General features: G+C 40.3%; 4 protein-coding genes and 2 long non-coding RNA genes across 46 annotated transcripts; 4 read left to right on the top strand and 2 right to left on the bottom strand.

The window, feature by feature from the left end:
* Window positions 1–4475: 4475 nt before the first annotated feature.
* On the bottom strand, window positions 4476–53632 carry LOC122967054. Of its 2 annotated transcripts, none has more exons than XR_006398530.1 (3): window positions 53496–53632; window positions 52564–52718; window positions 4476–4884 (listed from the first exon to the last, which is right to left on the bottom strand). It is a non-coding gene; the product is annotated as an uncharacterized LOC122967054 (long non-coding RNA). The 2 variants fall into 2 exon arrangements; XR_006398529.1 differs by lacking the exon at window positions 4476–4884 and adding an exon at window positions 29347–30430 and having other exon boundaries at window positions 53496–53631.
* On the top strand, window positions 5297–7174 carry LOC122967056. Its single transcript, XR_006398532.1, has 2 exons — window positions 5297–6048; window positions 6589–7174. It is a non-coding gene; the product is annotated as an uncharacterized LOC122967056 (long non-coding RNA).
* Window positions 10120–31240, top strand: LOC122967037. 38 transcript variants are annotated; one of them, XM_044331438.1, is made up of 10 exons: window positions 10120–12520; window positions 12650–12714; window positions 12980–13030; window positions 23562–23768; window positions 24034–24084; window positions 27289–27495; window positions 27761–27811; window positions 30529–30658; window positions 30905–31071; window positions 31146–31240. In XM_044331438.1, exons 2-10 carry the CDS (start codon window positions 12678–12680, stop codon window positions 31238–31240), a joined length of 996 nt encoding a protein of 331 aa, XP_044187373.1. In that variant the 5' UTR covers window positions 10120–12520; window positions 12650–12677. The 38 variants fall into 38 exon arrangements, 16 of the variants coding, with proteins under 16 accessions (XP_044187373.1, XP_044187367.1, XP_044187372.1 ...); XM_044331432.1 differs by having other exon boundaries at window positions 12825–13030; XM_044331437.1 differs by having other exon boundaries at window positions 12650–12771; window positions 12927–13030.
* Window positions 14057–20617, bottom strand: LOC122967032. The gene is made up of 6 exons (XM_044331422.1): window positions 19982–20617; window positions 18271–18403; window positions 16828–17045; window positions 15640–16719; window positions 15368–15536; window positions 14057–14697 (listed from the first exon to the last, which is right to left on the bottom strand). Exons 3-6 carry the CDS (start codon window positions 17036–17038, stop codon window positions 14571–14573), a joined length of 1587 nt encoding a protein of 528 aa, XP_044187357.1. The 5' UTR covers window positions 17039–17045; window positions 18271–18403; window positions 19982–20617; the 3' UTR covers window positions 14057–14570.
* LOC122967041 lies at window positions 39976–43373 on the top strand. The gene is made up of 2 exons (XM_044331446.1): window positions 39976–42164; window positions 42483–43373. Exons 1-2 carry the CDS (start codon window positions 41267–41269, stop codon window positions 42653–42655), a joined length of 1071 nt encoding a protein of 356 aa, XP_044187381.1. The 5' UTR covers window positions 39976–41266; the 3' UTR covers window positions 42656–43373.
* LOC122967025 lies at window positions 43392–49629 on the top strand. 3 transcript variants are annotated; one of them, XR_006398504.1, is made up of 3 exons: window positions 43392–43475; window positions 44573–44630; window positions 47221–49629. XR_006398504.1 is itself a non-coding variant. In XM_044331392.1 (3 exons), the coding sequence occupies exon 3, from the start codon at window positions 45311–45313 to the stop codon at window positions 47399–47401; it is 2091 nt and encodes a 696-aa protein (XP_044187327.1). In that variant the 5' UTR covers window positions 43392–43475; window positions 44573–44630; window positions 45088–45310; the 3' UTR covers window positions 47402–49629. The 3 variants fall into 3 exon arrangements, 2 of the variants coding, with proteins under 2 accessions (XP_044187327.1, XP_044187326.1); XM_044331392.1 differs by having other exon boundaries at window positions 45088–49629; XM_044331391.1 differs by lacking the exon at window positions 43392–43475 and having other exon boundaries at window positions 43788–44630; window positions 45088–49629.
* Window positions 53633–53855: the final 223 nt, after the last annotated feature.

Genomic DNA, 53855 nt, shown 5'->3' with positions numbered 1-53855 from the left:
CAAGTTTTCATGTCTGTCTTAAAACAAGCCAGAGAATTAATAGGAGGAGAGGTAGCATTATCTTATCTATGGTGTGAAGAAATAAAGCAAAAACAAACAAAACCAAAACATAGATATAGTTGATACAATGTGGCTACAAGACTCATACAGTGCAGCCAAAATGGCAAATACAGTACATAAAGGAATAGGCTATACATGTTCCACCTCAGCTTTGAGCTATAGCAGTCCAGCCAACCTAAATGTAACAATGTGTAATGACAGTAATTCAGCTTCATTAAAAGGGACAGAAACAACCCTGAAATTACACACTAGTCGAGACTGACTAGCACACCATCTTTTTCTCATCAGCTCAATTAACTCTAGGACACATACTGTAAACTAAAAACCAAGCATCAGGATATGAAAGTAATCTCTATGAAAATTTGTTCATATGAATAATTTGTCCATATGAATGCACAGACATTTAAGACTAAGGTCTTCTCCTTGTGGACTTCTCAAAGACAATTCAGCACAGTACCAGACTCCAACCACAAGGTGACAGAACAGGCTTTCTGACAAACACAAGCACCTCTGTCAATACTGTACAAGACATTTACAAGTATGACAATTGTCCCCCGTGTGACACTTCTGAAATGACTTGGACTTTTTTTCACACGCCTGTTATTTTTGTGGTTGCTGTAGTAGTGTAGTAGTGATACTGTTGTATATCATCATGTAATCTGTTGGCTGAGCATCAATTGACTAAACAAAGAGATCCCCTTATACTTTTGTCTTTGTTTCGTGGTCATTTTACCACCTGTGTAGACTGTGATTACAATTTCTGTCCACAAGATGTCAGACTATGCTTCCAATCCATAGTGAACGCTCTCTGATATGACTGTTTATATTGCTTCATGGGAAAAAAAGAATTGGCTTGTTCACTTCAGCGTGCAGCAGTTCACCACTTTTGTATGGGTTGTTCATTTTACTTCCTCTTCTACTTGCATTTTACAATTTACCAAGTGAAACATATATTCCACTACACAACCTGTTGGCATAAGAAAGCATTCAGCCCTCATAAATTAAATATAAATATTAGTTTCAGTATGCATCCATGGTGGACAGTACCACTGTCTAATAAGTCAACCTTCATAAAGGGTTTATACGATGGAACTAATGGCTTTAAAAATGATTAATGAATCATTTTAGTTATAAACCTTTCATTAGAACCACTTTTGGGTTGCCAGGTTGTGGAAAAGTACTCCTCCTGCTTTGTCTTTTTAGCTATTGCCCTTTAATTCAAATTGAAATTCAGAACTGCAGACATGATGACTTATCAGAAATTGACCAAAGTGAGAATTCTTGGTCTGATGTAAGTTACCAAGAAAAAGTTATTTCGTCTTATTCTCTCTAATCAATCATGTGTATCATCATTTCATGACTCCTGCATAGAGTTTGGTGATAGACCTACTGTAGCTGAATGATCTGATCTGTGTAAGTCATTATAAAATAATCATAAGATTTTCATGTCTGGACTTATAAATGTGAGTCAGTGATAAATGGTCATGTATTAACAATCTTTAATAAAAAGGATAATGGCTTTACAACTTTATGATAAACCATCAGTTCTGCAGTCACAGATGTTTATAAAGCCATTTATAAAGGACCACAAGTCTCTGACTTTCAGTCAGTATTGTGCAGTTATAAATGTTAATAAATCATTAATAAAGGGTTCATTTTGGTAAATCAAGTTATTTATTAAATTTTCCAATAAATGAAAACTCAAAAATTCAACACAAGACAACAGTAAATCTATGGAGAACAGGAAACATCAAAAAAAAAATCTGGGCAAATAAAAGTTAAATAAAATACAGCAATAAACAGAATATATTTGGCATTGATATGTGATGACTTATTAATGTCAACAACCACACGAGGACACACACACACACACACACACACACACACACACACACACACACACACACACACAGAAACACTAACTATACATGAGTTATTAGCCTACATATTATCACTTTTGATAGCCTAACTCGGCAAATCACTTCAGGAGGAATCTTTCAGAGAAAGACTTTTTATAGGAATCTAAAAAGTATTAGACACGTGACTCTATCACAATCCCAAACACAATCCTCAATATGTGGGAAAGAAAACATGACTGTGTGAGATCTTCAAGTGTATTAGTCCAACTGAGTTTAGATGGGCCGGCACATGACCGACCTTCAATGTTGAAATGTGGTTGAAATAATGTCAGTTGTTGATTCGACGTTGAAATAACGTTGAAACACCGTTTAATGCTAAATGGTTGTAAAAAGATTAAAATCTTCATAAATCAAGGTTGGAATTTCAACAAGATCTGTAGCCTACGTTAAATCAACATAATGGATTCACTTGTGAATAAACCTTGAAATGCCGGCTGTGTCTCCACAAACATCCTCGGCCGACGAGTGACTCCCACAAACACAACAAAACACGAGAACAGTAGCGGACAACGTTGACGACGAGAGAAGACAAGCATCCGCGCAGGCGACGTGTTGAAGTGCGCAGGCTGTGTACTGTGTATAACACACCGCTGTGACTTTAGACTGAGATTCCAAACATAGACGGATACACCAATGAAAGCCTGCCAATGAATCGACGACCGCACACTTAGAATGGTAAATGCTGGTACTTCTGAAATGTGCCTGACAGTCTACGGTCGGGACACAGCCGGCTTGAGCCTGCAGCTGCACGACACTCATCCCACACCTCCTCAGGAGAATGGGCTGTAGTAGCCGCTCTCTCTGCTATGTTTCACCGTCACCAGATAGACTTTCATAGTTCATATAACAGCTTAAGTTCATATTTAATTGTTGTTTCGCGTCTCTAAAGATTCGTCACATTTATTGGCGAAAAAGATTTTCTGTGCGCCTTTTCCTTCATTTTGCGCGTTGTATGTCGTGGCACTGTAGGCCTACAGGTGACTGAGCAGCAGTACTACAGCACCACTGACGACGTGCATGAATAACACATATGATCTCTTTCCTCCTCCTCTCTTCTCTCACTCTGAATCCTACACTCCGGCCTGGTTCATGGGAAGCATGTTCGAGTCGAGGCTAAGCCTAGGATGAGCCAGGCATTGAGCGCGCATGTTCGAGATGAACGAGCACGGCCATGCCTTGGTACTTTCTTCCTTGTCTCGGTACTACAAAAAATGAACAGTCACCGCCCTCACCCCTCCTCCTCCTCCTCCTCCTCCTCCTCCTCTCTCTCTCTCTCTCTGAATCTACTCCGGCCTGGTTCATTGGAAGCATGTTCGAGTCGAGGCTAAGCTTTATTGGCAGAATGCCAGAATGTCAATGTCAGGTTTGTGTAACTCTACTATATAGTCACATTGACTGTATAGTACTAGTCCCTCTGTTCCGGGAGCATCGGGAGCATGGATGTATAATAAGAGCTGGATAGGACGCCGCTCATGGATGTATTATAGGAGTTCTTATTCTACATGGAGAACATGAAACAGAACAAACGGAAAAAAATAACTTTGGCAAATAAAAGTCTCAAAAATAAAACGAAATAAAATAAACTACAGCAGTAAACAGAATATAATTGTACACGTCTTCTACTTTCTGTCAGGGGAGCCAAGCAGACACACAGACACAGACACACACACACACACACACACACACACACACATACACACCAGCTGATGTTTTGTTACTTTGTATATATTTTACCAGAGATTGCTACTAAAGACCTGAGACCCAGAGCTGCCTCATGCTTCTTAACTGAAAACGCCAAGAACACAACGCAGAACATCATAGGCGTAACTCAGCCGGCTACACATGTCACTCTGGTGTCTCCCCTCCAGTATTTTGGCTGCAGTGGTCGAAGTCCGCACAGATCATAAGGTTGAAATGAAGTAAAGAAAAAAAAAAGCCTGAGCATGTCATGTTGTAAATAGACTAGCCTACTTGATGTATTCGTTCCTATTTGCCATTGTGCTGAACGTTGTCAGTGGAAAAAACACGAATGAGCAAACAGCAATATTTCTGAAAATGATTTCATGTTTTATTGACAGATTGAAAGCGTGACAGAAGAAAAAAAAATGGTCTCATCAAATCATTGTGTTACAGCCTCTCTAAACATACAGAGGCTCAGCTGGAGACCGAAACATATACAAGGACACCAAGATCTCTGAGTTACCATGAAAACAACAAGCTTCGTTTTAACAATAATAAACTGTACTCAAAGTGCAAAGAAAGCAAAGAAAAAGGGAGGAGATCCCGGCCAAAAGGAACAAAAGACGGGGAAGCTACTGAGCCAGCCACGCAATGGGCCGTCGCACCCAGCGCATCCCCCTAAACTATCAAAAGCAAAATATCATCTAAACTTAACTAAAACAAAAGCCGAGAACTGGACTACCGGTGATCTCCAACCCAAACTAAAAAAACAAACTCAAATAATAAAAGCCAAAAGTTGATGAGTTTCATCAAATCGATGGTTGTGTATTTGTCAGCTTCTCAGCATCATCAGCAGTGGTGTACATAAATACACCACCAGCGTTCGGTCTGTGCATGTTGTTGTTGTAGTTGAGGCTCCTGTAGTGGTTGAAGTGCAAATCACTCTGGTTTCTCTCGTCCAGTAGCCTACTGTAGGTGTGTCATCATTCGACAGATTCGCTCTCCGCAGAATTCCACTGTGAAAATGTTGGTTGAAGTCACAGCAAAGTTCCCACAGTTCCACGGATCAACCGAGCCGCACATGTCGCTGTGCTCACACTCTGCTACCCTGTGCGCCGGCTCTGTTGACCATCACATTCAGCAGTCCACTAATGGATATCACGGCAAGTCTGTCTCGGCCGCGGGAAATGATGACAACTAGTCCTTGAGGCTCCTCGTAGCGCATCTGTACATCAAACCGAGAGAAGAAGTTTGAGACAGACAGCAATATCTGCTGTAGTGCAGTGGTGATGCTTGCAGTGTTTCCAGCCATAGTTTGACGTCTGAGCAGTGACTTACTTTCGTAGAAAGTCCCAAAGGGTCAGCAGTTGTGACAATGATCAAAAGTCAGACGGCCGTAGGCTAATGAATCCCAAATCACATCAGTCCACCTGCTGCTGGTGTTTAGATGACTTCAGTCTCTTTCATAGGCTATTGCAGTAGGCGAGGCTTCACATGCCGAAGTGACACACAGATTCATAAATGTGTCTTGTGAGAGTGTCCTAGGAAGTCTACACTTCCTACTGAGAGCCATTTCCTGCTACAGACCATATACATACAAACCCCGTCTTGTATCAAGTGTGTAGGTGTCTATGACTGACACAGAGGTAACCACGAACAGACACAACCATGCCCGTCAGAGGGAAAGCCGCTTTCACCTCACAATTTATTTGTTCACAGTTGAATACAGGCGTCTTAAACCTTTTCTGTCTGAACTAAATATAAGTTAAGTTTATGTCGAAATGACATGAAACATTGTATTATTGATGGTCATTATCACAGTCAAACTGTATGTAGAAAGGTAGGGCTGGCAGTAGCAGCGCCGCAGCAACACTGTCTGTGTGGACACCGCAGTGTGAGAGCAGCAGTTCAGCGACACACACACGCTGTTCAGGTAGAGGTAGGCTGTGTGTCCCAGGGGCGATGATGCCTTTTCACTACAGTCATTTCTGGTTGGATCTTGGATCATAATGGCCTGGTAGAAACCCTCTGTCGGTCGTGCGTAAAATAGCCGCTGCCGATATGTTGACACGCATTTCCCCGTGTAGGAATCAACAGGAGATTGTAGCGGCCGGTTTTTAAGTACACTGTAAAAAAAATCGCTGTGAAATCCACGGTAATTTACTGTGTTTCTGCACAGTTAATTACTGTGAATATTTTTACAGTATAGTACTGTGTATTAGGCCTAAAAACACAGTAATCGTAATGATACTGTAGAAATCACAGTAGTGAACACACTACTGTAGAAAATCACAGAACTTCTTGCAGCGTGGGGAGGAGTAACGTTAACGTTAGCCGTCAGTCCGAAGCAGCAGCAGCAGGAGGAGGCACCGACATCAGCAAGTGATCAGTAAGTGTCTTCAACGTTAAAACACTCGGTCCTGACTAACACCAGACATTACACCAAGCTAGTTTTTGTAGTTAAATTATTCACATCGATTTCTGGCTTCTCAGAAGTGTGCTGTGCTCACATTATTATGTTAGCTAGTGGTCTGCTAGCTAACAGAAATCCATAGTCAACCTGACTGTATTGTGTTAAACTGAAACAGCTTCATGTTACAAATCTAACTCGTCAACACGCCTTAACGTTACAAATGTTAGCTTTATAAATTCTACCCTCATAGGACTCGTGAGAGCACTGTAACGTGTGTTTAGCCTGTGCCACCCCCTGGCTAACTCAGCACTGTTATACTAGTTCACTGTGAAAACATCACCCTATTTTTTTTGTTTGAGTGTGTTTGTGTAAATATATATACACCTAAAATCTTGTTAGGTGTAGCCTATTCTACAAAAGCTTTCTTTGAGAGTCTTAAAAACATGTGTTTTGATCCTAGCTTGGTTATTACACTGACAGTAACGGTAAAACATTTTTGTTTTTTGTCATCTACAGTAGCTGTCATCCAATTTGCTGAAGAACATGAAGCAGCAGTGGAGGATCAAAGTTGAAATCACCCGGCGGCTCCTGACCTGCATCCAAAGCCTTTTGGGCCAGTGGACTTGTGATGCAAAGTGGACTGAGGTGGGCTGTTGGACTCTTTGCAGACAAGTACGCATCCACAAACACCATTTTAAAGACTCAATGGACACCTGAGTACCTGGTGAAATCTCCCACAGTTGAAAGTACATGTTTAGATTACCTAAGAGTGTTTTGTTTCAAGGAAATAACAGTGTCTAGTGTCATTGTCTATATATCAAGTTCAGTGATTTGTTTTTGTTTTTTTAACTTGTAGTGGGCTTATTAAATGGCATCTGTATTATTTTTTCATGAGGGTTTGTTTAACTGTGGTTACAGATTTAAGCAAGCTTTTTACAAATTGCATTTTTAACGTTGTCATTGTAATATTTGCTAATGTTTGTAATATACACATTTGAAAACTTTGTTATAGAATGATATTTAGAGGACAGAAAGTTGCATATGGCCCCTGCTTCTTTTATGGCAAACACTGAAAAGTAAACATTTATTTACTTCATTCTTATTTTCTATATATTTATTTACTGTGTTAAGTTGATGCCCATGCAATCCAAATATTTCCTGCGTTTGCTACTTCACATTAAAAGCTTCTCACTGGTGTACCACTGTGTGGCTTTTATTATGAGGCATGTACAGGAAATGTAAAACAGACTGCAGTATTGGTCAGAAGACATTGGTCTATGCAAAATGTTTTGTGCTGTTTAGTCAGCAGATCAGTTTTATATATTGCAAAGGAGAATTGGTGAAAGAGGAAACAGCTGAAGTGAGGTGGTAGATGTAGAACTGCAGGCAACAAGCTCTTTTACTACGGTTTATGTCATTAAGGGTAAACAACTTCCTCTGTTCTGCTGTCCTGTCTGAGGGAAAACCATTTGCACTGTGCATCACAGATATTATTGCAGTGTGGGTATTTCTGCCATATGGAAGAAGGCCATTAGATTTCTGTAAACATGGTGCACAATCCCTGTGCACAGTGAAAATAAGTAAAATGCAGTAGTTGCTGTTCAACAGATAATAAATAATTGTCATTTAAAGAGTTGGTTCTGTACTCATTTATTGAAATTTAAATATTGTTTGAAAGTTTACAGCATTATATGAATAACTGTAATCTAATTTACTGCAAAATGTCTGGTGCTAATGTAATCCATTACACAGTAGCATAAAATTACTGTATTTTATTTTACAATTGCTACTGTAACTAAAAACACAGTACACTTACTGTAATTTATTTTACAGTAAGTTTACTGTGTTTATAAACTTACTATAAAATAAATTACAGTAAGTGTACTGTGTTTTTATTTACAGTAAATAACTGGCAGCAATTGACAAGTAACTTACTGTGAAATGATTTACAGTAAGTTACTTGTCAATTGCTGCCAGTTAATTACTGTAAAAATCACAGTAAGTTTTTTCTGGTTGGAGATTCGTCACATTTATTGGCGAAAAAGATTTTCTGTGCGCCTTTTCCTTTATTTTGCGCTTTGTATGTCGTAGCACTGTAGGCCTACAGATTGAGCAGCAGTACTACAGCACCACTGACGACGTGCATGAATAACACATATGATCTCTTTCCTCCTCCTCCTCCTCTCTCTCTCTCTCTCTCTCTCTCTCTCTCTCTCTGAATCCAACACTCCGGCCTGGTTCATTGGAAGCATGTTCGAGTCGAGGCTAAGCCTAGGATGAGCCAGGCATTGAACGAGCTTGTTCGAGATGAACGAGCACGGCCATGCCTCGGTACTTTCTCCCTTGTCTTGGTACTGCACATTTACCGCCCTCACCCCTGCTCCTCCTCCTCCCTCTCTCTATTTCTCTGCTCCACCTCTTTCTCCTCCTCCTCCCCTCTCTCTATTTCTCTCATTCCTCCTCCTCTTTCTCTTGCTCTTCCTTTCTCAATTTCATTTCAGTTCAGTTCAACAAGCTTTATTGGCATGAATGCCAGAATGTCAATGTCAGGTTTGTGTAACTCTACTATATAGTCACATTGACTGTATAGTACTAGTCCCTCTGTTCCGGGAGCATCGGGAGCATGGATGTATAATAAGAGCTGGATAGGACGCCGCTCATGGATGTATTATAGGAGTTCTTATTCTACATCCAAGGCGCCACTTGGAGAACATGAAACAGAACAAACGGAAAAAATAACTTTGGCAAATAAAAGTCTCAAAATAAAACGAAATAAAATAAAATACAGCAGTAAACAGAATATAATTGACGATAATATATGACGACTTACCGTCATACAATCTACAACACACACACACATTGTTTGTCTACACATTATTAATTTTTATGCAAATCACACATAGATGAATCCAAAAACTGTTAGATACGTGATTGTATCAGAATCCCAAACACAATCCCCAATATGTAAAAAAGAAAATATGACTTTGCGTGATCTTCAAGTTTATTAGTCCAATAAACTTTGGATGGGGTCTGTGTCTCTCCAAAAAGATTCCCGAGCGATAAGCTGGCTCCGACTCCCACAAACACTCCAAAACACGGGAACAGTCGCGGACTACGTTGACGAGGAGAGGTGATCTGGTGGTTTTGGTTCACAGTGTTCTGTAACACCTAGCAGAGAGGAGAAGCTGGAACAGATTATGTCCACTGTGTGAGGAGTGTGTGCATGTTGTTGTTGTAGTTGAGGCTCCTGTAGTGGTTGAAGTGCAGTTCACTCTGGTTCCTCCCCTCCAGTACTGTGGGTGTGTCGTCATCTTATGAAGCTGTTTGTTGAAGTCAGAGTGAAGCTCCCACAGTCCCACGGATCAACCGCGCCGCACATGTCGCTGTGCTCAAACTCTGCTACTCTTCACCACTCCTGTTGAGTATCACATTCAACAATCCACTGATGGATATCACAGCAAGTCTGACTCCTCTGCGGGAAATGATGACAACCAGCCAATGAGACTCGTCGTTATCCAGCTGTACATCAAGCTGAGACACCAAATCCCGGAGAAAGAAAAATATCTGCTGCAATGAACCAAATATCACTCCGCTGACTCGGTCCATGGTTTGCTGTGTTGAAATCGATTTTTGGACCCGGCGCAACAATGAAGAATCAGTCAATTTACCGATCCTTTTAAGCTAGAAAAACGGCGGAATTGACTTCGAGATGAACGTCGGCCTTAGTCTACCAATTCCGACTATTCTAACGATCGTCACATCTTACACGGAAACAACCGGATCCGGCAATCAGATGAAGGACTAACGATCAGTAAGTTTATGGGTGATTAAATGGCCAAAATCTCGGCTGTTAGAATTTTATACAAGAATGATTGAACATTTGTGAAGTTGAATTGTCATTTTTAAACATGTTTTCAAGATTAAAAGAAATGTTCCTTTCAGACAAACTGTGTGTGAGGTCATTGGTTTATTCTTATTTGATTGATTTATTTGTTTGCACGTTAAAAGTACAACTATTGTGAAAGATGTGATATGTTCACAAGGTTGAAGTGTAAAAGCAGCTCCAACAGTTCAGTCTTCCTCGGCAGATGACATCAGCTGCTAGCAGTGATTCAGACTGCTGCTGGCAACACATGATGAGACATGAGCAAGTATTTGGGAGGTGCACACAGTTCAGGGTCATGTGTCATAGAGAAGCTAGCCAATAAGATGTTAGTGGCTAGCGCGTCACTGTGCCATACAGTGTCCATGAACCTGACTGTTGGCCAGGAGGAAAATAAAAAGTTTGGATTGGTCAAGAGGCAACATGTCACTCACTCAATTGTTGATAGTCAGACTGTGTCTGTGTATGACAGTAACAAGTGAAGCCTCCACCTTTGTCACTGTTCTAACAGTAGTTGAAGTATGTGAGGACATTCATTCATCATTCTCACAGGTTATGATGTATCAGTCGGACATTATCTGGTCCTTTCTTCATGACTTTCTGCTATTTTGTCTCCGTAAAAACCTTCATGAAGTAATCATTCATAAGAATTTGAAATGATAAAGCTATAATCAGATACAATGAGAAATGTGTTTTTCATGCAGAAATGAGCTTATTTTGAAATCACTGTAAGCTTTAATTAAGACTAACATTTGATCAGAATTAGGTTTGGGAGGGGAGGAGGACAGATGAAGACTGCCAGATTGTTTCATGAACGTTAGATAAAGTGAGAGGCCACAGCACGCTTCAATATTCCACATGACCTGTCAGCAGGGTCGGTGAGTGAACTTTGATGTTTGAGGACACAACAGTGTATTACACTCTACTGAGCAACGGCTCGATCTTCCTGCAATATGTGCCTCTCACATTGTGTTATGTACTCACTGATGTATGTTGTGCTGGACTTTGAACTCTTAATCACCTACACAAACCTGCACATTGTCCGTGCGTAAAACCCGCGGGAACATCTTTACGCACAGGCTACTTGGTTTTTGTGGCGTGTGAAGTTTTCCTTGTTTGTTTTTCAGAATCACAGCAGTGTATCCAAGTTAGAATAACTTGATATTCTTCAGAAATGGAGATGCTTTTTTTTCCTAAATACTGACATATAAAATCCCAGATCTGTCTGTGTGTAATGTGTAAATAAAGTTGAAATGAGGTCAATAAAATAAACATGTCATGTTGTAAATAGACTACTTGATGTAACCTCTCCTATTTGCCATTGTGCTGAAGGTTGTCAGTGGAAAATAAAAGAGTGACAAAACAGCAATATTTCTGAAAATGATTCATAGTTTTATTGACAGATTGAAAGCGTGACAGAAGAAAAAAAATGGTCTCATCAAATCATTGTGTTACAGCCTCTCTAAACATACAGAGGCTCAGCTGGAGACCGAAACATATACAAGGACACCAAGATCTCTGAGTTACCATGAAAACAACAAGCTTCGTTTTAACAATAATAAACTGTACTCAAAGTGCAAAGAAAGCAAAGAAAAAGGGAGGAGATCCCGGCCAAAAGGAACAAAAGACGGGGAAGCTACTGAGCCAGCCACGCAATGGGCCGTCGCACCCAGCGCATCCCCCTAAACTATCAAAAGCAAAATATCATCTAAACTTAACTAAAACAAAAGCCGAGAACTGGACTACCGGTGATCTCCAACCCAAACTAAAAAAAACAAACTAAAATAATAAAAGCCAAAAGTTGATGAGACGTTGGTTGTGTATTTCTCTGCATCTCAGCACCATCAGCAGTACTGTGCTGTGGGAGCTGCCGCAGTGAACCAAAAATCACTCCGCTGACTCGGTCCATAGTTTGCTGCGTTGAAATCGAAAATGTTGCATCCAGACAATGAAGAGTCAGTCAAGTCCAATGACTTCCATCTCAGCACCATCAGCAGTGTTGTCCATAAGTACACCAGCAGCGCGCAGTCTGTGCATGTTGTTGTTGTAGTTGAGGCTCCTGTAGTGGTTGAAGTGCAGTTCACTCTGGTTCCTCCCCTCCAGTACTGTGGGTGTGTCGTCATCTGACAGGGTCGCTCTCTGCAGAGTTTCATTATGAAGCTGTTCGTTGAAGTCAGAGCGAAGCTCCCACAGTCCCACGGATCAACCGCGCCGCACATGTCGCTGTGCTCAAACTCTGCTACTCTGCGCGCCACCTCTCTTGAACATCACATTCAGCAGTCCACTGATGGATATCCGAACAAGTATGACTCCGCCGCGGGAAATGATGACACCGAATCCTTGAGGGTCGCCCTCGTCCAGCTGTACATCAAGCTGAGACACCAAATCCCGGAGAATGACAAATATCTGCCGCAGTGAACCTAAAAACACTCCGCTGACTCGGTCCATGGTTTGCTGCGTTGAAATGGGAAACGTTGGATTGTGACAATGAAGAGTCAGTCAAGTCACTGATTCTTATTGAGTTAAACGTCGGGGAAAAAACCCGACCGGAGTTTTATCCCGGACGTTTATCCCGAGATCTATACCGGGGTTTATGAACATAATTTTCGGAATACGTAAAGCAAGTAAAGGTTTCTACCGGGGTTTATGCCCGAAGTTTATCCCGGAGGTTTATCCCGGAGGTTTATCCCGAAGGTTTATCCCGAGATCTATACCGGGGTTTATGAACATAATTTTCGGAATACGTAAAGCAAGTAAAGGTTAAACGTCGGGGAAAAAACCCGGGCCGGAGTTTTATCCCGGACGTTTATCCCGAGATCTATACCGGGGTTTATGAACATAATTTTCGGAATACGTAAAGCAAGTAAAGGTTTCTACCGGGGTTTATGCCCGAAGTTTATCCCGAAGTTTTATCCCGGAGGTTTATCCCGAAGGTTTATCCCGGACGTTTATCCCGGACGTTTATCCCGAGATCTATACCGGGGTTTATGAACATAATTTTCGGAATACGTAAAGCAAGTAAAGGTTTCTACCGGGGTTTATGCCCGAAGTTTATCCCGGAGGTTTATCCCGGAGGTTTATCCCGGACGTTTATCCCGAGATCTATACCGGGGTTTATGAACATAATTTTCGGAATACGTAAAGCAAGTAAAGGTTTCTACCGGGGTTTATCCCGGAGGTTTATCCCGGAGGTTTATCCCGAGGTCTATACCGGAGTTTATGCCGGAATTTTATCCCGGAGATTTATCCCGAAGTTTTATCCCGGAGGTTTATCCCGAGGTCTATACCGGAGTTTAAACATCATTTTCGGAATACGTAAAGCCGAAGTTTATGCCGGATGTTTATCCGATAAACCTCACACACATAGTCACACATCATCCCGAAATTGATTCCCGAAAATGTGATAACATTGAACACTGCTCCTCAGAAACTGCAAAGTTTTCTGGGTTTATACTCTGACCAGTTGTTGGACTTCGTATTGGAAAAAAATATTTCAATCCCGCTGACAGACACAAGAACCGGATCCGGCATTCAGATGAAGGACTAACGATCAGTAAGTTTATGGATGATTAAATGGCCAAAATCTCGGCTGTTTACCTCCGAAAATGTGAAGCTACACTGTAAAAAAAAAACTGTTGTTTTTACAGGAAAACGCTGGCAGCTGTGGTTACCAGAGAATTCCTGTAAAAAATACAGCAGCACAGTAGACAACTTTACAGACGAAATATGTAAATTGATTTACAGTGAATGAAATCACGGCTGAATCACATTAAAAAACTGTTAAGTCTACAATTTTTTTTTTGTTAATTTCACATAACGGTGTTGTATATAAATAGACCATTTCCTGTATTTTTTACATGTAATAACTGCTAATTGTGCATCAATAAATGATAAAATTAACAGGGAAATATCAAACAAAAACTAATTTAAACCGGTAGAACAACAGTAAAACTCTGCATTTTAAATGGAATGGTTCTGTATATTATATATAAAATCTCTTCAAAATATGCTGTGTTTTTATGTTTTAATAATCAAGTTATAATGTAAAATTTACGTATAAACCTGCAAAAATACATCTTGAGAAAAGACGAGAGAAAAATATCACTTTTGGGAAATTTATTTAACAGCAATAATAGTTGTAAACAACTGGATGCATTTTTTTCAACAGATACAACATGCAAAGAAGCTACATATAATGGTTCTTGAACTATGACTGAATCCAAGTTGAGATACTCCAGAAGATTAGCCTCTTTAAATCTGGACATTTTTAACAAACTTTAACAAACAAAGTTTAAGTGTCAGGCACACAACAACAACCCAATTCAATCAAAATTTTGTTTACATTCTGAATGTTCCACAGTATGGCATAAAACTTATCTATCTCCATGGAGACAATCACGTGATGCCAACAGGCCAAGTTACAGGTCAGATCTGTGGAGAGGCGTACCCCCTCAAAATAAGAATGCACGTTTGTTAAGGTATTTTTGCAAAATAACAAAAATTACGTTGTGCCTTAATTACCATAATACACATTGTGGATTGAACAAAGCGAAAAGTAACAGTACCTCTTCTCAAACAAACAGTCAGAGTGCACAGAAGGAGTCCATATTTAGGCTTAACGCCACTCGTGATCGGAGAGGTCCTGGATCAGGGTGAGGACTCGAGGGTTCAGATTGAGACGACGCTTCGAGTTTTTATTCTCCACCTTAGTTCCTTTTTCTGGGTTTATCGAGAAAAAACACCTGTAGAATAAAAGCATATTAAGCATTTTAATTGATCAGTTAAAAAAAAAAACTTCATGTGTTCTTAACTTATTTACTTCGTGGATGTTTTTAAAGCCAAAACGTGGCTTGTTCCCATGAACTGCTATAAAAATAGTATATTTTGATATTTTTTTCTACTTTAAACATGTCACTCTTTTAGAGTCTGAAATATACATATCAAATATTAATTATATTTTTAGCTTTTTAACCCTTTCAATGCCAGTATGTTTACATAACTCTACATAATGCTGTTTTTATACAAAAAAAACTAAATAATTTCCATTAAATGCATTTAGTGAGTACACATACACAACATTATCCGACATCAATAGCACACACACTTTTCTTCCAGAAAACAATAAAAAGTGTGAAACTTTGCGGCATGCTTTGAATGGGTAAAAGTGGTGCCACCTGATGGACAAATATAAAAACTACAAATTGAAAGCCTGTGGTCCAAACCGAAATCTTAACATAAAGGAATGCATTAGTTTTTGTCAAGATAAACGTGGGATCAAAAATAGTGGTTTTAATGGGTTTCAATGGGGCAGTTTTTGGCCCTAGGAACTATTAAGGCAGTTTTTGTGTAGCTTAGCCATTTTAGGCTTAATTAAAGTACAGGTCTGAGAAATGCCATGCCATGTTTACTCACCTTTGAAGAAACTCCAGAGTTGAAGCCAGCTCAGATGGATAATGGATGTTGAAACAGAAGTAGCTCCCGAACATGAGGCACAATGCAGAAATGAAGGAGGAGATGTTTGTGTTGATGAGGTTCCGATCCAGACTCAGCATGTACCTTGTTGAGGAATAGCAGGACTGTCCTATGAACAAATTATTTAACAGGTTATATTAATAAGCGCTGCACTCACATGACAGATTCTATAAACAGTGCAATTAAAAAAAAGAGATATGAAACAGACTTACCACAGACAATAACAGCAGGTGTCAGAGGCACTTGCTCCAGTTGGACCTCTTCTGCCAGACAGGTATCTTCTACATGGAAGAACATGGACTCCTCCTTCTCATCAAAGTAGCTGAGCAGAAGCAGGACCATCTCTTTCACATCATCTGAGCAGCCACTCTGCTGTCCCCGCATCCTCTGAAGCCTTGCATAAGTCTGAAGGAACTTATTACTCTTGGTGACATAAACTGTGGTCATGTAGTTGAGAAGCCTTTTTCCCTTCAAATCCAAATTTCGCGTGAATGTCTCTTTGAGGTCAATCCCAGTGAGTTCCTTGAAGTGGACCGACATGCCAAGTTCGTCAAACCAAAATGGCCACTCCTCTCGAAGGCTTTTGATACTTTTTCCCTGGTTGACATGTTGACGCTGTGTGTAAAAAGTGGACTTCATTAGACATTTTACCTCCTCTGGATTGGCATCAGATTGTTGGAACATCTCCTTGAGTTTTTCCTTCTTTTGGTGCTGGCTCTCTTGAGTTTCTTCACGGGGCAGAAATTTCACATTCCATTTAATGCATCCGTAAGTGTCCTGCATTGCTGCTCTCTCTTCTAATGGGATCTCATCTGTGTGGTCTGAGTCATCAGCCTGATGTTTTCTTTTTCTTATTTTGGGTGTTGAAGTGCGCCTCACATTTTCGATTCTGTTTTGCAGCTGTTTTACAAGGGAATGGTAGCCTGTTCCAACAATATCGCCCTCTATTACATCTTGCAGAGAATTGGGATATTTTGCCACCATTTGCTTTGCAACATCAGTTGAATGCTTTTTACCTACATGGGGGCATTTTTCCATCATCTCAGTCACAACAATCCGGACCATTTGCCTCCTCAGTTTTGGGCCTGGCCTTTTTCCCCTCTCCAAAGAATCCATCACTTCCTCAGGAAATTTACTCCATGGAATTTCAAAGTTGTCTTCCCACTGTGTGTCAAGTCCTAGGCTGCTGGAGGAGGTTGACGATGAACTTTGGGGTGAAACAGAGAGCGATGACAGCAGTTGGGTAGGTGAGGCTTCCACAGATGATAGTGAGCTGTTCTCGGGAGTTTGGTCTTTAAATGACAAAAAAATAAGATTATGATTCACATTGTACAATATTACACAATGTCCATGTCTGCTTTTGCTGTTGAATAGCTGTGTGTTGTGGTGTTTTTACTTACATTTCTGTTTCCAAACAGAAAGAAGCTTTCTGGCTTGTACAGGTCTTAATACTGTCATCAAATCAGCCTCCGTTACGAAGCGTAGATCATCATACGTCTCGACTCCAATGGACTGCAAGTGCTCTTCCAGGATGTTTTTGTTTACTACTTGAAGTTCTGGTAGGGCTTCCATGATGGCGACATCTAGGAAGGTTCGCCCTGAGTCACTCATATTTACACTGAAGAAGAAATGCAGAACAGAAAAAATATACAGTACATACACTTAACAGAACAGGGACATGCATCAGGTAACACTTATATTAATGTCAAACTAACAGTCCAATTAACAGCTTTAATTGGACTTTATTTTGCCACAATACTGTGTTTTAGTGGAATGACTTGGAATCCATTAAGAATATATGATACCAAAGGATAGAAATCAGGCAGGTCATTAATGTTGATACATTGTAACCCAAGACTGTCCTTTGTCACAGAATACAGATGGTATTCTGAGAGGAAGATGCCTTTGTGGATATCCATCAAAACATACACAGATGTGTCATTTTGAATCAAGATGAGTAGAAGTTCACCAAACTCCATATACTCATCATTTCTGTACACAAGAAACTGTCCTTTTTTATATGCAGTGCCCTTGTACTGAATATCTGTGGCAACTGTGGTATTGCTTTCTGAAAAGGCTAACTCCCTGACTGCATGTTTAATAGCGTCACTGTAGAGGTTGGGATAAAACGCACAGCTGTCCTTCACTTGCAGTAGTTTACTGCATTCTTGCCCAGCTAAAAGATATGCCTGATACATCTGATGACGCTCTGACAATGTTTGACAAATATTTTTGAAGTTTTTCAAGTGTCTGGCACATCTTTTAAAATAACTGTGTTTACTTTCAAACCTAAGCGTCCATAATCTCCTCAATGGACCAAATTTCAACGACAGTGCTGAATAATGGCGCAAATAGTGGTGCTTGGGTTTGAGTTGAATTTCAGGAAACATCATCTTTCTCAACTCCAAATATTCTTGGATCAAAATGTCAAGATATGCTATCTGGGACAAGGAAATGTTCTGAGCACAAATAAGATCCACAATGTCTTTTAGCTGGAGAGCTAACTGCCATACTTCATCCTCATGATTTTGCACTTTGTCACCAATCAAAACTGGTAGCAATCTCAGAAGGTTCCAGTTTTGAATGGCTTGCCCTGATAACTTGGCTCCGTCAGGTTTGACAGCACATGGCTTTGTGAGTGCTTCAGATCCTTTGTACTTAAACTGTTTGATGCGCCTGTTTAAGAGTGAGTATGTGAACCATTTTTTCATTTTTATAATGTTCTTCAAGTACAGTGCTAGATCATATGACAAGACTCCTTCAAAGAGGTCATGACCTAAACAAGGCGGGAGACCAGGTTGGGATACGTGAAAAGACTCAAGGGTATTAAAGATAGAGTTTACCTTTATTCCTCTGACGTCTTGGATGTTTTCAGCCTGGAGATCAGCAACAGCTGTGTCATACGTCTCTGGGGTGCGTGGAGGACCACAGGCATTTGGATCAGCCTCAAACTCACTTCTCGTGATGTCACAGTACCTGCAAAAATATTGAGAGCGGCTGAAGTTCTCTGTAAACCCACCTATGCAATGAGAACCAAGGTTATCCCCAGCAATGCAGTAGAGACCCCCTTTTACTGTTTTTCCATCTACATTTATTCCATCTGTCTCCAAGGATTTCAGATCTGCCAACAACTCTGAGAAAACTTTGGCTATTCCAAAACGCTTTAAGTCATTCTCAACACACAACAAGACTAAAAACATATTATCAGTATTTGAACGCAAATGAATGGGTAAATTTGCTAATGAAAGATAAACTGCAAGAACTTTGTGTGTCTTTTTAGCAGAACCCAGGGGATTCACAATTTCAAATGAATCTTGATACAAAATCAGTTTGAGGCTTTCAGGGTTTTCATTAAAGAACTGGTGACATTTGAAAATTTTTCCATCATATAAATCCGTAAAAACCTCTACATCAGGATCTCCAAACTGTTGTGGCTGTGCATTCCTCCATAACTGGGAGTGCAAAAAGCTCTTCAGAGTTTCTGCCACTGGTATGTAGTACGCAAATTTTTGTGTCATGTTTTCATCCATTCCCAATAGCACTTTTTGGGGTTCCGTGTACTTAAACATTTTTGTGAATGTCTGATTTCTGGTGTATGTTGTTCTTAATTGTCCCTGATGACAGGCAGAGAACAAATCTGACTCTTTAATGCAGTCACATATTTTAGTGACTGCTTCATCTGATAGGCTCATATCATTTTTTAATAAAGAACTTACTTTAGTTATTGTGTAGGCTTGACCTAACTCGTGCACATTTTGCATCTCCTCAACAATAGTCTGTATAGTAGAGGCAGGAATAAGCAGCTGTCCTTGCAGTTTAAGGTAAAAGAGACACATGTTTCTGAGATAAGACTGACTATCATTCTCTGGCATATCACTGGCTGCACTAGCTGTTGGCATGGCTTCATGTGTGCTTTCTGAATCATCTGTACTGGCAATGACATTTGGGGGCTGAAGGCGAGTTTCCTTGTACATGTCATCAATACCATCAGGGGAGCATGCTTTATGCTTCCTACACATGTGAGAAGTAAATGATGACTTTTTTGTAAACACATGCTTACAACCACTTACTGGACATGACACAGACCTGCCCTCTCCAAAATGATCATTTAAGTGAGACACTAGCTCTTTCACCGTGTGTAAATTGCGGGCACATAATGAAACTGCGCATTTTAAATCCGCAACAACAGCTTTAGGAGCAGCTTGCGGTGCAGGTGCATTGTGCACACGATAAAAATGGCCCTTGAAAGCTGAGTAAGTGGTAAATGTTTGACTACAGTTGGCGCCAGCACATTTGAAAAGACAATGAGGCTCATTCCTATGTACTCTGCAATGCAGTACATAGCCTCTTAATGTAACAAATTTGCTTTTACAAAAGACGCAGGTGATCATTTTTAGGATTTCAAATGTTTGCCTGTGCTTTTCAGCTGAATTAAGTTATCACACATTGAGCTAACGTTACTGGTCTTAAATATGGACTGGTGCTAGCTAGCTAGCTTTCAGCACACATTTTCGTCTGGTCTCGAAAAAAGAGTAGCCTAAATATGAAGCTTACCTTCCAATTGAACAGCCACAGACCCTCCAAAAAACTTGTAGATTTGTCCTAAAATCTTTTAAAATGAAGTGGTCCGAAGATTTCTGCTCCGTTCTCTGCTCTGCAGACTGCACACTGGCTCCTTAGTGACGCTAACGGCTAATGGTTCGCGCTTCTCCCGCCCTCACGTCATTATCCAATCAGAGACGAACTTCAGCTGCGCACTTTTAAATTTCAAAATTAGGAGGACTCAGTGCACAATGAGAGAGTAAAAGTACAAGTGGTTAGAGGTGGCACTGTTAGGTTGTTTAGCCTGTGAAAATGATAATGATAAAGACTAAAAGAAACATAAAGCATACAAGGATTAGGACTGAACAGTGTTACTTTGCATATATCAATAATTTGAATGTCTTATACACACACTCTACAATATGCTACAAATAGCCTAAATTATAAATGCAATGTTATTAAAATTGTATATTTTTTATATTTAAATAGATAGGTAACCTCTCAGGTTCACAATAAAACTTTTTTGTGAAAACATTTTAAATAGGCCTACGTCAATTTGCATCATTTTATCAATCATGTTAAAATTACAGCATAAACTTGTAAAGTGACTTACATATATTTGTATTTTTTAAAACAACTGACTAAAACTATAGTTTTTACAATATTTGCATGTGAAATTAACTAAATTGTTTTGTTATGAGTATTACAGTATTTCTCTGTTTTTGTTACCAATATTTGTAGTTTTAACAAATAAATTTGATTGTAATCACATATTGTTGTTGTAAATATAACAAAAACATTCTGTTTAATAGTTTCCAAAAATTCACTGTACTTTAAACAAAAAATATATGTTTTTGAGTTTACAATACTTTTCTGTAGGGATTTTACATAGTTTTTATGTAAATTTCACAGTCATTTTTTACAGTGTACACTCTTCCGTAAGTGGGTCAAAAATAACCGGGATTACAATCAATATGCTATCTTCATCATTTATCACTAAATCATTGTTAGAATTTTATACAAGAATGATTGAACATTTGTGAAGTTGAATTGTCATTTTTAAACATGTTTTCAAGATTAAAAGAAATGTTCCTTTCAGACAAACTGTGTGTGAGATCATTGGTTTATTCTTATTTGATTGATTTATTTGTTTGCACGTTAAAAGTACAACTATTGTGAAAGATGTGATATGTTCACATAAGGTTGAAGTGTAAAAGCAGCTCCAACAGTTCAGTCTTCCTCGGCAGATGACATCAGCTGCTAGCAGTGATTCAGACTGCTGCTGGCAACACATGATGAGACATGAGCAAGTATTTGGGAGGTGCACACAGTTCACGGTCATTTGTCATAGAGAAGCTAGCCAATAAGATGTTAGTGGCTAGCGCGTCACTGTGCCATACAGTGTCCATGAACCTGACTGTTGGCCAGGAGGAAAATGAAAAGTTTGGATCGGTCAAGAGGCAACATGTCACTCACTCAATTGTTGATAGTCAGACTGTGTCTGTGTATGACAGTAACAAGTGAAGCCTCCACCTTTGTCACTGTTCTAACAGTAGTTGAAGTATGTGAGGACATTCATTCATCATTCTCACAGGTTATGATGTATCAGTCGGACATTATCTGGTCCTTTCTTCATGACTTTCTGCTATTTTGTCTCCGTAAAAACCTTCATGAAGTAATCATTCATAAGAATTTGAAATGATAAAGCTATAATCAGATACAATGAGAAATGTGTTTTTCATGCAGAAATGAGCTTATTTTGAAATCACTGTAAGCTTTAATTAAGACCAACATTTGATCAGAATGAGGTTTGGGAGGGGAGGAGGACAGATGAAGACTGCCAGATTGTTTCATGAACGTTAGATAAAGTGAGAGGCCACAGCACGCTTCAATATTCCACATGACCTGTCAGCAGGGTCGGTGAGTGAACTTTGATGTTTGAGGACACAACAGTGTATTACACTCTACTGAGCAACGGCTCGATCTTCCTGCAATATGTGCCTCTCACATTGTGTTATGTACTCACTGATGTATGTTGTGCTGGACTTTGAACTCTTAATCACCTACACAAACCTGCACATTGTCCGTGCGTAAAACCCGCGGGAACATCTTTACGCACAGGCTACTTGGTTTTTGTGGCGTGTGAAGTTTTCCTTGTTTGTTTTTCAGAATCACAGCAGTGTATCCAAGTTAGAATAACTTGATATTCTTCAGAAATGGAGATGCTTTTTTTTTCTAAATACTGACATATAAAATCCCAGATCTGTCTGTGTGTAATGTGTAAATAAAGTTGAAATGAGGTCAATAAAATAAACATGTCATGTTGTAAATAGACTACTTGATGTAACCTCTCCTATTTGCCATTGTGCTGAAGGTTGTCAGTGGAAAATAAAAGAGTGACAAAACAGCAATATTTCTGAAAATGATTCATAGTTTTATTGACAGATTGAAAGCGTGACAGAAGAAAAAAAATGGTCTCATCAAATCATTGTGTTACAGCCTCTCTAAACATACAGAGGCTCAGCTGGAGACCGAAACATATACAAGGACACCAAGATCTCTGAGTTACCATGAAAACAACAAGCTTCGTTTTAACAATAATAAACTGTACTCAAAGTGCAAAGAAAGCAAAGAAAAAGGGAGGAGATCCCGGCCAAAAGGAACAAAAGACGGGGAAGCTACTGAGCCAGCCACGCAATGGGCCGTCGCACCCAGCGCATCCCCCTAAACTATCAAAAGCAAAATATCATCTAAACTTAACTAAAACAAAAGCCGAGAACTGGACTACCGGTGATCTCCAACCCAAACTAAAAAAACAAACTAAAATAATAAAAGCCAAAATTGATGAGACGTTGGTTGTGTATTTCTCTGCATCTCAGCACCATCAGCAGTACTGTGCTGTGGGAGCTGCCGCAGTGAACCAAAAATCACTCCGCTGACTCGGTCCATAGTTTGCTGCGTTGAAATCGAAAATGTTGCATCCAGACAATGAAGAGTCAGTCAAGTCCAATGACTTCCATCTCAGCACCATCAGCAGTGTTGTCCATAAGTACACCAGCAGCGCGCAGTCTGTGCATGTTGTTGTTGTAGTTGAGGCTCCTGTAGTGGTTGAAGTGCAGTTCACTCTGGTTCCTCCCCTCCAGTACTGTGGGTGTGTCGTCATCTGACAGGGTCGCTCTCTGCAGAGTTTCATTATGAAGCTGTTCGTTGAAGTCAGAGCGAAGCTCCCACAGTCCCACGGATCAACCGCGCCGCACATGTCGCTGTGCTCAAACTCTGCTACTCTGCGCGCCACCTCTCTTGAACATCACATTCAGCAGTCCACTGATGGATATCCGAACAAGTATGACTCCGCCGCGGGAAATGATGACACCGAATCCTTGAGGGTCGCCCTCGTCCAGCTGTACATCAAGCTGAGACACCAAATCCCGGAGAATGACAAATATCTGCCGCAGTGAACCTAAAAACACTCCGCTGACTCGGTCCATGGTTTGCTGCGTTGAAATGGGAAACGTTGGATTGTGACAATGAAGAGTCAGTCAAGTCACTGATTCTTATTGAGTTAAACGTCGGGGAAAAAACCCGACCGGAGTTTTATCCCGGACGTTTATCCCGAGATCTATACCGGGGTTTATGAACATAATTTTCGGAATACGTAAAGCAAGTAAAGGTTTCTACCGGGGTTTATGCCCGAAGTTTATCCCGGAGGTTTATCCCGGAGGTTTATCCCGAAGGTTTATCCCGAGATCTATACCGGGGTTTATGAACATAATTTTCGGAATACGTAAAGCAAGTAAAGGTTAAACGTCGGGGAAAAAACCCGGGCCGGAGTTTTATCCCGGACGTTTATCCCGAGATCTATACCGGGGTTTATGAACATAATTTTCGGAATACGTAAAGCAAGTAAAGGTTTCTACCGGGGTTTATGCCCGAAGTTTATCCCGAAGTTTTATCCCGGAGGTTTATCCCGAAGGTTTATCCCGGACGTTTATCCCGGACGTTTATCCCGAGATCTATACCGGGGTTTATGAACATAATTTTCGGAATACGTAAAGCAAGTAAAGGTTTCTACCGGGGTTTATGCCCGAAGTTTATCCCGGAGGTTTATCCCGGAGGTTTATCCCGGACGTTTATCCCGAGATCTATACCGGGGTTTATGAACATAATTTTCGGAATACGTAAAGCAAGTAAAGGTTTCTACCGGGGTTTATCCCGGAGGTTTATCCCGGAGGTTTATCCCGAGGTCTATACCGGAGTTTATGCCGGAATTTTATCCCGGAGATTTATCCCGAAGTTTTATCCCGGAGGTTTATCCCGAGGTCTATACCGGAGTTTAAACATCATTTTCGGAATACGTAAAGCCGAAGTTTATGCCGGATGTTTATCCGATAAACCTCACACACATAGTCACACATCATCCCGAAATTGATTCCCGAAAATGTGATAACATTGAACACTGCTCCTCAGAAACTGCAAAGTTTTCTGGGTTTATACTCTGACCAGTTGTTGGACTTCGTATTGGAAAAAAATATTTCAATCCCGCTGACAGACACAAGAACCGGATCCGGCATTCAGATGAAGGACTAACGATCAGTAAGTTTATGGATGATTAAATGGCCAAAATCTCGGCTGTTTACCTCCGAAAATGTGAAGCTACACTCTTCCGTAAGTGGGTCAAAAATAACCGGGATTACAATCAATATGCTATCTTCATCATTTATCACTAAATCATTGTTAGAATTTTATACAAGAATGATTGAACATTTGTGAAGTTGAATTGTCATTTTTAAACATGTTTTCAAGATTAAAAGAAATGTTCCTTTCAGACAAACTGTGTGTGAGATCATTGGTTTATTCTTATTTGATTGATTTATTTGTTTGCACGTTAAAAGTACAACTATTGTGAAAGATGTGATATGTTCACATAAGGTTGAAGTGTAAAAGCAGCTCCAACAGTTCAGTCTTCCTCGGCAGATGACATCAGCTGCTAGCAGTGATTCAGACTGCTGCTGGCAACACATGATGAGACATGAGCAAGTATTTGGGAGGTGCACACAGTTCACGGTCATTTGTCATAGAGAAGCTAGCCAATAAGATGTTAGTGGCTAGCGCGTCACTGTGCCATACAGTGTCCATGAACCTGACTGTTGGCCAGGAGGAAAATGAAAAGTTTGGATCGGTCAAGAGGCAACATGTCACTCACTCAATTGTTGATAGTCAGACTGTGTCTGTGTATGACAGTAACAAGTGAAGCCTCCACCTTTGTCACTGTTCTAACAGTAGTTGAAGTATGTGAGGACATTCATTCATCATTCTCACAGGTTATGATGTATCAGTCGGACATTATCTGGTCCTTTCTTCATGACTTTCTGCTATTTTGTCTCCGTAAAAACCTTCATGAAGTAATCATTCATAAGAATTTGAAATGATAAAGCTATAATCAGATACAATGAGAAATGTGTTTTTCATGCAGAAATGAGCTTATTTTGAAATCACTGTAAGCTTTAATTAAGACCAACATTTGATCAGAATGAGGTTTGGGAGGGGAGGAGGACAGATGAAGACTGCCAGATTGTTTCATGAACGTTAGATAAAGTGAGAGGCCACAGCACGCTTCAATATTCCACATGACCTGTCAGCAGGGTCGGTGAGTGAACTTTGATGTTTGAGGACACAACAGTGTATTACACTCTACTGAGCAACGGCTCGATCTTCCTGCAATATGTGCCTCTCACATTGTGTTATGTACTCACTGATGTATGTTGTGCTGGACTTTGAACTCTTAATCACCTACACAAACCTGCACATTGTCCGTGCGTAAAACCCGCGGGAACATCTTTACGCACAGGCTACTTGGTTTTTGTGGCGTGTGAAGTTTTCCTTGTTTGTTTTTCAGAATCACAGCAGTGTATCCAAGTTAGAATAACTTGATATTCTTCAGAAATGGAGATGCTTTTTTTTCCTAAATACTGACATATAAAATCCCAGATCTGTCTGTGTGTAATGTGTAAATAAAGTTGAAATGAGGTCAATAAAATAAACATGTCATGTTGTAAATAGACTACTTGATGTAACCTCTCCTATTTGCCATTGTGCTGAAGGTTGTCAGTGGAAAATAAAAGAGTGACAAAACAGCAATATTTCTGAAAATGATTCATAGTTTTATTGACAGATTGAAAGCGTGACAGAAGAAAAAAAATGGTCTCATCAAATCATTGTGTTATAGCCTCTCTAAACATACAGAGGCTCAGCTGGAGACCGAAACATATACAAGGACACCAAGATCTCTGAGTTACCATGAAAACAACAAGCTTCGTTTTAACAATAATAAACTGTACTCAAAGTGCAAAGAAAGCAAAGAAAAAGGGAGGAGATCCCGGCCAAAAGGAACAAAAGACGGGGAAGCTACTGAGCCAGCCACGCAATGGGCCGTCGCACCCAGCGCATCCCCCTAAACTATCAAAAGCAAAATATCATCTAAACTTAACTAAAACAAAAGCCGAGAACTGGACTACCGGTGATCTCCAACCCAAACTAAAAAAACAAACTAAAATAATAAAAGCCAAAATTGATGAGACGTTGGTTGTGTATTTCTCTGCATCTCAGCACCATCAGCAGTACTGTGCTGTGGGAGCTGCCGCAGTGAACCAAAAATCACTCCGCTGACTCGGTCCATAGTTTGCTGCGTTGAAATCGAAAATGTTGCATCCAGACAATGAAGAGTCAGTCAAGTCCAATGACTTCCATCTCAGCACCATCAGCAGTGTTGTCCATAAGTACACCAGCAGCGCGCAGTCTGTGCATGTTGTTGTTGTAGTTGAGGCTCCTGTAGTGGTTGAAGTGCAGTTCACTCTGGTTCCTCCCCTCCAGTACTGTGGGTGTGTCGTCATCTGACAGGGTCGCTCTCTGCAGAGTTTCATTATGAAGCTGTTCGTTGAAGTCAGAGCGAAGCTCCCACAGTCCCACGGATCAACCGCGCCGCACATGTCGCTGTGCTCAAACTCTGCTACTCTGCGCGCCACCTCTCTTGAACATCACATTCAGCAGTCCACTGATGGATATCCGAACAAGTATGACTCCGCCGCGGGAAATGATGACACCGAATCCTTGAGGGTCGCCCTCGTCCAGCTGTACATCAAGCTGAGACACCAAATCCCGGAGAATGACAAATATCTGCCGCAGTGAACCTAAAAACACTCCGCTGACTCGGTCCATGGTTTGCTGCGTTGAAATGGGAAACGTTGGATTGTGACAATGAAGAGTCAGTCAAGTCACTGATTCTTATTGAGTTAAACGTCGGGGAAAAAACCCGACCGGAGTTTTATCCCGGACGTTTATCCCGAGATCTATACCGGGGTTTATGAACATAATTTTCGGAATACGTAAAGCAAGTAAAGGTTTCTACCGGGGTTTATGCCCGAAGTTTATCCCGGAGGTTTATCCCGGAGGTTTATCCCGAAGGTTTATCCCGAGATCTATACCGGGGTTTATGAACATAATTTTCGGAATACGTAAAGCAAGTAAAGGTTAAACGTCGGGGAAAAAACCCGGGCCGGAGATTTATCCCGGACGTTTATCCCGAGATCTATACCGGGGTTTATGAACATAATTTTCGGAATACGTAAAGCAAGTAAAGGTTTCTACCGGGGTTTATGCCCGAAGTTTATCCCGAAGTTTTATCCCGGAGGTTTATCCCGAAGGTTTATCCCGGACGTTTATCCCGGACGTTTATCCCGAGATCTATACCGGGGTTTATGAACATAATTTTCGGAATACGTAAAGCAAGTAAAGGTTTCTACCGGGGTTTATGCCCGAAGTTTATCCCGGAGGTTTATCCCGGAGGTTTATCCCGGACGTTTATCCCGAGATCTATACCGGGGTTTATGAACATAATTTTCGGAATACGTAAAGCAAGTAAAGGTTTCTACCGGGGTTTATGCCCGAAGTTTTATCCCGGAGGTTTATCCCGAAGGTTTATCCCGGAGGTTTATCCCGAGATCTATACCGGGGTTTATGAACATAATTTTCGGAATACGTAAAGCAAGTAAAGGTTAAACGTCGGGGAAAAAACCCGGGCCGGAGAGTTTATGCCGGAGGTTTATCCCGAAGTTTATCCCGGAATTTTATCCCGGAGATTTATCCCGAAGTTTTATCCCGAGGTCTATACCGGAGTTTAAACATCATTTTCGGAATACGTAAAGCCGAAGTTTATGCCGGATGTTTATCCGATAAACCTCACACACATAGTCACACATCATCCCGAAATTGATTCCCGAAAAAGTGATAACATTGAACACTGCTCCTCAGAAACTGCAAAGTTTTCTGGGTTTATACTCTGACCAGTTGTTGGACTTCGTATTGGAAAAAAATATTTCAATCCCGTTGACAGACACAAGAACCGGATCCGGCATTCAGATGAAGGACTAACGATCAGTAAGTTTATGGATGATTAAATGGCCAAAATCTCGGCTGTTTACCTCCGAAAATGTGAAGCTACACTCTTCCGTAAGTGGGTCAAAAATAACCGGGATTACAATCAATATGCTATCTTCATCATTTATCACTAAATCATTGTTAGAATTTTATACAAGAATGATTGAACATTTGTGAAGTTGAATTGTCATTTTTAAACATGTTTTCAAGATTAAAAGAAATGTTCCTTTCAGACAAACTGTGTGTGAGGTCATTGGTTTATTCTTATTTGATTGATTTATTTGTTTGCACGTTAAAAGTACAACTATTGTGAAAGATGTGATATGTTCACATAAGGTTGAAGTGTAAAAGCAGCTCCAACAGTTCAGTCTTCCTCGGCAGATGACATCAGCTGCTAGCAGTGATTCAGACTGCTGCTGAGTCGGTGAGTGAACTTTGATGTTGAACCTTTTCTGGCGCTGAACCTTGTTTGAGGACACAACAGTGTATTACACTCTACTGAGCAATGGCTCGATCTTCCTGCAATATGTGCCTCTCACATTGTGTTATGTACTCACTGATGTATGTTGTGCTGGACTTTGAACTCTTGATCACCTACACAAACCTGCACATTGTCCGTGCGTAAAACCCGCGGGAACATCTTTACGCACAGGCTACTTGGTTTTTGTGGCGTGTGAAGTTTTCCTTGTTTGTTTTTCAGAATCACAGCAGTGTATCCAAGTTAGAATAACTTGATATTCTTCAGAAATGGAGATGCTTTTTTTTTCTAAATACTGACATATAAAATCCCAGATCTGTCTGTGTGTAATGTGTAAATAAAGTTGAAATGAGGTCAATAAAATAAACATGTCATGTTGTAAATAGACTACTTGATGTAACCTCTCCTATTTGCCATTGTGCTGAAGGTTGTCAGTGGAAAATAAAAGAGTGACAAAACAGCAATATTTCTGAAAATGATTCATAGTTTTATTGACAGATTGAAAGCGTGACAGAAGAAAAAAAATGGTCTCATCAAATCATTGTGTTACAGCCTCTCTAAACATACAGAGGCTCAGCTGGAGACCGAAACATATACAAGGACACCAAGATCTCTGAGTTACCATGAAAACAACAAGCTTCGTTTTAACAATAATAAACTGTACTCAAAGTGCAAAGAAAGCAAAGAAAAAGGGAGGAGATCCCGGCCAAAAGGAACAAAAGACGGGGAAGCTACTGAGCCAGCCACGCAATGGGCCGTCGCACCCAGCGCATCCCCCTAAACTATCAAAAGCAAAATATCATCTAAACTTAACTAAAACAAAAGCCGAGAACTGGACTACCGGTGATCTCCAACCCAAACTAAAAAAAAACAAACTAAAATAATAAAAGCCAAAAGTTGATGAGACGTTGGTTGTGTATTTCTCTGCATCTCAGCACCATCAGCAGTACTGTGCTGTGGGAGCTGCCGCAGTGAACCAAAAATCACTCCGCTGACTCGGTCCATAGTTTGCTGCGTTGAAATCGAAAATGTTGCATCCAGACAATGAAGAGTCAGTCAAGTCCAGTGACTTCCATCTCAGCACCATCAGCAGTGTTGTCCATAAGTACACCAGCAGCGCGCAGTCTGTGCATGTTGTTGTTGTAGTTGAGGCTCCTGTAGTGGTTGAAGTGCAGTTCACTCTGGTTCCTCCCCTCCAGTACTGTGGGTGTGTCGTCATCTGACAGGGTCGCTCTCTGCAGAGTTTCATTATGAAGCTGTTCGTTGAAGTCAGAGCGAAGCTCCCACAGTCCCACGGATCAACCGCGCCGCACATGTCGCTGTGCTCAAACTCTGCTACTCTGCGCGTCACCTCTCTTGAACATCACATTCAGCAGTCCACTGATGGATATCCGAACAAGTATGACTCCGCTGCGGGAAATGATGACACCGAATCCTTGAGGGTCGCCCTCGTCCAGCTGTACATCAAGCTGAGACACCAAATCCCGGAGAATGACAAATATCTGCCGCAGTGAACCTAAAAACACTCCGCTGACTCGGTCCATGGTTTGCTGCGTTGAAATGGGAAACGTTGGATTGTGACAATGAAGAGTCAGTCAAGTCACTGATTCTTATTGAGTTAAACGTCGGGGAAAAAACCCGACCGGAGGTTTATCCCGGACGTTTATCCCGAGATCTATACCGGGGTTTATGAACATAATTTTCGGAATACGTAAAGCAAGTAAAGGTTTCTACCGGGGTTTATGCCCGAAGTTTTATCCCGGAGGTTTATCCCGAAGGTTTATCCCGGAGGTTTATCCCGAGATCTATACCGGGGTTTATGAACATAATTTTCGGAATACGTAAAGCAAGTAAAGGTTAAACGTCGGGGAAAAAACCCGGGCCGGAGATTTATCCCGGACGTTTATCCCGAGATCTATACCGGGGTTTATGAACATAATTTTCGGAATACGTAAAGCAAGTAAAGGTTAAACGTCGGGGAAAAAACCCGGGCCGGAGTTTTATCCCGGACGTTTATCCCGAAGGTTTATCCCGGAGGTTTATCCCGAGATCTATACCGGGGTTTATGAACATAATTTTCGGAATACGTTAAGCAAGAAAAAGGTTTCTACCGGGGTTTATGCCCGAAGTTTAATCCCGGAGGTTTATCCCGGAGGTTTATCCCGGAGGTTTATCCCGAGATCTATACCGGGGTTTATGAACATAATTTTCGGAATACGTAAAGCAAGTAAAGGTTAAACGTCGGGGAAAAAACCCGGGCCGGAGAGTTTATGCCGGAGGTTTATCCCGAAGTTTATCCCGGAATTTTATCCCGGAGATTTATCCCGAAGTTTTATCCCGAGGTCTATACCGGAGTTTAAACATCATTTTCGGAATACGTAAAGCCGAAGTTTATGCCGGATGTTTATCCGATAAACCTCACACACATAGTCACACATCATCCCGAAATTGATTCCCGAAAAAGTGATAACATTGAACACTGCTCCTCAGAAACTGCAAAGTTTTCTGGGTTTATACTCTGACCAGTTGTTGGACTTCGTATTGGAAAAAAATATTTCAATCCCGTTGACAGACACAAGAACCGGATCCGGCATTCAGATGAAGGACTAACGATCAGTAAGTTTATGGATGATTAAATGGCCAAAATCTCGGCTGTTTACCTCCGAAAATGTGAAGCTACACTCTTCCGTAAGTGGGTCAAAAATAACCGGGATTACAATCAATATGCTATCCTCATCATTTATCACTAAATCATTGTTAGAATTTTATACAAGAATGATTGAACATTTGTGAAGTTGAATTGTCATTTTTAAACATGTTTTCAAGATTAAAAGAAATGTTCCTTTCAGACAAACTGTGTGTGAGGTCATTGGTTTATTCTTATTTGATTGATTTATTTGTTTGCACGTTAAAAGTACAACTATTGTGAAAGATGTGATATGTTCACATAAGGTTGAAGTGTAAAAGCAGCTCCAACAGTTCAGTCTTCCTCGGCAGATGACATCAGCTGCTAGCAGTGATTCAGACTGCTGCTGAGTCGGTGAGTGAACTTTGATGTTGAACCTTTTCTGGCGCTGAACCTTGTTTGAGGACACAACAGTGTATTACACTCTACTGAGCAATGGCTCGATCTTCCTGCAATATGTGCCTCTCACATTGTGTTATGTACTCACTGATGTATGTTGTGCTGGACTTTGAACTCTTGATCACCTACACAAACCTGCACATTGTCCGTGCGTAAAACCCGCGGGAACATCTTTACGCACAGGCTACTTGGTTTTTGTGGCATGTGAAGTTTTCCTTGTTTGTTTTTCAGAATCACAGCAGTGTATCCAAGTTAGAATAACTTGATATTCTTCAGAAATGGAGATGCTTTTTTTTTTTCTAAATACTGACATATAAAATCCCAGATCTGTCTATGTGTAATGTGTAAATAAAGTTGAAATGAGGTCAATAAAATAAACATGTCATGTTGTAAATAGACAACTTGATGTAACCTTTCCTATTTGCCATTGTGCTGAAGGTTGTCAGTGGAAAATAAAACAATGACAAAACAGCAATATTTCATGAAAACAAAACAAGCTTCGTTTTAACAATAATAAACTGTACTCAAAGTGCAAGGAAAGCAAAGAAAAAGGGAGGAGATCCCAGCCAAAAGGAACAAAAGATGGGGTTAGATTGTTCCCGTTCATGGTTTTATCTTTATTTGTTAATAAATGAGCATTCAGATGAGTGACTGTGATTATATTATCAATAGGCTAGATAATATCTGATGTATATTTAAAATAATGGTGTAGGCAACTTAAGAGAGCTTTACAACATTATCATACTCTTTGACACATTTTGTCTTTCACAGGATCCATTTACAAGCATCACTGAAAGTTAAAAATTAACTGTAAGGAAGGATATAAGTACAGTGGAAGCCACTTATAATGATCACGTCTGTCTGGGTCAAATATCAGTATAAGCAGATGATTATTATAACCTTTTCCTTTATTTGTCATGCAGAATACCATCTAATTGACATTCATATATTTATTAGTCCCCATGAATATAAAGATACAGATTTTAACAACGGTTTCAAAATACAGTACAGCTGTTTCAAACGCCATGTGCACATTTTTAAAACGGTGAAATTAACTTAAATCCCCTCATTGTCATAAGTTTCGGGGAGACTACATTTTTCATTGAGAGAAAACGACTTTTTGTCTCTGTCATGATTTCAGTGTCCACGCAGCAGCAGCCACTTATCATGGGAGTAAAGTGCAAAAATAGATTTACATGGTTTAAAATGTTTTTCCATATGTTGTCATGTATGAAGAGACCCAAAATGAATACTGTAGGCTGACTGCTTGTTTTCTATAGGTGACTTATTCAAACAGCATAAATGTTGTATAGGAATGATTCTGTCTCAGAGCTTTTTGATAAGCAGCTGATCACTGTAACTTTATCACTATACGCAGTTACCACTGTATACATTTAAACACAGCAGAAGGTCATAGTTTGGGCTTTATTTAATTTTCTTTTGAATTAATAAATAAATCATTTCAAAATAATGCTGGCACACTTTGATTTCTTAAATGATAAATGCTAAGCTTTTAAATAAGAGTTGCGAGTGCGAAAAGACATGATGGAACCATCTTTTGAGAGTCTGTTTCTGTCTGTCGGACATTCTTTGACATGCAGCTGAGTTAAGCTTGACCTTAAGCCTGCCATGGAGCAGGCCACGGTAAAAAATATCCATAGATTTCACAGTGGAAAACTGTGAAACTGCAACAGTCCAAAACTGTAAATCAAAAAAAGGTTGAACACAGTTTTTGAAACGGTAGAACACTCTTCCATAATAAATACAAAATGTACCCATTAAAAAGTCAATAAGACTCTATAAGCTATAAAACAAACACAAAGGCTTAATTAACACACACACACACTAAATGCACTACTCAGCATATTAATGATCAATTAATGAGTGTGTGAAAGAGCTATGGATGGATGAACGGATGGATGTGTTATCCTTTAGGCATCACCCTCATGGACGGTGGTATATCTATGATCACCCTGGCCAAACAGGCCTATTTGCAGGCCTATTGAATCAATGAATTTTGAATATATTCATCTTCCTGGTTTTGAATCTATTCATCTTCTGGGGCAAGACCAGAAAGCCTCTGCACACACTTGGACGAAATCGAGCTCTGCACAAGGTAAGGTATGTCGTCATGATTGGTGAAATCATAAAACATATGAAAATGTCAATTCAACACATTGAAGAGTTCATTCTAATCGAAGTTATTAATGAGTGGTGTAATATTTAGACGCGTCTCGTGTTTACAGATTACTAGCTAAATTTGCTGCCTAATGACAAGTGCTTAGCATGTAGATTTTTGGCCATGTGTTGATGAAAACATTACTTTACAACTGTATTAAGCTTATGCTTCGATTAGACCTGCAACTTCAAGTGTAACCGAGATGGTCATGAAATGTCAATCACGTTTGTTTTTATCTGCAAGCTTAGTAACGTCCTAATCGAAATCTCGCTTTGATTGAGAATTGCTAATCCATCCTGTGCACCGAAACGATATCCGATTTCATTAGCCAACGCTTTTGCTTGGTTACTGAGTGGTGGATAGAGTAGGCTATTTCCACTATTTGGGTTTTAACACAGTCCGTTTTTATGTTGCAGGTTTATTTTCTGCATTTGGGAGATTTCGCCGACTGGTAAGACATTGCTCAACTGTGTTATGGAATGTTAACGTAAAAGTGGCGCGGTGAAAAGTTTCTGGGGAGGCATGCTTGCTTGCTTTTTGGCCTCGCTGTCCTCTCGTACTTGTGGATTATTCTAACCGAACACACATTTTCGACATGCAGAGTAGCAGCTAGGTTAAGTGTGAGGCAGAAATACCGGTAGATAACATTGCTGTGGAGTTATCCCCAACATAAGTATAGGCTTCCATATGTTTGGAGCAGGCGTGACTCTTTTTTGTTATTTTTGTTATCAGCGAGGGTTGTTATCACTGAGTGGGGAGAGTATTAGCTTCGCTGTTGCCTGCAAAGTGCAGCTAACTAGCAGCTTGCTTGGGTTACTGTTTTGCGGTTTATTGAGTGGTGGAGACAGCAGGATTTCTGTTTCGCCGCCAAGAAGTTAACTCTGCCTGGTTTATTTTCTCCACTGAATGCACTGAATGGCATATTCGCCGACTGGTGAGACCTTGCTAAATGTTGTTGAGTAGATATGTAAAGGTGGCGTTTGCGTTGAGAACTCAGTTGGGTTGATTAGCGGTTGGGAGAGGGGCTTTTTCCTAGCTCGTTTTCCCCACGCTTTCCAGTCTCATACTAGAAGTGTTCTGTCTGAATGCGTAGTAGGTTCTGTGAGGTAGAAATAGATATTATTGCTGTGGAGTTATTCCATCTGTCCGACATTTGCTTAATTTTTATTTTGTTTGGAGTAAATTAAAAGTTTTTTTGCTCAGATTTTTTATTAGAGAGTGCTGTTATGAAAATAGCCTTCCTGCAGACAGCAAAGTGCAAAATAGTTACATATGCTAGTTGCTAGTTTCTGTGCATGCGGTTGGGGGAGGGTCCGTTAAATTTCAGCTAAATTTGAGGCAGAAAATGATTGTGAAGTTGTGAAGCTAGTATTGCATTTTCCCAAATATTGCATTACCTTTTCTTTTGTTTGGGGGAGTGAATTGTAAGTTTTTTTCCCCTCAGTTAAATTTGAGGCAGAAAATGATTGCATTGCTGTGAAGTTACTATTGCATCTTCCCAAATATTGCATTACTTTTCATTTTGTTTGGAGAGTGAATTGTACGTTTTTCCCCCTCAGATTTGAGAGGACTGTAGCCTATATGAGTATATGGGCTGTAATATGAGAATAGCCATGCTGCTGCCAGCAAAGAGCAACTAAGGCAAGGTGAATAAATAGTTCAGATAGGCTAATGTTGTTTTCATTAATGACTTCACTATGTCCTATTCATGTTGCATTTGTGGTTTGTCTCTTGAGTCATTGAAGGCGTATGTTTTGCATTGCCAACTGCATCGCAATGAACCCCGCATAGTTTTCAAATGTGTTGAAGTTGGTTGTAAGCGTGTGTTTGCCAAATATGTCTCCTTAAAGGCTCACTGCTATCGCCATCATACTGGCAAATCAGTGTCTTCACAAGGCTTCACTATGGAATCCTTGAAATGCAGTTTCACTTTGTGAGTGCCACTGTGATGGCGTGAAAGGGTTGGTTGCACATCTAAAGGAGCACATAGATGGGGGATGTCCAGTGAACTGCCCAGTGGCAGGACGTAAAATGGTGTTCACTGTAAAATCTACCTTCACTGCCCATATGTCTAGAAGGCACAGGGACTGCCCTGTCAATGTCATCAGCAGCTCATGTGGTAGCGGTAGGTCAACACATTTTGTTGACTCGTGTCCCTCCACAAGCACCACTGTAACTACAGAGCAACCAGGCTGTCTGTCGGATAATGAAGACACTTTAGAACACAGTGGTTCTGAGGATCTGTATCTCAGAAATGTGTGTTTGTTCTACGCAAAGTTACAAGGGCAATATTTAGTTCCAACCTCTACTATCCAGATCATAGTGGAAGAGATGCAGAACATTCATGAGTTGGGGCAGACACATACATTGAGCAGGCTAAATGTACTTCTGCAAACACTGGTATCAGACGAAGTCAGAGGAAAAGTATGTGATGCTGTGAAGGAATCAGACTTGTTCTCAGCTTGCCACACTGGCCCAATGAGAACAGCCTACTCTAGGACTAAGTGTTTTAGAGAAATGTTTAACTTTGTGGAGCCCAAGCAACTGTTTTTGGGCAGAGATGAAAACAGAGAGAAGCGATTTGCCTACTATGTTCCAATCTTGGAGACACTGAAGAATATGCTCACATCAGGGTTTTGGAAGGGACTGATGTCAGAAAATCCTCCAGAAAATTCTCCAGACATTCTCAGTGATTGCTGTGATGGCAAGGTGTTTAAATCGAACACTTTCTTTCAGGATTTTCCAGCTTGCCTTAAGTTGATTTTGTACCAAGATGCCTTTGAGGTTGTGAACCCCTTGGGTTCAGCTAAAAGGAGACACAAACTTCTGGCTGTGTATTTCTCCCTACTAAATTTGCCCCCCCATATGCGATCAACCGTCGACCACATGCAGCTGGTGCTACTCTGTAGAGAAAAGGATTTTACAGAATTTGGCCATGCCAAAGTTTTCTCTGAGTTGGTATCTGACTTGAAAATGTTAGAGGAGAGTGGGATAACAGCTGATGAATCTGTTTTGAAAGGAACTCTCTACTGCATTGTTGGAGACAATCTTGGCTCACATTGCATTGGAGAGTTCACTGAAAACTTAAGCTCATCAGAACATTTTTACAGATACTGTCTAATTTCTCATTCTGAATTTCAGACTGACTGCACTTTGTCTGCTGTCCTACGAACACCCAAAAATTATTCTTCTGCAGTGGACCAGATTCAGATGACCGGCAACGTGGAAGTGCAAGGGATAAAATTCAGGTCAGTTTTCAATTCTTTGCAACACTATAATGTGTGTCTTCCTGGCTTGCCTCCTTGTCTAAGACATGATGTCTTTGAGGGTGTCCTCTCCTGACGTGGCACTGTATCTGAAGTACTTTGTGAAAAAAAGAAAATGGTTCACATACCCTCAATTGAACAGGCGGATTAAACAGTTCCAATTCAAAAACACAGATGCCTCCTCCAAGCCATGTGAAGTCAATCCTAAAACACAGAAACTGTCCGGTCATGCCATACAGAATTGGAACTTCTTGAGATTTTTGCCTCTGATCATTGGAGACAGAGTACAAGATCCACAGGACGATGTATGGCAATTGACCCTACAATTGAAGGACATAGTTGACTTCACATGTGCTCAGAGCATCTCAAGATCGCAGGTTGCTTACCTTGATGCTCTCATTCAGGAATACATGGACTCTCGGGAGACACTATTTCCTGAAACCAACTTGAGACCCAAACATCACTACTTGCGCCACTATCCAGGGTTGATGCTAAATTTTGGCCCATTGATTAAGGTCTGGGCTATGCGCTTTGAAAGTAAGCATAGCTACTTCAAAAGATGTGCAAGACAATTGAAGAATTTTAAAAACCTGCCTCTCACCCTTTCAAACCAACATCAGTTGTTACAGGCTTACCTTACAGCTGGATCTGTTGGTCCTCAAGATTTGCAAATGAAGGACTGTTGTTGGGACGGGCAGTAGTGCGTTGGTTATTAGCAATAATTCATAATTATCATAGATAATTATGAATTATGAAAATAAGATATTGTTAACCTTAATCAACAATTTGGCACCAACTGTTGGATCTGTGAGGAACACAGTTGATTATTTGCAATAATTATCAATTATCAAGGATAATTAACTAATTATGACAATTAATAGAATTATTAATATGAATTAACAAATACGGGGCACCACCCGGAAACCGGGACCAATAACCAAACCAGAACCAGAATGTTAATATCAGAGATATCAACATTCAAGGATGAACAAAAAAGGGTGAATTCGAGCTCTGACTCCTTCAATCAGCCACTTTTCACAATATTACACACAATAATGACAGAAGAACTTCTCTTTAAAGATATAACAGTGTTTATTAAACTTAGCAAAATTAACAAAGTTAACAAATGCTTCATTCAATAAACGACTATTCTAAAATCTAATCCTACCAAACAAACACAACAGCTATGTACAGGGTTGGACACATGCAGGGTAATGCATGTGCGTGCGTGCGCGTGTGTGAGCGTGTGTGTGACAAGATGGCGACGGGGCCTGACGTGATGACGTCGTCGGTCTGCGACGCGGACGTGACTACGGGAGGAAGTCACGTCGCGCGAGAACCGGATGGCAGAAATGTGGCGGTGTCTTGGTTAGACAGAAGCAAGACGGCACCGCCTAATGGACGGCGTCTCGCACTCACCCACTTCTGTGAAAAACACACGTCTGATGGCGGATAAGGAAAGACAAAGCGAAGCTTTGTCCGACGTTATCTGACCATCAGATGTGCAAAAGATGTCGGTGCGTGTATGTGTGTGCGTGCGCGTGTATGTGTTAGTCAGAAGAGAGAAGGAAGAAGGAGAGAGTGATCGTGAGAGGAAGAGAAGCTTTGTCCACAGACAGCGTGTGTACGGACGGCAGTATGTAACGCACGTTGTCTGGTTTCTGATCGACAAAGCAACTTACTTCCTCACTCACAATGGCACAAACACAGCAGTAGTCCCGAGCGGGACAAACACAAAACAGTCTAGCGTGGTGAACACAACTAAACAGGCAGCAAACTTAAAATACTCCTAAGAGTAAAACAGGAGAAATGGACTCGGCGGTCCGTCAACAGCACAACAAAACAATAGCAATAAAGCAAAAGCTAAATGCTATACAACAGCAACTGATGCTGATAAGAACACACAATTAACACTGCCTCTGCCCAGACTTATGCCTCTTACTTGGGTCACTTCAGAAAGCGAGCAGGGTGTGTGTGTAATCCGTCGTTATGTCCGGCTTTGTCCTGGGCTCGGATGCAGACGGTGGCCGTTCTCGCACGGTCGGCGAAAAGCACGGCAGCTGGCTCTCGGCGGCGTGGCGGAGAGAACAGCAGAGTCGACTCGGTGAAGAAGCATTTCTTCCGTCTCGAGGAAATTGAGGATGCTAGTTGCAGCAGCGGTCTCTCTCAGATCCGGGAATGTGTTCGGGTGAACACGGGCGAAGTCTCGTCTCGTCCGGCGAGGGGAGTCTTCGATGAGGGGAAAACACGTGCGTGGGATACCCCCTTTAGTCAGCTGACTCACAGAGGAAATGGAGTTACCCCTAGCTCAGTGACATGGGAAGGGCATGTACTTCAGGGCACGTTCAGTTTTTAAAGGGGCGGTGATGTCATGGCTGCATGATCAGGACGCTCCGCTGTGCAGGAGCGTCTCCGCCAATGAGACTGTATGTTGACTGCTCCCTGCTGAGGTGTGAAAATCGCAAAACATCCTTGGAAATGGAGTTCGCAATGGACTCCCATTGTCTAAGCAGCATTTTTGGCGCTATTTCTTTGTCTCTGGGAAAACAAAGGAATAAAGCACCTCGTGGTCAGGCCTCACAGGTTACATGTAGGCCTTCTTTGTGTGACCTCATGGTTTGAGGCCCAACACTGTTCACCGTTTTGTTCTGAGTTTTACTCTGAACAAATTAACAGTGCAGTGGTGCAGTTTGGTTTCACAGAGACAAATGCTAAGATCACAGCAGATGTTCAGTACAAAGGGATAACTTACAAGAGGGGTCAATTTGTTGTCACTAGGAATGATGATTTGGTTCAATTTGGTGAAGTCATTCAGGTCATAGCGAAGGATGACACTGCTGTTCATTTTCTATTGAGACTACATGCCACAGAATTTTTGCCACACTACCGCATGTACTCTGTAAAAAACCCAAGTGAAAAATTGCAATGCTTTCACATTAATGACCTCCTAGATGCTTGGCCATTGTCATCCTACATCAAAGATGGACACCAGATTGTCCCATTGAGGCACAGCATATTGTCAATATAAATGTGAAACAGAAATTGTAGTGATGTACCAATCAGGAATTTTCCTCTCGAGGCAGAAATATAGGCCAAGACGGATTCAAATAACAGGATGATGGTCAATGTTCTTGCCATTTTTACCAAACGTAAAAGCCAGCTTCTGTCATAGTTTTGCTGTTTCATGAAAAATGTACTCATGCCCATGCCAAAAAAACCCCTACATGATTTTGCTAAGACACTTTTGTTTTGATACAGTTAAAAGCAAATGCAAGGTGCTTGTTTGCATAGAATGGTGATTGTTTGCATAGAATTGTGAATGTAACACAGCCCAAATTGTTTTTGTTTGTGACAGAAATGTCAGAATCCCAGACTGAAATGATCAGAAGGACCATTGCTACAGTATTTCCAGATTACTCTGAAGACATTCTAAGTTCAGTGATGGATGCTCTCAAAGCGGTGGGTGTAGAGACTTTGGATGACCTCCACTATATAACTGAAGTTGATTTGTTGCCCACACTAAAACCAGTTCAAGCCAGGAGACTTGTTACCTGGGCTAAAAATACTAAGTATTAAAGCTAACTTTCCTCACCATTGACTTCACAAAACCAGCATCATTTTGTGTTGAAAAGTGGACAAATGTTTCCTTTGTCTAATTACAGAGTCTGTCACACCACCTTTGTCCTCAGTGTGTGCATCTCCACTGCCCAGCCATATCTTGACACACATGGTGTCTTCCTCCCCATCGCCCACTTCTTCTGTGACATCTTTGTCCTCAACATGCAACACACCATCCTCTTCAGTCAACTGGATTGAGAAGTTTGAAATTCCTTGGGCTTAACTCCCTGAAGAGCTCATGCAATGTCTGGCAAGACAGAAAAGGCCTTCCCCAAAACTTAGACGTGAAATGATCAGGGTTGTTGTAGCAGCTGTAATCAAGGTGTGCAACAATCCTACCAAACAGAACATGACACAGATTGCTAAGAGGATGGTGGCGAAGTACCCAAAGTCTCTCCAAGACGTCATTGATGGTGACGTCGTTGGTTCTGGATATGACTCGATTGCCAAGCAGCTACAGACTCAGGTGGAGAACGTAAAAAGACCAGACACGCCAAAAATAAAAAGACGTAAACAAGACACTGAGGAAGAGGACACAGATGAAGTCACACCAAGCCAACGAGCAACTGTGCAGGACACCTATGGGTGTGTGAAGTGGGATCCAAAGTTTATGCCAGTGACTGAAACTGTGGAGTCTCAGAAGATTAAGAAAGAACAAATGAAGAAGATGCACGAGGACATGCATTACAATGCAGAGGAGATCAAAAAATTGGTTGTGGCAACTTACTTCTCCCAAAGAGGAGACATCAACAAAGGAGTGACCTTAAAGCACCTTCGTCAAGAGTGGCCTTTTCTGTTTAAAGAGCCTGGCATGGCTGCACACTTTGAAGAATTGACTGGTCTTAGTCTCATCGGCACCTTCATTGGAAATGTGGAAAGAAAGGGCAGACGTCTTCTGGAATTCTTCAGACATGTGATTGCACCAAAAAACAAAAAGGTCCAGGATGTGCTGATGAAATGCCATGCTGCAAAAGGGCCATCAGGCAGGTGCACAGAGATCATTGAGATGTTTATCCTTCTGATGACCCGTTTCACTGAGAAGGAAGAAAGCCTTTTCCATTTCGTTGATGATACTTGTCTGGCCCATGAGATTGAACTGCAGAGGCTTCCACCAAACCCCTGTATCATTGTGTGTGGTAAGTTTGCCTAAACCCTCAAGGTGTACTGAATGCTGGTGTACTGAATTGACTTGTTCCTGTTGTACTGAAATGACTTGGGGATAGGGGGTGGGGTTCAGTGGATGATTTGAGTCCAATGTTTGCGTGGGGTTTGGTGGATTAATGTGTCTCTAATGTGTGCCTGCTAGTCCAGGTATGGAGGTTGTTCAGTCTGCTGCCATCATGTTGGAGGGGTGGGTGGGTTTACAGGAGGCATCACAGGTTTCTTAATGTGAACCACAGTTTAACTCTTTTGTTATTGGCTGTTTGTTTTGTTCTTTGTACTTGTCATTTTAGGGTCCTCCTGTTTTGCAGCCCAGACGTACATGCTGTCCATTGACCAGGAGGTGGTCAATGACCACATCACTTCTTTCATGTTGGCTGTCTGTCTGATGTTTGGGAGCTACTACGTTTTCAACATTCATTACCCAGTGGAGCTCCGCTCCACACTGGAGTTTCTCCAGAGGTAATTTTGTCATTTTACATTGTAACAATAGATGGTCATACTCTATCCTTATCCTTTATTATTTACCCTCTAAAGTTATGTAAAACGTGCACATTTGTTTTACTTAAGGTGCTTCTTCGCCATAAACCCGGAAAGAGGAACAAAGGTTGAATGGAGAAAACAGAAGAAAGTGCTCCCAGTCAATCCCAGAGTGCTAACATTGATTTCAGACCTGGCCGACTATGAGTGGAAATAGAGTAGCCTATCGACATGTTTCAAAGAGATGCCTAGGGCAGTTCCTGTTGTTTAACGTTACAGTTTTTGCTGATATGGTATGTCTGTTAATGATTTGTTACTGTTACTGAGTCTGTTTCCGATCTGGCTGACTATAGATGGAAATATTGGAAATATAATGGAAATAGTGCCGACACTATGGTTAATGAGAGGAGAGAGAATACTGACATGTTTAAAATAAATGTATAGAGTACTTACTATTGTTTTAGGTTACAGAGTTGCTGATATTGAAAAGAGCGTTAAAATTTGTTACTGATTTCAGATATGGCCGACTACACACTGTAAAACCGAACAGTATAAGCTTATTAAAAATGATGAGTTGTATTATTAAATTAAAAACAGCTATTACAAGGCAAAATGTTTGAGTTATTTCAACGAATTTTTAATTTTAAGTGTACAGTACTTAACCACTTTAATGATTTTGATATATTGTACTCAAATAATTTGATAGTAATCACTTAATCCGTGTGACGTCACGCACGTGCGTACGTGCCTCTTCGCCAAAGTGGAAATGTCCGCCATTACTGCTGCTACATCCCTGCAGTGCACAGGTAAGAAGTTTGCTTAAACGTTTTTTGCATGTGAGTTCTTTAGATATATTTAGAGCCTAAAGCGAAAGAAAGAGAGATTGGTAAACTTGCTGTGGGACTGCTTGTGACGATATTTTAAGCGAAACGTGCTGTGGCATGCAGCAAGTTTCTCGACCTGACCAGCTAATTGTTGCTAACTTTAACTGTTACCATGCTGGCTGCAATGAAAGCGGTCATATGGTTTTCCGTGGTTGCCTTAATATTTTATTCGTTAGTTTAGTTACGTGTTTTGTCGGGTTTAATTAACGTAACTAATATTTGGCGTATCTTAGAGTTACTTCATGCATTTGAAAAAACTGTTAACCATATCTGCCTAATTAAAGAGTGAAAGGCAATTAAAACGTTGAAAACACTGAAAGTTAACGTTAATTATTAGAGTACACAACAATAATAGTTATTCTAATGTTTCCCGTTGAGGCGGACCGTTTGTGATGCATTAATTTATTTGTGCAGGCTTTTTAAGTTTTCTGGTTCTTTTCTCAACCAGAAATTGGCGGCATGCGACCCCATTTTAATCGGGCAAGTTTTGGCAAGTTTCAGTAAAGGCAATGGTTTGCATTCAGTTTTTGCCCCGATGTAATGCTGGAACGTTTTACTACACGTCATGTATTTTAGTAAGGAGAGATCATTAAAAAAAATTAGTCTTGTGATTTGTGTGTGAAATAACACTCTCATGGTCAAGGTCAGGGCACAGTGTCCAGGGTTTGTGCAGTAACCTGACGTCCAAAGATTAGCAGTGTTGACGAAAACATAATAAGTAAAAAGAAAAACACCCAACATCCTTATTTGCCTGCTAAACTTAAGAGCCAGTATAGACTTTTGTTTGTTATATTTATTTGGTGATAAAAGGACCGTTCTAACCATTTGTATTTTTTTTTCCTATGAAAGTGTTTTTCGGGTGTCCTTGGGTTTTGTATATTAAAGTCTGAAACACCATATTTCATGTAATTTCTGTAATGTAAGGTAACTGACAATTATTCAATGCTTCTCTATTACTTTGCTCTGGTTTTGTAAAAAGATTGCAGCCTATCTCACTTTTCAATCTCTTCTCTCTTCAGGTTGAAATTGAAGCAACAAAAGACTGGCTGAGATACAGATACCAGATTCTTCAATCTGGTATGTTTATAATGCTCTGCTCGTACCAGTTCTCACTCTAAATATTAGAGTTGTAAATAGAATTTTGGTTTCCAATGGCTTGGAGGTGCAAACTCTGTGCTACTCTCTTTGATAGAAAGGCACAGTTGCTTGAACATTATCGTTTACATCATAGCAATGTCTCCTCAGTCAATCAATTGCCTTGTCTCTATGACAACTGTGTCTGCACATTTCATTCAGTAAATGCATTGAAAATTCACCTAACCCGGTTACATACTCAGACGCTTGTGCAAAGTGACAATCAAGAAGGATATGTGTCATTTGTCTGTGCTGTGTGTAAATTTAAAGAACCTTTTAATGACAAAACTCTTCTCAGTCATTTAAGGATGCATTTAAAACAACACGAGATGGTGGATTGTCCATTCAAAAATTGTCAGTACCGCACTAATGTGTATTCGTCCTTTAATGCCCACAAAAGTAGGAATCATCTAGGCTGTGAATTCTCAGATTTTAAGACAGAAATTGTCTTGACAGAAACTGACGGCCAACCCATTCAGAACCAAGTTGAATCTGATGAGGCTGGTCCGTCTCAGAATTTTCTTGAGCTGGAAGCTCCAGAGTGTAATCCTCCCGACTCTGGATATGACGCTGGTGAATTGCAAACTCAACTGAGAAAAAATTTGGCTTCTTTGTTCTTGAAAATGCACAGTGTTCTGCATGTGTCAGAGACAGCGATACAAGACATAGTGGAAAATCTGGCACAAATATTCACGTTGTCCAAACCCCTTGTGAGAGACTCTGTCATCAAGGTTTTAGGAGAGCATGATCAGTCTATCAATGAGGCCCTTCTTGAGGAATTGGTGGAAGCTGTCATGAAAAGTAATGTTTTTGTCAGTGCTACTGCTGAAGGTGCAGAGCTGTCCAGTGCTAAACGGAGGAAAACATTTGTAAGAAGTCACTACCCTCTGGTAATGCCAGTGCAATATGCTGTGGATTCCCTTGGACACACAGCAGTGTATGTTCCAATACTACAGATGCTTCAAACAATGTTTAAAAATACAGATCTTCTTGACAAGATTCAAGAAACTAAACCATCACCACCTGGAATGTACATGTCTCATGAAGATGGAATGTATTTCAAAGAAAATCAATTGTTGTCAGCGGCAGAAGACCTTAAGTTGTCTCTGATTTTATATGTGGATGACATTGAACTAGCTAATCCTTTAGGCACAGCTAGAAAGATCCACAAGCTTTGTGCGGTGTACTGGTTGCTAGCCAATGTGCCCAGTATATATAGGTCCAGCCTTCATATCATACAACTAGCTCTGTTGTGCAAAGTACCTGATCTGCAGAGTTGTGGTTATGAAAGTGTTCTTTCACCTTTGCTGAAAGACTTGCATACTCTTGAGCAGGATGGCATTTTTATCGAACCTGTCGGCCAATGCGTAAAGGGCACTGTCATGTGTGTTGCTGCTGATAATTTGGCTGCCCATGGTCTGGCAGGCTTTGTGCAGTGTTTCAGAGGACACTATGTCTGCAGATTTTGTTGCTGTACTACAGACCAAATACAGTCCACTGAAGTTTCTGAAGGAGAGTTTAGCATGAGAACAAGGGCCTCCCATGACGTACATGTGCAGAATGTTGTGCAAGGAGAAAATGCATCTCATTTTGGTGTAAAGGCTGAGTGCACTCTCAGTAAGACACTACAGCATTTTCATCCTATTTCTGGTTTCCCACCTGATATACTTCACGACCTTTTTGAAGGTATTGTGCCAGTTGAGTTGGCCTTGTGCATTCGTGAAATGATTCGTCTTAAGTATTTCACTCTTGAATATCTTAACACAAAAATACGTTCATTTCCATATCAGCACTCTGATAGGCTTGATAAACCACAACCAATCCCAAAGAATTTTACGGCCAAACTAAGCATTGGTGGAAATGGACATGAAAATTCCACTTTGCTGAGGTTATTGCCCCTTATGGTGGGAAGTAAAGTTCCTGAAGGAGATGAAACCTGGGCTATTTTGATGGACCTGAAAGAAATCGTGCAGCTAGTACTCTCCCCATCTTTCACAGAAGATTCCATCCAGTACATGCAGACTAAGATAAGTGATCACAGACAGGGTCTTCAAGCAGTGTTTCCAGATTTTAAGCTCCGACCCAAACATCATTACCTTGAGCACTACCCAGAACTAACAAGATGTTTTGGGCCTCTGGTTCACTTATGGACCATGAGGTTTGAGGGAAAACATCGCTTTTTCAAAAGGGTGATACATGACACACAGAATTTCAAGAATGTCTTGAAAACTCTTGCAACCAGGCATCAGCACATGATGGCGTATCACCTCAGTGCACCATTGTTTTTCAGACCCCACACACGAGCCTCAAGTGTCACCTCTGTCCAAATCGCCACACTGCCGCAAGTGGCCAAAGACTTCATAGAGACAAAGACAGAAAGCCAAAACATATATAGTACTTCAAAGGTCTCCATAAATGGCACAGATTTTGCAAATGGAATGTTTGTGTCTGCAGACCAGACTGGAGGACTTCCAAATTTCAGCAGAATTGAACGTGTTCTGCTTGTGGATAACTCTGTTTCCTTTCTTTGCAGGAACTACAAGTGCTGGTACAGTGAGCATTTACGATCATTTGAGCTGACATCAACAGGCAACACCTCTGTGCTTCAGCTGTCAGAGTTAAATGACACTGTAAGTCTCATGGCATACGATATTGATGGGCATTTGATGTTAACGCAGAAAAGATTTATTTTGATCAGAGACTTGCAGGATTAAAATGTATTTGGAAATGAGGATCTATAGACAGTGGAGAAAATAATCTGCCCTCTGCTGGAAATAATCAGTGCCAGTGACACTGCCCACCACAACAAGCCAATAAAGACTAACTGAACAGATTGTTTTGTTTATTGCAAACGGCAGGCGTTTGAAGTTAATGATACTCATCAAAAACAATATTTTTTTTCATTCTAAAATGAAAATTTGAAGTACATTTCTGGCATTTCTTTTGAACAACATCATGATTATATGTTATCAAACTGGATGGTTCCCTTCAATCGATGTAAGTCAGTATATTTATTTTGATCAAAGAGTCAAATTTCTTTGTTACTCTAATCCAGTAAATCACTGATTATACAAGTTGAAAAATTTCAGAGTTTGAATATTACCATTAAAATTATAGTCATATGAATAGAATGGACACAAATCAGAAAACAGGCATGTGTTGAATATGCTTTTCAATCATGGGTGTCTTTGAAATTACGATGTTTCCATATGCAATAAATCCTGCTTTAATTAATGTTATGTTTTTCTTGGGGGTTAAGGTTACGATCACAGTACACATTCAAAGATTTGTAGACTGGAATGAGGTATAATAAATAACTGGACTGAACATGATTAATAAATGTCTATTCATTTTATTAATCAAAAATAATGCCTCTGCCACTGTGTGAATGAATGAAAATCCACATCTTGGAGAAAACAATTCTGAGTACATGCCATTCAAATTTACCATATTGTATGGATATTGATAATTTTGATAACTTAATAACTGGTTCTAGCCCAATTTCTGTTTGCCTGAATCATTCATACTCTCCAAAATATACAATTTCATGATCTATTCCAAGCTTCAGTTTGCTTCAGTATGCTTAAATATTAAGTGGCCATTTCTCACTGTTGTCACTTGGACTGCAAACTCCAGTGTAAATTAGTCAAATCTATAGTTACATGAAAATAAACAGTACCATGGAAATTCCATAGTGCTACCTTTTTTTTGTAATGCTGAAATCCTGCCCTTGAAGCAATGGTAATATTACCAAGTTTCAGGTTTATCTTAATAAATGCCATAGTTGCTATGCCATGTGTCAACAAAATGTACACTCGCCCCTAAAAGATTAATTGCTTATTTTTTATTTTATGTTACATATGGTGAATCAAATCACATTCATAGATTGTAATTTTTTTTTTTTTACTGCTATTTGTCTTCTGATAAGCCACTGATATATTTTTCAGCAATCACCCTTTAGAAATAGCTGAGGGAGTCTAGGGCCTAAGGTAACCCTTCTGTTGTTGTCTGCAGGTGGCGCAGTCTGAACCAGACATTGGTGACTTACCGGTTGGGCTCTTGATCAGTGCCACTTCAGATGCCATGTACCTCTGCCCAGAGAAGGTTGCGGTCGTGCTCGAGGGTAAAACAGTCATTGATTTTCCCACATTCGCTGACGCATTTGTAGTGCTTTTCGCACTGATTTATGCACTGCATCTGAATTACCCAAAAGACATGGCAAATACTTTTGACTTCACTCAGAAAGTCTTGATGGGTCTGGAGGATGGAAACATGAGACCCAGGGTCTTGAGCCTCAAAAATGAACTTTTGGCAGTGGAGTAGTTTGTTCCTGTTTTAAAACATCTTAGAGATGTGTTTTTCAAAGATTTTTATTGTTCAATTTTGAATGTGTTAATGTTCAAGAAAACTCATTCTGTACTGGTAAGATCCCATACCATGCGGTTGTCCACTATGTGGTTCTTTTGTCAGGCCATTTTGTTAGGCCCTTGCACTATTGTTCAATGTTACTGTTCCTGTTTTTGCACTGAATGGAAGCGTATAGGGCAAGATATTGATGTATAACGTGAAAGTTGTCAACCAGCAGAGATATTGCCTTAATATTCATTGTCATGTAACTCTTTTTAATATGCGGCCATTATAAGCAAACTGAAAAATTGGTGAACAGAACGGTTTATGGCAATATTTGGATAATTTTGGTATCAATTGCCTTTCCTTGTCAGGAAACGTACAAAAATGTTTTTAACTTGCCACGATTGTATATTAATATCATGATAAAAATTGGCATGTACCATTATAGGAGTATATACATATTGTCCACTTCTATAGTTTGGGGAAAAAGTAATTTCCCAAAGGCCCCTGCACTGTTTTTGAAGGTGTTATCGTGCTAATTTCAGTGTAAAATGTTTTTGGTTACTAAATAAAATAGTAACTTGCATTTGAATCATCTGTGTTAATGTGTTTTTAATGTTTACTCAAAATATGTTTGTATTTTTTAGTCAAATCTACTTAATAAAATTGATGTAATCAGTTTAAAAAAAAAAATTAAGTTGCTTCACATGGAATTTTGAGTTAAAATTTCAAGTGAAATATTTAAGTATAGGGAGGATTGTACAACTTTGTTGAACTTAAACAAGTTAAGTTCACATAAAGTGAAAATAGCTTTACCAAGAAATTAAACATTTTCTGGTTAAGTAACAAAAATTTTACGCTTAGCTATACTTGATTTTTATTAGTAGTCTGAAAACAAAATACTGAGTAATAATGATGTAAGTAAGAAAGTTTATGTAACTTAAAATATTGAGTATGTGTCACTAGAAATTACTTAGTAAAAACTACTTGAACAAGTATGTTTCTTTAACTTAGAAAATGGAATAATTATCACTTAAAATTTTCGATGTAATCTGTTTCAACAATTATTTTAAGTTATATTAACTTATCGGGTTTTACAGTGTGACATCAACATTTATTCTGCCAAAATGGCACACGTGGGTAAGCTGTATTTATTACGGTAATATTTTGGCAACCCAGCTCCCAGTTTTCCACCATTAAAATATTGTTAGTGCCTTCACCGTACTTATTACAATTAAGTGCTGTAAACAAGCGGCAGATTTCTACTGTATTTTTTACAGTAAAATTCTGGCAACTCAGCTGCCAGTTTTTCACCGTTAAAATAACAGACGTCCTTTCACTGTATTTATCGCGGTTAAGTTCTGTAACCGAGATGCAGATTTATTCTGTATTTTTTACAGTAAAAGTCTGGCAACTCAGGTGCCAGATTTTCACCGTAAAATTTACGGAGAAATTCTGGCGACTCAGCTGCCAGATTTTCACCGTAAAATTTACGGATTATTTTTTACAGTGTAAGTTACCATGGTTACTAAACTGGAACTCATATAAGCCACAGTGATGGAACAGAACTCTCACTTAAATTAGCAAGGCTTATTGAAATAAGCCAAGCTATGCCATTTAGCCAGCTTGATGGAACATCCCCCGGCAGTCATTGCTGAAGGATTGTGTACTGTGTTTTTCTGCCACGGAGGAAATAAATTCATGACGAGTGAAAATGAGTCCAAAACATCTTCCGATTGCAGAAACGGAATATATCAAACTGCCAGATTAACTTTACCCCTGTCACAGACAGATGACACAGGCAGTCTTATGTATCTGTTAACTGCCAGAGAAAATAATTTTTGACCATTTCCTGAGAGCCTGTTAGAAGAGTGCGTGACTGAACTTTAAAACACAACATGTATCGATACTTACACTGTGCAGTGTTCAGCTGCCTGTGCTTATCACATAATGTTAATTGTTTGCTAATGTAAGCTACTGGGCTAGCTACATATTTGCAGGAGAAATCTTGCACTCCTGTTGATGCTCAGTGTGATGACGGAGACACTGGGAAATGTTCAGTCTATTTATTTGCTTCGTCGCATGTAGTTTTAAATGAGGAAATCCGCAACTTTCTTTTAAGGGCACAACGGCCAGTTCAAAAGAGGGCACGCCAAACTGGCCGTGTGGGTAATTAATTTTTGACGGGCATTACGGCCACACCCCAAGAGCAACAGCACTGGCCGTTTGCCTGTAGTATTATTCCTGCCCTGGAATAGGTGAAAATAACACATTTATACTGCATGCAAGAAACTGCATGGGATTAGCATAAAGTGGGCATGTGTGTAAAGGGGAGACTCATCAGTAACCACAGAACCCATTTTCCATTCACATATATTGAGGTGAGAGGTCAAGGGACCCCTTTAAAAATGGCCATGTCAGTTTTTCCCTCGCCAAAATTTAGCCTCTCTTTATTTAGCCCTCTTCCCGACAAGCTAGCATGACATAGTTAATGCCAATAGATGCCTTAGGTTGTATAGTTTCATATGGTAATAGCTTTAAAACTGAGCCCACTACAGCCTCTTAAAGACAGTCACGTCAGATGAGGACGCCGGCGTCCTTGTGGAGTTTAAGAGGTTAATAATAGCTATCCGCCAAAAAGTCATAACATCTGCTGTGACAAAAAATATTACATAGCACAATACAGTAGTAAATATACTTAAATTAAGATTCACTATAATGTTAAAAGCCTTGCATTTTCATATTTCATTAATTTCAGAATCTGGCCCCAGACTGAAATTTTACACAATGCAATATTTGGATATAATATCTATTTTATCTCCAAGCTTTCACTGCTCCGACAAATATTTCATATTGTAATTAAAATATCTAAATATGTTCCAGGCACATGTAGCCACACTGTGCAATGTTGTATAAAATATGAACCAGCACAGAGACCTTTATCGAGTATTAGACATATTGAATAATAAATAACAGTGATGATTGATGACCACCAAGGGACAGAGAAATCCACAACAATTATGGGCGTAGGCAAATGTACATGAATGTACAATAAGTGTATTTTTTAGGACCTGAGACCACGTATATGAACTTTAAAATTTAAAATATTCAGTGTTTTATCTTGACTGAAGCTTAAATGATTAATGCAAAACTTCTAACCAGATACTCTTTGATAAGCTTGTCCACATCTTCCCCAAGGAACACAATAAGGCCCTTGAGCAGACTCTCTTTATAGATTGACTTTGAGGTTATAGGTGAGAGTGCAAACACACAATCAAATCAAAATAATGCTGTCTGATTTTGCAACTAGACTGAACACTCGACGCTACAGGAATTGTGATTTACAAATGCTTTGAGCAAAGCAGTTAAAAGGCCTGTCTAACTCAGAAGATAACCGTAGCACATCTTTCTACATGTACTCTAACTCCACAATGTATTGACAAGATGAACAAAACATGACCTTGCTTCTATTTACAATGTTACTATTTAAGTGATATAAAGTAAAAAATATTGAGCACATACAGACCTGATCAAGAACTTTGAGTATAATCCAGGTCTTCTCTCTGACAACTCCTCCCTTGTTTCCGATGATTTCAATAAGCTTGCCGGTGCTTGTCCAAGGAAGCCAGAAATCACAGTTGAAGTGGAACAGTTGTTTATTGTCATGAATTCAGCGTTGATCTTTAAAAAACAAAAAAGCACATGCATATGTTATTGTGAAATATTACAACTGTGTAGTGGGCCAAATAGCATTTTGGACTGTTTTGGCCCAATTTTTTTAGCAGTTTTCACATGATAGCTGATAATATTTATTTTACAGACCACCGCTGACCTGTTGCCATTGATTAAAAAAGTTACCTCATCCATTGTGAACAATGCAGGCTAACTCTATTTCAAATGTGGATGTGAGACAGGACAGGCAAATTGCGTGTCACCTCTATAAAATTCTATTTTGTTTGTACAATTTTAATAAATTGTTTAGTTTTTACTCCAAAGGTTTATGTCACTTACAGCAGCATGCATTTCAGCCGCCAATTCGATAAAATGTGCCCACCGACGTTCACTATCTTTGCCTCACTTAGCTCTGCTGCCAGCTCTGTTCATCAGTGTGTGTCCGTGTGGTGGGGGAGCCTAGCCCGCCCCCGGTACAAACATGTCCAGACACAAAGCAGTATACTATAAACAACGAGCCTCAACATACTTTCACTATATTTCCTTACATGACAACAAAATAACATTAGCAACAACATTAACATTGCATGTGTCAAACAAGACAACGAAAGCATTGCCGTATACATGAGAAATTGATGCAACTACCTTTAGCTAGCGTTAGCGTTAGCTAGCGCTAGCGCACAAAATACAAAGGCAGTGTGTAAAGTAGTTGTCCTCCCTGCCACTAACCGTAAATGTATATGGAAAACACACTTCCTTTAAGACAACACAATTTCGAATTCTTACCATGTTTTAAAGAGTTTTGTCCTGTACAACAAACGGTCTTGACTTTCATGGGGAGGTAATGGTGGACAGTAAAAGTTGACCTTATCCGTCTCTTTCGCGTTGTGCGGCCCATTGAGCATGCGCACTAGTGACTTCCGCTGGCAGAGCCGGTAACTTCCGGTTTAGCCCTCCGGCTAACTTGAATGGGGATAAAACATGGATGTATTATAAGAGCTGGATACCGGACTAAAATGGCGCCCATTCAGTCCTATAGGAATTGTTCGCCTGGCGCATACGCCACAAAAAGGTTTCTAGCTTCCGGGTTTGCTTCCGCGTTGTGCGGCCCACTGAATATGCGCAGTAGTGTTTCCCCCGCTGGCC

Source organism: Thunnus albacares, chromosome 17 (assembly GCF_914725855.1).
Source record: "Thunnus albacares chromosome 17, fThuAlb1.1, whole genome shotgun sequence".
In the NCBI taxonomy this organism is placed as follows: domain Eukaryota; kingdom Metazoa; phylum Chordata; class Actinopteri; order Scombriformes; family Scombridae; genus Thunnus; species Thunnus albacares.
Note: the sequence above shows the minus strand (reverse complement) of the source record. Positions and strands in the feature narration are given on the sequence as shown.

Coding starts and splice junctions, on each gene's coding strand:
- LOC122967025 (XM_044331392.1), top strand. CDS start 45,311: ATGCACAGTGTTCTGCATGTGTCAGAGACAGCGATACAAGACATAGTG.
- LOC122967041 (XM_044331446.1), top strand. CDS start 41,267: ATGCAATGTCTGGCAAGACAGAAAAGGCCTTCCCCAAAACTTAGACGT. Junction 42,165..42,482: donor CCCCTGTATCATTGTGTGTG/GTAAGTTTGCCT, acceptor TTGTCATTTTAG/GGTCCTCCTGTTTTGCAGCC.
- LOC122967032 (XM_044331422.1), bottom strand. CDS start 17,038: ATGAGTGACTCAGGGCGAACCTTCCTAGATGTCGCCATCATGGAAGCC. Junction 16,720..16,827: donor TTCTGTTTGGAAACAGAAAT/GTAAGTAAAAAC, acceptor TGTCATTTAAAG/ACCAAACTCCCGAGAACAGC. Junction 15,537..15,639: donor ACCTGCTGTTATTGTCTGTG/GTAAGTCTGTTT, acceptor ATTTGTTCATAG/GACAGTCCTGCTATTCCTCA.
- LOC122967037 (XM_044331431.1), top strand. CDS start 12,841: ATGCCCGAAGTTTATCCCGAAGTTTTATCCCGGAGGTTTATCCCGAAG. Junction 27,812..30,528: donor CCCGGAGGTTTATCCCGGAG/GTTTATCCCGGA, acceptor ACCCGACCGGAG/GTTTATCCCGGACGTTTATC. Junction 31,072..31,145: donor TATCCCGAGATCTATACCGG/GGTTTATGAACA, acceptor CCCGGGCCGGAG/AGTTTATGCCGGAGGTTTAT.